We start from the raw sequence: 72,089 nt of genomic DNA on the forward strand, positions 1-72,089 counted from the left end.
CAATCCTGTTCAATTAAGTTATTTCTCAGAGCAGTCAATGACTCCTCACTTCTTACACGGCTATAGTATACATTTTTTGCCTCCATGACTTTTCTTGTATTTTATTTTTTTATTATTTTTTAAACAAACATATAAACAAACATGACAACACACGATAAGATATACAAGCATTAATTGTCAGGGCACATCCAATGAGATCACATTTTAGTTAGTTGTCTTATATAAGATATACCCCTAATACCTATCTAAAAAAAACCTACACACATATGCTCAGCTCGAACCCCCCCCTCCCGGACCCCACCTTGAGAAGTACCTCCACTATCCCTCGCACCTAACCAGACACTACCATTATAAGCTAGCTTTTATTCTCTCCACCACTTCTAACCACATTGACATTTTGGATTCATTGAGACCCAGAATTCTTGCTGTAGATATTTCATGGTAAATTACATCGAGATATGTAAGAAACCAAACTTTACGGCACATTTTTTCCGGTTGAAACCAGCGTGATGCAATCAGCTTTTTGGCTACTGTGATACCCGATAAAACCAATCTCTTTAGCTGTGGATTCACTGCAAACTCAAAAACATCATTCAATAATAATACCGAGGGGTGTACAGGTATATTCCAAGATACGAGTTTTGATATTTGTTGGGTCACATCTTTCCAGAATGCCTTAACTGGTGAGCAGTCCCAATACATGTGCATAAATGTCCCTTCGTCCCCATTTGCACATTGGGTGCATTTGGAATCTTGTTTAAGCCCCATTCGGCACAGTCTTATATGAGTCAAGTATGTCCTGTGAATATAGTTAAGATTGATTTGTTGATGATCCGGGTTCCTTGATGTAAGTCGGACATTTGCCCAGGCTCCTTGCCAATCAAAGTCATTTTCCAGGTCTGGTATATCCCTCCTCCAGACAGAGTCAAGTTGGAGGGTTTCATACGAGGACGTTAGTAATTGATGATAAAATTCTGAAACAAAACCTCTCGATGTCTCTCTTGCGTAGAAGAATTTGTGGTATCTGTGGTGTTCAATTGGTCTGTCTAATGGAACACCGTGAGACTTCAAACATAGCTCTAACTGTTTGTGAAAAAGCCATGTGGACTTGGTGAGATTAAATTTTTTGCGTATTTCTTTATCACTACAAAAACCCTGTTTGTTAAAAACATCCCCTAATGAGTGTATGCCTTGCTCTTCCCATATAGGGAATCGTATAGGTCGTTTTCCAATTAAGAGTGCATTGTTATTGACCTCCATGACTTTTCTATACATAGTATCATACACAACAAAAATTGGTAGATGGTCACTAATGTCATTAAGTAATAGCCCACTCACAGTATTGTTATCTATTATGTTTGTAAAAATGTTATCTATCAGTGTGGCACTATGTGAACTTATTCTGCTGGGTCTGGTGATTTTAGGATATAGGCTCATGCTGAACATAGTGTCAATGAATTCCTCTGTCAATCTATGTTTCTGTGGATTTAGCAGATCAATATTGAAATCCCCACATATGAATACATCTTTTTGATTATTTATAGAAAATAGTTTTTCCATCCAGTTGTTAAACACATTAATATCTGATCCTGGTGTCCTATATATACAGCTAACAACTACATTCTTCTTTTTTGCCAAGCATATTTCAACTGTTACACATTCAAACACATTTTCTACTGCCAATGACATCTTATCCAACACTTTACAATCCATTTTACTATCAACATATAATGCCATGTAATATAAGCTTACCAATAAGGGCCTTAGAAATTAACAAATGCCTGTGTTTGTTTTGCGCCTCTCCATCAGAGAGGACCATCCAACCTTCTTATAAAGGACACAGTGATGAGTGTCATATCTATCACCAGTGATTAATCTGAGGGCAGAGTGACAGAGTCCAACGATTCAAGAGTTGAGGCCGCAGCATCACCATTACATCACCACAGTCCAAGATTAATAAGAAAACTGCTTTGACAACTCTCTCAGGGAAAGCTGGTTCTGTTTCTGAAGACCATTTTCCATTGCAACTTGGAGGCAAGATACTGTATTCGTTAGCCTCTTAATGTTATGGTTTGAAACCGACCCCAAACGCAAACCGCACAGAGAGAGTTGTTTCAGAGTTAGCCAAAATCAAGGGCGTGTTTATTTACTGAGTAACAAGAATGAATTAGGTGGTGAACAGAACAAACTGGGAAACAGGCATGTGAGGAATGTTTGCTGCTCTGCAGCTTCTCCCAGAAGGTGATGTTGTGGAATTTGTCCGTGACGTCTGAGCCGCTCTGCAGATCCTCCCAGCATATACTCCGGATGGAGGCGGAGAGGGAGAGAGAGAATCCGAGTTAGCTCAGCGCACAATTGAAACTGACAGGTGACTGGTGAGGTGAATTGTCCAAACAAATAATCCAAGTGACAGATCTTCGGTGTGAAACACACAGTGAGCAGTGTCCAGAGTGAAAACAATTAGGTAATCCAAAAGTGTAATTCCAACAGACAAAAAGGTGAGAACAGTATGAACAAAAACAGGATCTCTTCGGTGCTTTACAAACACACAAAAAACGATAGATCCAAAAGACTGTTTACAAAAACTCACCAGAGCGCAACGCGTAAAGCGGGCAGATCAAAAGAGGCGGCCGCTTCGTAACGGGGAAGCAGGTTCTCCAAACGGAATATTTCTCGAGAGTCCTGGGAAGCAACAGAACAGGGAAAGCAGCGACGGGAAGGAACAGGCAAATGCAGGGAATGTTTCAAAACGATCCAACATCAATATTAGGGAGATCAGGGTATTTAAAGCCACGGGGCGCTTAATGACAAGCTGTGACAGCTGCGGGATGAAATTGATCATTGCTCCAGAAGCGTGTGGTTGGGAGAGCACCAATCAAACGGCATCTTACAGGAAAGAAGCGTGAGGCGCGGAATGCAATTAATTTAACAAAATACCTTAAAGGAACAGAGCGAGTAGGTGGGCAGCGGACAAAACCTCACAGTACCCCCCCCTCCACGGGAGCCACCCGGCGACCAGGCCGACCCGGCTCGCCCGGATGGGCACGATGGAAGTCGGTGATCAGGCCGGGATCCACGATGAGCTGGCGGGAGACCCAGCTCCGTTCCTCCGGGCCGTAACCCTCCCAGTCCACCAGGTACTGGAACCCCCGACCCCGCCGTCGAACGCCCATCAACCGGCGGACCTGCCACTGGGGGTGACCGTCCACCATCTTGGGAGGAGGTGGATCCGGAGCAGGAGGCATCAGGGGACTGAGAGAGACAGGCTTAACCCGGGACACATGGAAAACGGGGTGAATGTGCATGGACGCAGGAAGCTTAAGACGCACCGCCGCCGGACTGAGTACCTTCAGAACCTCGAAAGGTCCGACGAACCGGGGGTTAAGTTTCTTGGCCGAGGACCGAAGTGGGAGGTCCCTCGCGGAAAGCCACACCCTCTGCCCAGGGTGGTACGTCGGCGCAGGAACCCGGCGCCGGTCAGCCCCACGACAGGCGCGCTCTGATGACTGGAGCAGCGCGGTCCTGGCGATCTCCCAGACCCGACGGCACCGGTCGAGGTGGTCCTGCACGGAGGGAACTGCCACCTCCGTCTCCTGTGCAGGGAAAAGAGGGGGTTGGTAGCCCAGGGATACCTCAAAGGGTGAGAGGCCGGTCGCGGAACTGACCATGGAGTTGATGGAGTACTCGACCCAGGGAAGGAAACGGCTCCAAGAAGCTGGTCTCTCGGCAGCCATACACCGAAGAGCAGACTCCACGCTCTGGTTCATCCTCTCCATTTGTCCGTTAGTCTGGGGATGATAACCAGAGGAAAGACTGACCGATGCCCCCAATCCCTTGCAAAAAGCCCGCCATACCTGGGAAGTGAACTGGGGCCCCCGGTCCGAGACGACGTCCTGGGGAAAACCATGGAGGCGAAACACGTGGTGTGTCAGGAGGTCCGCCGTCTCGGCCGCCGAGGGAAGTTTGGGAAGGGCCACGAGGTGAACCCCCTTGCTGAACCGATCCACCACAGTCAGAAGGCACGTGTTCCCCTGGGAGGAGGGAAGACCTGTGACGAAGTCCAACGCCACATGTGACCAAGGATGGCTCGGAATGGGAAGCGGCTGTAATAGCCCGGAGGGTGCCTGGTGGGAGGCCTTGCTGCGGGCGCAGACCGCGCAGGCCAGTACGAACTCCTTGACATCGTTCCTCATGGTGGGCCACCAGAATCGACGAGCCAGGAAGGAGAACGTGCGATGAACGCCCGGGTGGCAGGCGAACCGGCTGGTATGGCCCCACTGGAGGACCCGGGACCGGACTGAGTCGGGGACGAAGAGACGATGAACCGGTACATTGCCTGGAGCGCGATGGAAGCGTAGGGCACGCCTTACCACCCCCTCGATGCCCAAGGTGACCACTCCTACCACCCTGGCCTCCGGGAGGATGGGAGTCGGGTCCTCAGTTTTAATTTTGTTCAGCATATTTCGGGTCCTACTCATGTAGCCGGGCATACTTTAGATTTAGTTTTCTCACATGGGTTAAACATTAAGAATGTCAACCTCCAGGATTTCCATCTGAGTGACCATAAGTGTATACTTTTTGATGTTTGTTTTAACTCTGATGTGCTCCCTCATAACCAGATGACGCACAGACGTATAATTAAGCAAAACTCTGCAGATACATTTTCAACATTATTTGACTCTGATGTTCTGTCCAATTGCAACGAGTTAGAGTCCCTTGTGCAGTCTTTTCATGACCAATGTTCCACTATTTTGGACATAGTTGCTCCTTTTAAATCCAGACCTGCCTCCCGTACCAATTCTACTCCCTGGTTCAATGAGTCTATCCGCAGTTTTAGACGTCAGTGTAGAAAGACAGAGCGTTTATGGAAAGCCTCCAAGCTTGAAGTCCACAGGTTACATCTCAAGGAGCTATTGGTCCAGTTTAATGACATGATAAGGGATGCAAGAACTGCATATTTTGCTAATCTAATATCATCCAACAAGGGAAACTCAAGGGTTTTGTTTGAAACAATCAATACTATTGTTGCTCCTATGCCTCCATGTGTACCTGTATATTCTTATACTGACTGTAATAACTTTTTGAATTATTTTGTGGATAAGGTCAGTGGTGTTAGAGCAGGCATCTGCCCCTCATCCCTTTCTGACAGCCTTCCTACCACTGTCTCTCCTCCTCTCACGCTGCTAGACTCGTTCTCTCCAGTCACCTTAGAGCAGGTTTCTATAGTGCTGCACAAAACGAAACCCTCTTTTAATCCCCTTGATGCTGTTCCCTCATCCCTGATTTTAGAGGTCCTTGACTCAATTGGTCCCACAATTCTGTCAATAATTAACCGCTCTCTGGCATCAGGTTCTGTCCCTAGCCTTTTTAAACATGCCATAGTTCAACCTCTTTTAAAAAAGGCTAACCTAGACCCCTCTCTTCCTGAGAATTACAGACCAATCTCCAAACTACCTCTGCTGTCCAAGGTGCTGGAGAAAATTGTGGCTGAGCAGCTTCTCATGGTTCTAGAAACCCATAATCTGCATGACCCATTCCAATCAGGCTTTCGGAAAATTTCATTCCACAGAAACAGCCCTTCTTAAGGTTACCAATGACATTGTAATGGCTGCAGATGATGGTAAACACTCACTATTAGTTTTATTGGACCTCAGCGCAGCCTTTGACACGGTTGATCATGTGGTTATGGTGCGTAGGCTCAATGATGTGTTTGGGATCTCTGGGTCAGCACTGAGATGGTTCTCATCTTACCTAGCTGATAGAAGCTTTTCTGTGTCAGTGGGTCAGTTCATGTCGGACTCTACCCCACTGTCCTGTGGGGTTCCGCAGGGTTCTGTGCTAGGGCCAATGCTGTTCTCCCTATATATGTTTCCCCTAAGCCAGATTATTAAACGTTTTAATGGAATATTTTATCAATTTTATGCGGATGACATCCAATTGTATTGTTCTTTTAAGCCCAGTGAGTGTAATCGTTTTTGCATTATTAATGAATGCATCGATGCCATCAAGAGCTGGATGGCTGATAATTTCCTTCAGCTTAATGCAAGTAAGACAGAAGCCCTCATTATTGCTCCCGACCACATCATCCCCATTATAAAAAATTCTATTGGACCCTTAGGTCAGTGTGTCAAACCTCATGTGAGGAACTTAGGTGTAATTTTTGATGACTCTCTGTCTTTTAACAGCCATGTCAACCAGCTCACACGGTCATGTTTTTATCAGCTCAGAAACATTGCCAAATTAAGATTTGTTGTTTCTAGAGCTGAAATGGAAATGATCATCCATGCTTTTATTTCATCACGCCTGGACTATTGCAATTCAATTTTTACCTGTCTGGATAAATCTGTGCTAAACCGCTTGCAAATCATTCAAAATGCAGCGGCAAGGCTTTTAACTGGGACAAGTAGGCGTGCCCACATCACCCCCATTTTATCCACTCTACATTGGCTCCCCATTAATTATCGTGTCCATTTTAAAATTCTTGTTTTAACTTTTAAAGCCCTCCAAGGTAGATCCCCTGTGTACATTTTTAATTTACTGCGCCCCTACTCCCCCAGTCGTGCACTTAGGTCCTCCCACCAAAATCTCCTGGTTGTCCCACGGACCCGGTTAATAACAAAAGGTGACCGGTCCTTCCAATTTATGGCCCCTACCCTTTGGAACACCCTCCCCCTTTCTATGCGTTCACTTGACTCCCTATCCACTTTTAAGGAACAGTTGAAAACGTTTTTATTCAGACAGGCTTTTAAATAATTCCTGGTTGTATACGTTGTTTATTTATTTATAATTGTTGTTTTGTTTTTAGTTGCACTCATATTTAGTTATTTAATTGTAACTATGCTTACGATGTGTCAGAATTGTTTTATGTGTAGTGCGTTCATCTCTATGTTGCTATGTTTTACTTCTGTGAAGCACTTTGTGATTTTATCTGAGAAAGGTGCTATACAAATAAAGTTTACTTACTTACTTACTTACTCAGTGGTTGGAGCCCCCTTGGAGTGTAACCGGGACAGGGAGTCGGCGCACGGATGTACCTTCTGGTCCGTTGCCGACCGCTGGGATAAGATAGCTCCCAGTCCAGTATCCGAGGCGTCCACCTCAACGATGAACTGTCTCTTGGGGTCTGGATGGAGCAAGATCGGGGCGGAAGTGAACCTCTTCTTGAGGGAGCGGAACGCAGCACACGCCGCTGGGGACCAGTCGAACGGCAGGGCGGGAGAGGTCAGTCTGGTAACCGGTTCCGCCACTTGACTGTAGTTCCGGATGAACCTTCGGTAGAAGTTGGCGAACCCGAGGAAGCTCTGTAACTCCTTCCGAGAGGTGGGTTCAGGCCATTCCTCCACTGCCTGGATCTTGCGAGGATCAGCTCGGGTCAAGCCCTTCTCCACGATGAAGCCCAGGTAATCAACGGAGTCGGAGTGGAATCGACACTTCTCCGCCTTGACGAAGAGCCGATTGTGGAGGAGGCGCTCCAGCACACGGCGGACATGCTGGATGTGTTCCTCGAGGGTCTTGGAGAAGATGAGGATGTCGTCTAGGTACACTACCACAAACTCCTCCAACATGTCACGAAGGACGTCGTTCATGAGCGCCTGGAATACCGCCGGAGCGCTGGTGAGGCCGAACGGCATCACCAGGTACTCGTAGTGGCCCCTGGGAGTCTTGAAGGCGGTCTTCCATTCATCGCCCTCACGTATACGGACTAGATGGTAGGCACTCCGGAGGTCCAGCTTGGTAAAGACGGTAGCCTGGGTGAGAGGCTCGAAAGTGGAGTTCATGAGAGGTAGAGGATACTTGTTCTTAATGGTGATCTCGTTGAGCTGGCGATAGTCGATGCAAGGTCGAAGGTCCCCGTCCTTCTTCCCAACAAAGAAGAAACCGGCCGCCACAGGAGAGGAGGAAGGCCGAATGAGTCCTGCTTCCAAGGACTCAGAGATGTATTGATCCATCGCCGCCTTCTCCGGGACGGTCAGACTGTAGAGGCGGCTGCCGGGAAGGGGAGCCCCTGAGCGGAGGTCGATGGCACAGTCGTAAGGCCGGTGGGGCGGAAGGGCCTGAGCCCTGGACTTACTGAAAACCTCCATGAGGTCGTGGTACTCGGGGGGTATGGTCGAAAGGTCCGGAGGTGGCTCACCAACGGATCTCCGGGGCGGGGGACAGGACGCCGCCTGAAGACACTGGGCATGACAGGAGGAGCTCCAGCCCTTGATGGTACCGGAGGACCAGGCGATGTGGGGCTCGTGCAGCGCGAGCCAGGGCCGGCCCAGGACTACTGGGACAAGAGGGGATCTGGTGATAAGGAACTGGAGTCTCTCAACGTGGTTACCAGCAATGGTCAGCAGGACAGGGCAGGTGCGTTGAGTGATGTCAGCCAGGCGGTGTTGGTCCAATGCGAATACCTCCAATGGCCTCACTAGGTCCTCAAGTGGAATGTTGGCCCGGGTAGCAAACTCGAAGTCTAGGAAACTCTCGTCTGCCCCCGAGTCAATGAGTGCCTCCACCGTGGCCCGTTGGTCCGTCCAGGCCAGGGTGACGCTCATCAGATGGCCAGGTGGTGCACGGCTCTGGGAACGAGAAAAACGGCTCACCAGGATCTCCCGGGGTCCTGGCGAGCCTGGTCTTTTGGCCGGGTGGGGCAGTTGGCGATACGGTGTCCCTCCCGACCGCAGTAGAGGCAAAGGCCGGACCTGAACCTCGCCTCCCGTTCAGCTTGGCTCAGATGAGAATGTCCCAGCTGCATGGGTTCCTCCTCGGGTACCGAACAGGAGGGAAAAAAACCACCAGTCGTGTTGGGAGCAGGGCGACCAGCAGTACCGTCACGGGTTCGGGGGGTCCGGAGTACCTCAGGAGGTCCCTGTCGGGTTCTCTCACGTCTTCTCTCCTGGAGGCGTCCGTCGATGCGAATGGCGAGGCTGAACAGGTCCTCGAGGGACTCAGGTTCCTCACGGGTCGCGAGCTGGTCCCTGACTGCGTCATTGAGCCCCCTCATGAAGGTAAGACGAAGTGCTTGGTCGTTCCAACCGCTCTCCGTAGCCGCCAGTCTGAACTCCAGCACGTAGTCGGTAACCCCGCCGCTGCCCTGCCGGAAGGTACCCAACCGGGCTCCAGGGTCCAGACCACGGGCTGGATGGTGGAAAACCCTGCGGAGCTCAGCCACGAAGTCTGGGTAGGAGAAACAGAAGTCTGCCTCCATTGCCCAGGAGGAAGTGACCCACTGGGCTGCCCGGCCTGAGAGCAAGTTAGTCATGTAGGCCACTTGGGCTCCCCTTGAAGTGAAACGACTGGGTTGATGACGAAAAACCAACTCACACAATCCTCGAAGTTACCGTCGAACAGCCGTGGTTCGGAGAGACGGGGCTCCCGAGGTGCGGGATCGAGAGGCGCGGGGCCTGCCAGGGCTGCGGGTGATGCTCCGGCCAAGGCTCCTGAAGGGAGTGGGGGTACAAGCAAGGTGTTAACGGTGTCACTCAGCGTGTGTAAGTGGAGGAGAATACTTGACTGCTGGCTAGCCAGAACGCCCAGGGACCCCTGAATAGGCAGGACCTGATCTCGGAGTTCCTGTACTGCAGCCGCAGCCCTGTCTAGCTGTTGGCTGTGTTCCTTGGTTAACTCAATCTGGCCTGCTAATGCTGTTCTGACTCTCTCTGTGTCGGCTGGGGTCGTCATGGTTGGATCGTAATGTTATGGTTTGAAACCGACCCCAAACGCAAACGGCACAGAGAGAGTTGTTTCAGAGTTAGCCAAAATCAAGGGCGTGTTTATTTACTGAGTAACAAGAATTAATTAGGTGGTGAACAGAACAAACTGGGAAACAGGCATGTGAGGAATGTTTGCTGCTCTGCAGCTTCTCCCAGATGGTGATGTTGTGGAATTTGTCCGTGACGTCTGAGCCACTCTGCAGATCCTCCCAGCATATACTCCGGATGGAGGCGGAGAGGGAGAGAGAGAATCCGAGTTAGCTCAGCGCACAATTGAAACTGACAGGTGACTGGTGAGGTGAATTGTCCAAACAAATAATCCAAGTGACAGATCTTCGGTGTGAAACACACAGTGAGCAGTGTCCAGAGTGAAAACAATTAGGTAATCCAAACGTGTAATTCCAACAGACAAAAAGGTGAGAACAGTATGAACAAAAACAGGATCTCTTCGGTGCTTTACAAACACACAAAAAACGATAGATCCAAAAGACTGTTTACAAAAACTCACCAGAGCGCAACGCGTAAAGCGGGCAGATCAAAAGAGGCGGCCGCTTCGTAACGGGGAAGCAGGTTCTCCAAACGGAATATTTCTCGAGAGTCCTGGGAAGCAACAGAACAGGGAAAGCAGCGACGGGAAGGAACAGGCAAATGCAGGGAATGTTTCAAAACGATCCAACATCAATATTAGGGAGATCAGGGTATTTAAAGCCACGGGGCGCTTAATGACAAGCTGTGACAGCTGCGGGATGAAATTGATCATTGCTCCAGAAGCGTGTGGTTGGGAGAGCACCAATCAAACGGCATCTTACAGGAAAGAAGCGTGAGGCGCGGAATGCAATTAATTTAACAAAATACCTTAAAGGAACAGAGCGAGTGGGTGGGCAGCGGACAAAACCTCACACTTAAGGATGGGGCAAAAATGGGGCTAGTTTTTTTGTTTTGTTTGACGATTGCATTCCCAAAGTAATTTGTGATTTATTATACTTGTTTATACTTATAGCACATGCATGAGTCTGGTCTCTTTTGAAAGGTAACATTCTGAAGATTCTTTCACAATAAAGAAAATGCTAATGAAATAGAGTAACAGAGGTTTGAACACACTGAAGTAAACGTTTTGTGTACTCACATTTCTTTTTACTGGTTGCCAGATGTCTGTTTTTAAGTTCCAGCTGAGAGGTAGGAGCTGGAAAACATAATGGTTCCATAGCCTGAAGTCTTATGTAGTACAGGTCCAAAGTTCATAAAGGTTCATAAAGGTTTTTGTAATGTGTGTAGCAGTGAAAATTCGGCATGATTATCCAAAATGTATTAACTTCCATTAATTTCGCCTCTCGAGTCAAGACTTCTTTGTCTTCTTGTGTCACCTTCCCCCACTCTAAGCGCCCGTCTGGTCAATAATTTTCGCCATCAGCGGTGACTGGTCAGTTCAGGACCGTTCACAACCGGACGCGGTCACCTGTCAGAACGGCTTGTCAAATGACGCTCACCGGATATTTAGTCTTGTAACTCGAGACCCGAAGCATACAACAATAGGTTGAGTGAGGTGACGATCGAAAGGTGGCAAATTCAACTTTCCAACAATGTATTGGTTGATCGGCGGAACATGCAGCCCGGAGCCGGCAGACGAGTGCAAAGTGCCGCGATGTGTGTGCGAGTGCGTGACGGCCCGCCTTAATTAAAGTAATTGACACCTCCCATAAGTCTCTATGACAAACGGTTCATAATATATGAAAGTGGGCGTTTTTTTTTCAATGGACAATGATGGAAATGAATGAATTTTCCATCATTCGTATATCAACAACGATATGTTCACTATGGCAGGTGCCAGAGACTTGATTACCAGCGAACCTGTGTAGTATTGCCCTCTTGTGGTCAAAGGTTGTAACTTCATACTGAATATGTATTTCAATCGACAATTTAATTTAAAATAAAATACTTGTTGTACATCTCATCCAAATGGGCATTGTAGTGTGCGAGATCAGCTGTGGACAGAGGGATAGAGGGACAGACAGAAAGATGCAACCAATTTCATAATCCCCACAGGCTTCTGCCTAGTGGAGATAATACATCACTGGACATCTGTTCTTGGATTGGCGGGGTAAAACATGCCAAAAACACTCCCTCTCCCCTGTAGCCAATAAATGAAACATGTTTGCTTTTTCCATTTTCGGGGCCATCAACAATGTGTCACTAGTTCCTCAGCAAGAGGTTCTCTCTCCCTCTACTTTTTGTATTCTCAAATTGTATACCCATTACAGTTTAGTTTCAGTTAGTTTTTAGATCATCTGAGAAACCCTGAAACTCTTGCGATGTTTGTGAGAGCTTCTGGGCATAGTATACTGACCTCTGTGTAGGAATGAAAGAAACCCCCTCCTTCCCTGAAATATCACAATGAAAGCTCACCATTTCATGGGTTGACTTTGGTAGTGTGACTGAGTGGATTTGAACCTGGCACCATAGGATCCACAGGCGGCCGCACTAAACAGCTGAGCTAAATGGTCCGACCCATTAGCAGGTTGCTCATTGACTGCAACCCACTTGTTTAGTAGTTTACAGTCGTCCTCCCCCCGAGAAGTGCGTCCTTGCACATTCTTTCGTCCAGGTATTAAGGTACTGAGATCCCACCCCCATTGTTATGTGAACCTGGATACAGATTCACAGGGCAGCGAGATCCCACAGGCCACAGCTGTCACCAATGTAACCGAGTGGATTTGAACCTGAGACCATAGGATCCACAGGCGGCCGCACTAACCAGCTGAGCTAAAGGGTCAGACAAGTTAGCAGGTGCTGGTTGACTGCAACCAACTTTTTTAGTAGTTTACAGTAGGTTAGAGATCAGGTCGTTGGATCAGGTTTCCTGGCGATGTGAGCAGAGAATTAGTCAAGGACTACACCTAGGTTCAGGGACAAAGCCACGGCTACATTCTCTACTGTGAGAATTTGCCATGCCAGCACAGAACCTACAATTCCCATTCATGCGAGGAATGAGAGGAGGATCTGATGGTTGATTGTGCTGTGTGTTGATTGTGCTGAAGGCTGCTGACAGGTCCAGGAGAATCAGGACAGAGGACATGCCTTTTGCTCTTGCTAAGTGAAGAGCTTCTGTGACTGCTATGAGAGCCATCTCTCTGTGGAGTGACCAGTCTTGAAGCCTGACTGATTAAGGTCTAGGAGGTCGTTCTGTAATAGATAATCAGTGAGCTGGTTGGATATGGCACATTCAAGTGATTTAGAGAGGAAAGAGAGAAGAGAGACAGGGTGGTAGTTATCTAAGATGGTGGGGTTCAGGGTTGTTTTTTGATGAGCAGTGTGACTCTGGCTTGTTTTAGAGAGGTTGGAACCACCCCGGAGTTGAGAGAGGAGTTGATGGTTGAAGTCAGGAATGGGAGGATGCAATGGTCTGGAGTGTATTGAGTCCAGCTGGCATGTAGTGGGCTGGTTTCACCTCAACAGTGTCAGAACTTTGGCATCTATATAATGGGAGAAAAATATGACAGAATGAAGAAGCAGTTGCGGATGTTCTACCTTTTTCTGAAAGAAGGTGGCAAAGTCCTCTGCAGAAAGACTGGAGGGAGGGGGGTAGGGTGAAGAGGGAGGAGATGGTGCCATGTGGTTTGTCGATGTTCTTAGCCGAGGCCTCAATATTATGGTGAAATAAAAAGGCTTTGGAAGTGATAATGTTTTTGGAGAATGCTGACAAGAGGTCATGATAAGTAGTGATGTCACTTTTTGCACTTCCTCTCTGCAGCTCTCAGGCTCTGTCTATCTCCTCTAACTGTTTTCCGATGGTATTGCTTGTTTTGGTCTTGAGACAGAATATTGTCTTTGGACGGGCAGACTACCGTATCTAGGTAGGTACAGTAAGGCGAAGCCTGGGGGAGATTATGCGATCGTTTTGCATGCGTGCATGAGTCTGTCTTTCTTTCTGACTGCAGCTAATCTCACAAACTTACAAGGCCAATTTGGATGAGCTGTTTCTCATACTGTAGGCTGACAGCAGGCCAGGGACCTGAATTTTGGAATATTTTTCCAATCAGTCAACGAGAAGTATTCTATTTTAATAAATGTCCATCATTGTCCATTGAAAGTATATATTGAGTATTAAGTTACACCATTTGACCACAATAGGGCAATATTACACAGGTATGCTGGTAATCATCTCTATGGCACTTGTTTACAACATGCCATAATGAACCTATTGTCGTTCAAATACCTATGAATTAAAAACATTTATTAACTAGAAAAATACAGTAGAGCGCAAATATCCACCAGGCAGTCATAAGCATGCTAACACTGACAAACACATAGATCAGGGGTCAGCAACCTTTACTCCCACAAAATAAAATGCTCAGTGAGCCGCACAACCTATTTACCCTTAAAATGAAGATAACACGGTGTATAATGTTTTATATATCCCCAAGCATACCCCACATTTAGCATAAAACGCCTGTCAATTGCATACCCAAAGTAATTTGTGATTTATTATACTTTATACTTATAGCACACAGTTTGTTGCATTAATGGAATTATAAAGCAACAAAAAGAAATTTTTTGACTTTTTATTGCTGTTTTAACCTGTTATAACAAAGGAAAACCTCAAACTCTTATAAAGAGGAGAACAAATACTGTCTGTGTAGACCTATTTTTAAATAAAACACAGAAGAGGAGACAAAACACTGGTGTCTGTAGACCGACTTTGAAATAAAACCCTGAACTATTCAGGTATATTTGAGTCCTTCCCTTATTTGTGGAACATTTATAAAATAAAAAGTAGTCCACTTTGAAAAAAGACTACCATGTGTAGACCAACTTTGAAATAAATCACAGAAAAGGAGAAAAAACACTGGCATCTGTAGACCTACTTTGAAAAAAAACCCTGAACTATGCAGCTCTATTTGAGTCCTTCCCTTATTTGTGGAAAATCTATAAAATAAAAAGTAAATTTTTCGTTGTTCGCAAATTTCGCACAACATGGCATACAGGTAAGCCTGCATCCATCGTTAGTCGTGAAAGCAAATTAATCTGTCCACGCCGAATTAAACCCTCTATTTTCCTCAGACTTTCCTTTTTTTGGCTTACTGGGGGGTCAAAAAACTCAAGATTAGTCACTTGCAGACGGCAGGGAGAGGCGCGGGGTGTGACATACATGTATATTTAGTTGATGAAATATTTTTGTTGACTAAATATTTTAGTTGATGAAATATTTGTTAATTTCAGTGTCACAGTATGACATCGATCTCCAAAAAAAAAAAAAAAAAAAAAAAAAAAAATGTTGGGCCAGGGAGCCGCAGCTGATTGGCTAAAGAGCGGCATGCGGCTCCGGAGCCGCAGGTTGCCGACCCCTGACATAGACAAACACACTGGCAGACAGTTAGTTATTAAACTCTTCTGGACTAAGTCTGGCCTATTTTTAAATGCCTGCAGATCTATCTACTCTATAGTTATTAGCTGAACATTGCTGAGGCCATAGCCTGAAGTCTTACCTAGAACACATCTGCATGTAATGGTATATTTAGGCGTTTTTCCCAATAATTGTGAGAGGAGTCAACACTACCTCAATCCCATCTCCCCCTCTTCCACTAATCTCTTGTCACATACACCACCCCCACCCCTTCTCACACAACAACAGATCATCGCAACAACAGATTAGCGCAATTTGCATTCCGGAGAGACAGGCGCACGTTAATTATCTTGCGTACGGTACGCTTTTGCGGTTTTTACCACTTCTCGGTCTCCGAAAATGTCATTTCATTGGCAGTAGCCTTTACACAAACCTTTTCTAAACTGACGCTCGTTGGCTGTTTGGTCTTATAACCCAAGATTGGAAGCAAGTAATAAGTCAAGCGGTGTGTCAATCAAACTGAAGCCTTTTTAGCTTTCAACCGTGTGTTGGTTGATAGACAATAACACAGCATGATGCCAACAGATGGCAGGGCGGGCCGTCAGAATGTTAACACATTCAACGGCAAAAACGAGTTTACTCATTATTGGCCGCCAATTGAATAACGCCAATAATGAGTTTACTCGTTTTTGGGATCGTTATTTCGTGTATTCGCTATTCTATTCATAATTCATAGCTGCAGCCTCTGGTATAGTCTTCAGACCCTGTCTGAGCTGGCAGACGGTCAACACCGCCCTCTACTGCCAGGCAGAGCTATTGCATCTCATTGAAAATGGGCTTGTGTCTTTTAGGAGGCGATCTGAGCCGGGCGGGTGGGGTTTAAATATTCAGGCGAGCCACTTCTATACAACGATGGCATCAGTAACTCCGCCCGCCCGTCATTGTGAAACGGTCGGTAGTGTGGTGCGGACCTCCACAAGCATTATTTGGAATTGCGATAAGATATTTGGATTATCTCTTTTGCATTACATCAGATACAAGGTAAGAACATCATATATGAATTTGATCGTTGATCTGACATTTATTGCTACCCCGATCACAGCTATCTGTGTGGACCGTGTATGGCTGTTTACCATTGGCTGCGGTGGGGGTGGGGGGGGAGCGCCCCGCTACGACGGTCATTTCATGTATGGACGAGGAAACATAATAGTGATAATCTAGCGTTGATTTCAGGATGATTAGATAATCAGCCGAAAAATTACAACGTGATGAATGGATTACAGTCAAATGCATTTTTCTCGCCTTTTCCTGGAATTACTGAAAAACACCCAAACCATACTCTATTCAAAACGGTATAAAACGGAAATGTGCCGATGAAAAAACAATCTGTCTCGGCAATGTTGACTAGAAGCAGCTCACTGAGACCCGACGGCGTTATTAAACCCATAGATATAATATAAGATATATTTTAAGCACTCGCAAATGTCACAGTCTAAAACTATATCCATTGAATAAAGACCTGGCAATGAATGGGGTATCAGCGCCCCCTGCTGTGGCGGTCAATGTGTTAAAGGTGACATGCATTATAAATGTATTTTTTCAGTGTCTAGCATTGTATTATAGTAATAGGAGTTAGTATCAATGTGTTTGTGTCTCTAAATACCATATTGGCGGATTGCCGTCATTCAGGTCATTCATTTCCTGGTCCATTTTAATCAGGTCGTTCTGATTTGACTCGCATGGTGACATCACGTGGCGAGGATGGAGCGGATAGTGATCGGATTGGCTCTGTGGTTGTAGCGCACCAAGCGGGGTTTGACAGAGAGCGAGCGAGAGAGAGAGGGAGAATCAGATAGACCCTCGCGACAGAGCACACATACACACACGCTCGTCGCGCTGTCGTCTCTCGGTCTGTCTCTCTCTCTCCCCCTCTCTATCTCTCTCCCTCTCTCGATTCGGGAGCATAAACACCCCGTCTATAGTGCGTGGCACAGTGGAAGACTTCCTCAAACGGGAGAGGGAGAGAGAGAAAGAGAAGGGGACCTGCGTAGCTCACACGCAGCTGTGTTTACACAGTGCTCTCTCTCTCTCTCTCTCTCTCTCTCTCTCTCTCTCTCTCTCTCTCTCTCTCTCTCTGTCTGCCACTCGCAGACTGTGTGGATGACTGTCACTGAAAGTGCTTATGGGCGGAGCCCAGCCAATAACAGGCTGAAATCTTGAGGCTGGAAAATGATGCTTTTGAGTACTCCATTAGAAATATAAAACAATGATTTTTCTTTTTTTAAATAAACCTTACAGATGTCTTCCATAGACTCACAGGAATTGTGTAAAGTTGCCCAAATAGTGCTAGGAATAGCAATGCAGGTCCCCTTTAAGTGGTTAATGCTAACGCTAGACAGTAATAGGATGCATAGGAAGGGTGATAGTTGAAAGTTGAAAGTTTATCTATTTATTTTTTTACCCAGGGACAGTGCACATTAATCAACATCTTCAGTTTCCACATCAATGTAAATGTGCCAGAATTAGCTAATTAGCTAGTTTCCATCTGTAGTCCCCGCCTAACATGCATGTGTAGCACTTGTGTCACTAACAGTAACATACGGTTATCCTATAACCATAGTTATATGAGTATAGCGAGCGCTCTGCTAGTAGTGGAACATATCCCATATCCAGTCTAATACTGAATACATTTCTTCACATGTACACACCCATCCGCGTGGCCAAACCCCCATCCGCTCCTCTACATAAGGGGGGATGTGGCCATACTAACAGCTCCTTCCCAAGTCTTTCACCACCGAAGGCGAAGACCACGGGGTCCTCAGTGAGTCCAAGCAGAGCGCTCGCTATACTCATATAACTATGGTTATAGGATAACCGTATGTTATATATCGTAATAGCTCGTAGTGGAACACAGGACCCGAGCCCCCGGACCCCCCTAGTGGAGGACGGGAGGGAATCGGATCTGACTGTGCGAAGAGGGTTTAGCAACTCAAACGCACAGGGTGAGCAGATCGTGGGACTTACCTTCCCACAGAAGAACCCACGACTACACAGACACCCACATGCCACTAGGGAACGAACGGAAAAACTGTTACAATCCCCAATATCACGGGGTCAAGGGCAAGAACCCAACCCTGTGGCAAGGCCGTAGCAGCGGAGCGCGAAGGAGGACCCAGCCCCAGGAAGGGTCAGGACCCCCCGGAAAAAGGGGGCCTGGTGACGCCAACGACGCCGCAGCATCGACACCCCACCAGGTGGTCACTAGTGACACCACCCCCCACATCGCCAGTGTATCGGACAGGGCCCATCCAAGAGCAGGCCCTTCCCCCCTACAGCACGCCGCCCTGAAGCACTCAAGAGGCTACACCCCCACAGCGGGACCAGGCAGCGCACCGGGGAGACAACCCCCAAAGAGTTTGATCCCTCAATCCAGGCAACAGGTCAAAAGGACTCGACCTGTGCCTGGAGCACTGCGGACTAGACAGGCGCCCAAGGGGTCTGCTGAAAACAGCACCCCGGCGGAAGGGGCGTTCGGTATGCTGTGCACCATGTCGCAGCCTCCACAAAAAAAACGACCCTCTAGAGGGGCAGAGGCAGAGAAGGCTGACACGATTGGCAGACGTCATGAAGGGTGCGGGGGCACACTCGCAGGCAGACGGGGTCAAGCCCGGCCTAACCCGAGAGTCGACTCCGCTACCAACACACCTGGAAACCAACCACCACCCTATGTTTAGTTTAACAGGAGGCGGTTGTTCCTATAACCCCCCCAAGAAAAAAACTCCAAAACACAACTGCGGGTATACACCGGCTATACAGCAGTACAAGTGTTTCAGTTCTCAATAAGGGGTTAACCCAGGCCAAAAGGTCGACGGGAACGAGTCCGGACCTGGGCCCGGCGGACCGGGACGTACACAGGGATGCCAGAGGGGTACAAGAACCACCTCGACAGCCCCCTCCCAGCTCCGCCAAGCAGGAGAAGAGAGGGGCGAATAAGGATGGAGAAGGACCAGGCTCCTTTAGCACAGCGCAAGGTACAACACAATATGGACCAAGCAATAGTGAAGGATAACACGCAGTGACATAACCACGAATACCTCCATAACATCAACCCCTGCAACGCTCGGGCCAACCCGGCATTTTCCCCCTGAAAAAGCACAAGTCCTTCAGGGTACCAGAACAGCAGATCTGCGCCCCGGCGGACAACGGGTTAACTGACCTGGTCCGGCGCGACCAGAACCAGTCCTGTGTCCTAATCACGCCACCATCCCCAGTCCTAAGAGGGGGGTAGGTACGCGTGTCGATCTAAAACAGATGGGCGCCACCAAGACGGTCAGAACATAAAAGCACCGTGCCCGGTGGCCCACCCCAAAAGCGTGAGACCCCTCCGCCAATGCTTTGATCTATTCCGTTATCTCCCCCCAGAGATGAACGATAATTCATCGAGACTAACCTAGTATACTGGCGCTTGGAAGAGACATAAAACATATCAATGGTAATTCCAACAAGAACCCAGATAACGTTCCCTCCAAGCCGGCTGGGAGAGCGGCAGGAAGCCGGCCAAGAGACACAGATATGGGTCCCATATGACGCGTCTGAGGGAAAACACCCCTGTCAACCCTGCTCTGTATAAAGAGAGGAGACAGGGAACCCCCAGAGAGACTTCCCAAGTGAGTAACAATTGAAAAGATATATGTAACATTGAGCTACGTGACCAAAAGCTCAAGACATATGCAACAGAGCGCAGAGCAGAAAACTTATTTTTAAGTTCACACGCACCTCATAACTCATCTTGACAACAACAGAGGTCCACAACATGTGGCAGGGGCTCAAAACGATGACAGACTACAAAGGCGCCTCCCTCAAACTGAACAGTGACATCTTCTTAGCAAATGACCTCAATACCTTCTATGCGAGGTTTGATGCTGGTAATAACAACACCAGCTCACAAGCCTCGGCAATGGGGGGGGGGGGGTCGGCTGCTGATGGAGGCGCAGTGTTCAGGGTAACAGAGCATGAGGTGAGGCGGACCTTTAAAAAAGTGAATATCAGGAAGGCAGCAGGTCCAGACGGCATCCCCGGCCGCGTCCTAAAAGTCTGTGCCGACCAACTGGCCCCAGTATTCACTGACATATTTAACCTGTCCTTAGAACAGGCTGTCATCCCCACCTGCCTGAAGAAGTCCACTATTATCCCTGTACCCAAAAAATCCAAGCCTGCTTGCCTCAACGACTACCGCCCTGTAGCTCTCACCTCCATAGCCATGAAGTGCTTCGAGAAGCTAGTAAAGGGCTACATCTGCTCCTCCCTCCCCATCAACATGGACCCCCTGCAATTTGCATACCGCCCCAACAGGTCCACGGAGGACGCCATATCCCATGTGCTGCACACAGCAGCATCACACCTGGACAAGAGGCAGGGGAACTATGTGAGAATGCTATTCATCGACTACAGCTCGGCATTCAATACCATAGTCCCCTCCATACTCATAGCCAAGCTCAGGGACCTGGGCTTGGGCTATGACCTCTGCCAGTGGGTCTTGGACTTCCTGACTGGCAGACCCCAGGTGGTGAGAGCAGGCAACTGCACCTCCTCATCCATCACCCTCAACATAGGGGCCCCCCAGGGCTGTGTTCTGAGTCCCCTCCTCTACTCCCTGTACACACACGACTGTGTGGCTCAGCGGAGTAGCAATACAATCGTCAAATTTGCTGACGACACAGTGGTGGTGGGCCTGATCTCTGCCAACGACGAGAGGGCCTACCTGGAAGAGGTCAAGGTCCTGGCGGGATGGTGCCAGGAAAACAGCCTCTCCCTGAACGTCAGCAAAACAAAGGAGATGATTGTGGACTTCAGGAGGTCGGGGGTCAAGGACTACAGCCCCCTCAGCATCGACGGAGCACCGGTTGAGAGAGTCAACAGCTTTAAGTACCTCGGAGCCTACATATCCGAGGACTTGACATGGACCACACACATTAACAGTGTTGTGAAGAAGGCACGACAACGCCTCTACTTCCTCAGGCGCCTAAGGAAGTTCCAAGTCAGCCAGAAGATCCTTAAGAACTTCTACTCATGTACAATAGAGAGCATCTTGACCGGCAACATCACCTCCTGGTTTGGGAATAGCACTGCACAAGACCAAAGCAGACTACAAAGAGTGACACGTTCAGCCGAACGCACAATTGGAGGGGGGCTCCCCACCCTCCAGAACATTTACTACAAGCGTTGCAAGGGCAAGGCTAAGAGAATCATTAAAGACTCCAGTCACCCGAACAACTGCCTCTTTGAACTGCTGCGGTCAGGCAAGCGATACAGGAGTCTCAAGGCGAGCACAGAAAGACTCAGAAGAAGCTTCTATCCCCAGGCCATCAGGCTGCTAAACGAACAATGAATGAACACTACACAACAACAACCACCAAACGCGCATAGCACACACATCCACACGCACACACTCACTTTAAACAAACACACTGTAGCACCCACTCCACACACTTATAGCACACACCAACTTTAAACAAACACACTGTAGCACCCACTCCCCACACTTTATATTTATGGATGAAGGATTGCACTACAACTCGTACACCTTACTGTAAATTGTACCTAAAATTGTACCTCATCCCATTTCTGCTTTGCACTAGATAGTACTGTACATTAGTACACTGCATAGTATTGTGTATTGTATATTATATGGTAACTCAGAACATTGTACATATGTCTATACCGAACACTGTGACCTCATTTTCTTCTTCTAAATTCATGCTATATTATGTTATTATGTTATTTGATACTATCTTGTCTAGCACAGTCTCTGGAGCGTAACAGTAAGAAGCATTTTGTATGAAAGTATTCTGTACTTCTGTATGACAACTATTAAAGAACTAGAACTAGAACATGGAGCCTGAAAAGAACTCACGGAAGTCTCACAACCAATAGAAACGTACTCTATGGCGGGGGGAATTCCGTGACCCACCTGCCCAAATATGGCGTGGGACCAGGGAACTCCCTTCCCCCCCCCCTCTCCCTACCCTGTGACGCGCTGACCCAACAGTGCGACAGGAAGCCCGAAGGACAGGAGGCCCAACCCCCTGACCAATCAGAAAAAAAGGGGAGGGAGGTTTATCAGTTCACCCCCTCATGACCCCACACCCCGGATACGATGAAAAACAACCAGCAGCGATGATACCCGTGTAGCTAGCATGCTACATGAAAAGCGTATATCCACTAGGATAAGCTAAACCAATGCACGCCAGCCACAGACGACAACTCGTTTGCGAACAGGTTTTATATACAAGGCTTTAGGCTCATGTGCGAAACACGTCACCCGTGTTTTATGTCTAAAGAAAAAACACAGACGTTTAAGAGAGGGTCAAGACCTCAATACAAGCTACATATATGAGCACTTCTGTAGGCTAACCAAGTTGTGGACTCGATGCCATGTTTCCAACGTAACAGAATACACACAACCCCCTCAGATAAAACGGTAAAATGTACCATTACAAGAAGAACACAGTCTTCTTCATGATGAGGGAAGACAAGTCTTTCGATGAGTGCTAGCCACAGGCCTTGCCAAGCACACATATATATAGCGACCAGAACGATTTACAAGAAAACTGTCCTACTCACTTAAACAACACACAACCCCACAGCTAGGTGAGGGTTTATACACCGTATCCCCAATATATAACAGTGAATAAACACACAGTTTGTAACAAAAAACATTCCCCCTCCAGGAGGGACCTTTTATTTAGTAACAAAATTATATGTTGGGGAGGGGAAGGGGACAGGGGTAAACAGGGGAGAGTCACTAGCGGCGCCTGCCACGTGCAGCACGGTGCTTGCCCCCACGGGGAGCCGGCCCGGATCCCTACCGTCACCTCCTGGCGTGGGGCGGCTGGCTGCGGCGGACGAGGCACTCCCTCCACTCCTGGCCTTCTTGGACGAAGGCCCAGCAGTGGCGGAGGCAATGGTCGCGGTCCTCTGCCGGCGTTGCTTTCGTCGGCCATCACCGGTGGCATCGGGTCGGGGGAAATGGGGTTGGAGCACAGCGCGCTCCTCCTCCATCTCTCTGCAGGCAGCCATCATCTGCTGCATGGCCGACCCGAACAGCCCAGCATCGGAGAGGGGGGCCGTGCGCAGGGGAATCCTCTTCTGTTCCGGCACCCTCGCCTGCTCCAGCCAAAGGTGGCGCTGGGACAGAGTGGCCAGGGCGCGCCCCTTCCTGACGGCTATCGCCTGCAGCTGGGTAAGGTGCAGGATGGCTCCAGCCGCCTGGGCGTGAAGGTACTGTTGATGGTCGTCCAATACCGACCTGCCCGCCATCATCCCCGACATGTAGCACGCTAGCTGCGCAATGTTAGACGTCGCAGCTAGGCACTGAGTCGCGGCGATGTACGCCTGGTCACTCCAGTTAGCCATCTGCCTAGCCGATTTCCCTTGGGGAACCGGCTTCCGCAACGGCTCCCACACCACTTCGGGACAAAGAATGGATGTCATCGGGCTATCAAGCCGAGGCACCCCATCCTTTAGTCCCTGGACCAAACCCGCCACCCGCGCGACTGGCACGTAGGCGGGGGTAAGGCCAGTAATGCGGGAGATTACCTGTCCCTGTTTCACGTAGGCCTCCATCGAAGGGAAGAATGGGCAGACAACGCCCGTCTCTCTCACAGGACGACGTTGCCAGAGATTACCTATCATATCATCAGGAACAGGTGCAGGCAACAGGAGACGCAACACTCCTGCCACACCCAGAGGGGGCGAATGAAACAAATCCATTGGGGCATCAAACAAGAACGCTCTCTCCCCCTCCATGTGATCCTCAGTTTCCATCGGAAACGGAGACAGGGCAAGAGCACTCTCGTTCGGCTCTAGCACAACCCCAAAGCCAGGCCGTTCGCCCCTGCAGCTCATCGCCCTACGATGGGAGCGAGCAGAGGCGAAGAGCCTGCGTCGCAAATCCCCAGGCACCAGAGGAGCTGTCGGCCTGTCGGCCAACCGTCCACTGGCGGGGGAACCAGGGCCGGAACCAGGCCATCTCACGGGAGACGGCGGCTCAACGGCCCCTCGGAGAGGCAGACTCACCACCGGGCGCCGCTCGGGCGTATCTGACTGCCACGACCGTGGAGTCAGAGCAGCCCCACGACGCACGGCGGACGCTGCAATGGAGAAACGCTGGTGAAGGGTGACGTTGTGAGCGTTCGAACCCCCCGAAGGTGCAGACATTATGACTTAGCTTTTCTCGTAAATTGGCGAGAGAGAGAGAAAAAATAAGATACAATGTCCACGCAGCTCCTTTCCAACAACTATTTCGCCACATCCCCGCTTATGTAGAGGAGCGGATGGGGGTGTGGCCAGGCGGATGGGTGTGTACATGTGAAGAAATGTATTCAGTATTAGACTGGATATGGGATATGTTCCACTACGAGCCGAGCGTAAGCTATTACGATATATAACAGCTCGACGCCACGGACCAGTTCTAGGCTCGAGGGACGAGTAATATACACAGTAAAAGGAGTAGACCAGAGACAAGGTTATAACAGTGACCGGTAATTTATTCAAGTTTAACAGCAGCGCTAGTAAGACAATGACGACAACGTGCAATGAGTAAGTGAGGTAAAGTGAAGTATCCCTTTTAGGTCCTTTCATTAACCACTCCTTCTATTAGGAAGGTTAGTTCGATATCAAGTTCTAGGTTGATTGAATAAACACATTTGGTTTAGACATCTCTGATGATAATCATTAGCTAAAAGCGAGATTGGGTTGGACATTAGATGTATCCCCTTTTTTATTAATTTTTTTGGTAGATTTGTATTTGTTTGTACTACCGGGCAGTCCGGTAGAGAGAGAGAGAGAGGAAGAACGGGAGACAGAGCGGGGGGAAGACATTCGGCAAAGGACGCCGGGTCCGGGAATCGAACCCGGGTCGGCCGCTTCGCGACACAGCGCGTTACATGGGTCGCCACTTGTGTGCCCATGATGTATCCCCTTTTGTGAGTTAACTCATTATCTTTATTCTGCAGGTGCAGATCAGTAAACTTTATATTAGTTTATCATTTCCAGTTAGTAGGTAAGTATTTAAACATATTAATTTAAACCTTTAAGTGTGCAGGGAATGCAAGTACCCTTTTAGGTGAAATTACCCTTTGAGCTCTTCCTTTGCAGGTGTAATACCAAGCAAAGTACCAATAGAAATCTTTCAATGTACAGGGATGCAAGTACCTTATTAGGTGAAATGACCCTTTAAACTCTCTTTCTTTACACGAGGAGAACATGCAAACTCCACACAGAAAGGCCCCCTGCTGGGATTTGAACCCAGGACCTTCTTGCTGTGAGGCAGCAGTGCTAACCACTGTGCCACCCTACCACCCGTACTAGAATGTATAGTAAGCATAGGAAGGATGTGGGAAGCACAGAAAGGTTATGCGAGGCATATGAAGTATGTTAGGAAGCATACAGTAGAAATGTTGTTAGAAAACATAGAGAGGGTGATAGGAAGCATAGCGAGGATATTTGGAAGCTTAGGAAGGGTAATAGGAAGGATAGGAAGGATGTTAGGGAGCTTAGGAAGGGTGATAGGACGCATAAAGGATGTTAGGAAGGATGTTGACCTTCTAAGCCCGATGGGTCCGGTACCGGGTCCACAACGACATCACGCCATAAATCAATCTCTACAGACTGTATGAATTAATGTTGCATTTCTTTTTAAATGTAGCCAAGCGTAAATACCCTAACCCTGTCAAAACAGCAGTCAAAGTATATATTTTCAGTATTACATTTGTTTACCAATAGGTTAAAGTGTTATTAGTGAGATTTTAGTTTATGGAATGTCTTAATAATTTAGCGAATATCCACCATTTTGAATTAGCGGCGTGTTGCCGATTGTAGTCATATGAGGAGAGGAGGAGAGGGCATGCAGAGCTCTCAATGAGCATTGAAATAAAAAAATGCCTTTCCCAGCCAATTCCAGCTTCCTGCAAGCAAATTACTTCTGTATGAAGTTTTTTTATTTCTCTTATTTCTCTGGATTCTCTATCACAAAACTGAACGTTATTGGCATAGATTGGAGCGCAGTTAGTGTGTCTACCTTCTGTGAACATTTAGCAACAATCCCCATTGCAATCCGATCCAAAATGGCGGAGCCATATCCATTATAAGAATGGAACTGTACATACAGTAGATTTCATTCACGGTTCTTTCTGCACGCCTGGAGATACTAAATCCAAATTGAACTCCATTTGAAAGAGGAGATTTGGCCCGATCCATATAGATGTGCAAATTGGGTATAATAAGGTAATTTATAGGCCTGGTATTCCATATTCTATAATAATATTTCAAATTGCATGTGTCCGGATGGCAGAATTCAGTACTGTATCTACAAAACATTATGTTTAATCATCTTCCCTTTACTCATTTGCTTAGATTTTTTATACACATGATCTCAAGAAGGCGCTGAACGAGCTCAGTGGCAGTTTTTCATGGTCATTCTGGTCATTTTAGCATGGTGTTATTCACCCATTTTCAATTCACTATGAATTGAAAATGGGGGACCCTGATGTAAACAAGACAAACGTCTTTCTCTGGTCTGCAACCCCTTAACCCTTTCTGCGCCAACAACAAGTTAACTCGTGTTATCCCGCCAATCGTTGAGCGCCAATAGTTATTATGATTGTTATTTATTTTATTCGCTATTGCCATTCATAATTCATCGGGGCAGCCTGTGCAGGCTGTTCTGAGTGTGTCTGAGATCGCAGACGGTCAATACCGCCACCTAACGCCTTGCGTGCGCTATTGCACTCCATTTGAAACAATGTAGTTTGTTTTCTGGGCCGAGCTGAGCCATCCGGGCAGGGTTTAAATACTCTGGCAAGACAAACGCTTACAACGATGCATCAACCCCCCCCTCCCCCCCCTCGTTCATATGCAATGCCAGATAACGTGGGACGGACTACCGCGACCAGTACTTGGAATGGCGATCAGATAATTGGATTATTTTGTTTGCATTACATCAGAGACAAGGTAAGGACACTATATATCCAATCTTGCGTTGATCTGATATTTTTTCTCCCGCGATCGAAGCTGTCTGTGGGAATGTGTGTGTGCTGTTTCCCATTGGTCACATCACAGCACGGAGGGGCGCCCGCTCCAAGCCCCCTTTCATGCGTGCATGAGGAGCCATTATTACGATAATCTAGCGTTGATTTCAGGAAGAGTCGATAATCAGGCGAAAAATGGCAACGTGATAAGTGGATTTAACTAAAGGACTGTTTTCGCGTCTTTTCCTGGGATTACTCAGAATCACTCAAACTATACTCATATTCACCACAGTATAAAACAGAAATGTACGGATGAAAAAATTATCTGTTTTTTGCATGTTGACCAGAAGAAACTCACTGACAATCGACAACGTTATTAGATCCATAGCTATAATATTTAATATAGTTTTAGCACTCGCAAACACGGCATTCTCTCCATTGAACAAAGCGCTGGCACAAACGGCCATACGCCCACAGTGACCTCCGGCGGTCAATGTGTTAACAATTGTCTGTATTGAGCCGTACTGTATTGTACCCATTCTGCAATCTGTTAAATAAATTCATTCATTCATTCATTCATTCATTCATTCATTCATTCATTCATTCATTCATTCATTCATTCATTCATTCATTCATTCATCATTCATTCATTCATTCATTCATTCATTCAGTCAAAGAAATATCATAATTTATATTCTCCTTTGTTTCATCACAATTTACTCAAGCTTAGTAACAGACACAATATTTCTGACACTGGGAATACATTCCCTGAGATCCATAGATGTCCCCAGATATCAGGAACATGCAAATGGACCTTGTAGAAGTGGAGCATCTTCCATTTACTTAGGTATGTATTTTAGGCAGATTTTATTAGTGAAATATAAGATTATAGAAATCTCAGAGCACGAGTGTAGTCTTTTGAAGGAAGAGACCGATGTCTTTCGATGGGCTTTTGTATTTCTAAAAACTACACTACTAAGCTCATGTCAGTCCCTGTCAATCATCTGACTTCTGGATTTACTTTATAATTTCAGTTATTTTTCTGGATTATCTACCACAAACCTGAACGTTATTGCCATAAAACAGAACACAGTTAGTTTCTCTACCTTTCTGTGAACGTATAGCAAAAAACGGCTTTGCAATCTGATAAAAAATGGTGGAGAAATTGACATTATAAAAAAGTAAATGTACTCACTGTAGATTTCATTCACGGTTTTTGCTGCACACCTGGTGATACTAAATCCAGATTGAACTCTGCCATTGGAAAGGGGAGATTTGGCCCAATCCATAGATATGCGACTTGGCCACAATAAGCAAATTTTTAGGCCTGATATTCTATTATATAATCATATTTCAAATAGCATGTGTCCGGATGGCAGAATTCAGTACTGACACCTTCTGTTTAATCATCTTCCCTTTATTAATTTGCTTAGATTTGACACATGATCTCAAGAAGGTGCTGAATGAACTCAGTGGCCATTTTTCATGTCTGGTAATTTTTTGCATGGTGTTATTCACCGTCAAAGATGAAAAAAGAAAAGGAAAACAAAGAAAATGTATATTCTCCTTTGGTTCATTACAATTTACTCAAGCCTAGTAACAGACACAATTTTTCTGACACTGTGAATACATTCCCTGAGATCCATAGATGTCCCTAGATACCAGGTACATGTAAATGGACCTTGTAGAAGTGGAGCAATCTTCTATTTACTTAGGTAGGCAGATTTTCAGAAAATAGGGCTAGGGCTCAAGAGGTTAAGAAGCTTAGGAAGGGTGATATGAAGCATGTTCTAAGCATGAGGGGTGAGGCTTATTTCAATGGACAATGATTAAGCATTACATCACGCGCAGGAGTGGTTTGTGAACAATAAACCATGCCTAGGGGTGGTCGTTAGACCCCCCTAGGCATGGTTTATTGTTCACAAATCACGACTGCAAGTGGTGTAAAGCTTTTATACAACTGCCAGATTCATCCAACCTTATTTCTATACAATAAACACACATTAATCGAAGATTTATTGAAAAAACCATCCGCCAGAAAAAGTTGTTCCCACAACTACAAAAAAGACAAGTTGCCTCCATGTGGAAGCAGCTTGAAGTGCATCCAACCAAACTAACACATCCAACTGTGTATTATTGGAATGATTGAGACAAGTTGCCTCATGTGGAAGCAGCTTGAAGTGCATCCAACCAACTAACACATCCAACTGTGTATTATTGGAATGATTGATTGAAAATTTTATTACCAGATGCAGAATGGGTACAATACAGTACGGCTCAATACACACAATTGTTAAGGGAATGCAGACCTACTTTCCATAGAACTTCATTCTTAGATGCTTCTATATAAAGTAGGTAAAACAAATTAAAACGTTTTCTTTGCCCTATAGGAAAAAAACGTTTTCTTCGCCCTATTCTTTTATTTATTTTTTTAAACCTACTGTAGAGGGCCTAAACTTAACCACTTGGAAACCAAGCGTACAGTAATAAAATTAGCAATCAATCAATCAATCAATCAACTCAATAGGTTATGCTCACTTAGAACAGCGCAGCACCCAGCTCTCTGACTATCCCCCGCGTTGCAGGCAGAGTGTGTGTGTGTGTGTGTGTGTGTGTGTGTGTGCGTGTGTGTGCGTGCGTGTGTGTGTGTGTGCGTGTGCGTGTGCGTGTGTGTGTGTGTGTGTGTGTGTGTGTGTGTGGGGGGGGGGTGTGTGGCGGTGGGTGGAGACTAGAGCGAGCGCTGACAGTCGAAAGGAAAAAGAAATTGAAAAAAAAATTGAAAATTAATCAATCAATCAATCCGCGATTTTTCTTTTGTTACAGAATGATTCAAGACCCATCAATTACATCATCCAACATTGTTTAAACGACTAAGACATTCGCTATGACAGAATCGCTTGATATTTAGTCGTTTAGTCGCTATCAACATATCCATTTGTAAAGATTATTGTCCACCTTCTTGTGATCCGGCGGAGTGATGTGATGTGGTTCGGTTGTGGGCGGGTCCTGGGCCAGCAGCGTGGAATTGTTGCCAATAAAGACGTGTAAAATGACTGTTTCAGCCAATCAGAATCGAGAAATTTGCATGCCGTTGTATAATTGAAATTAATTAATGCATAAATGTGTTTAATGCATAGGTATAGCAATGACAATAGGTTCACTATGGCATTTCATGTTGTAAACAGGGGCCATGAAGCTGATCCCCTTAGGCTCTGACCAGATATTTGTCTTTTTTTTGTTTCTTGGTTTCCCCCCCCAAAAAAGGCTTAGTTTTATTTCCTAAAATAACACTTTATGCATCTTACAATGAATCCTCATTTACAATGAATCTCAATCATGAAATTGATTCTACTACACAAATAAAAATATGGTAAACCACATTGACATTGAGAGATACCTTTTTGATAATAATTTTTCTTTATCCTATAGGGAAATTAGGACATGGCTGGTGTTATAGTGCTACTGGTGTGCACAATTACATTTCTTCATGGTCGGTTAGCTGGTGGGTGGTCGGAACAAATAACTGAATATTCGGCGCGTGCAGACATTCACAAATGCTAGAAGAAAATAACTCTCACTGCAGCATCAGGCACTTCTCTAGAACTTACACTCGTCATGCTAGGCTAATTTCACTAGCTGTGTCCGTCATCCTGACTTGTTGCATAAACAGAATGTTTTTTTTGTCAGCCTTGAGTACATTTGGCCACAGGAGGACAGCTCTGGTCCACATTATCCCACACTAGACAAGAGTTTGATTCAGTTTTGTTGAAGGTTGCCACAGGGCTACTTTGCAGCCAGCTAACGAGCCAGGAAAGAATGATGCATGCAGGCCAGAAACCAGGCAGGAACAGAGGTCATGCAGGCCAGAGACCAGGCAGGAACAGCACATGCAGGCCAGAGACCAGGGAGGAACAGCGTATTCAGGCCAGAGACCAGGCAGGAACAGCACATGCAGGCCAGAGACCAGGCAGGAACAGCGCATTCAGGCCAGAGACCAGGGAGGAACAGCGTATTCAGGCCAGAGACCAGGCAGGAACACCGCATGGCGGCCAGAGACCAGGGAGGAACAGCGCATTCAGGCCAGAGACCAGGCAGGAACAACACATGCAGGCCAGAGACCAGGCAGGAAACGCACATGCAGGCCAGAGACCAGGCAGGACCAGTGCATGCAGGCCAGAGACCAGGCAGGAAACGCACATGCAGGCCAGAGACCAGGCAGGACCAGTGCATGCAGGCCAGAGACCAGGCTGGAAACGCACATGCAGGCCAGAGACCAGGCAGGACCAGTGCATGCAGGCCAGAGACCAGGCAGGAACAGCACATGCAGGCCAGAGACCAGGCAGGAACAGAGACCATGCAGGCCAGAGACCAGGGAGAAACAGCGTATTCAGGCCAGAGACCAGGCAGGAACACCGCATGAAGGCCAGAGACCAGGGAGGAACAGCGCATTCAGGCCAGAGACCAGGCAGGAACAGCACATGCAGGCCAGAGACCAGGCAGGAAACGCACATGCAGGCCAGATACCAGGCAGGAACACCGCATGGAGGCCAGAGACCAGGGAGGAACAGCGCATGCAGGCCAGAGTCCAGGCAGGAAGCCTATTCTTTAATCCCAGCCGAAGAGTGCTGCCGAGTGCTTCAACGTTTTCCCTGATTGGCCGCGACACGCCCCGCGGCAGAGCGGAGCGGCAGAGCTTGCGGCATTATGTAGCCGTAATCCCCACTGTTTTTCCAGTGACCCTTAGCTCAACTGGTACACCGCCGTGCTGTGGAGCCTGCGGTGCGGTTGGTCACAAGCAGTGGCGGCTCTACCACTAGGGGCGCTCGGGCGCCGCCCCCCCTCAGCTCCTACCCTGGTTATATGAGAGAACAAGAAAAATACGTTTTTAGTTTTTTGTTTTAAAGCCCTATAAATAATATAAACATGTTTAAAATTAATAATATTTACTCATTTTAAGTATGTTTGTGTTTCCAATGCACAATATAACGTTATTATATTAAAAAAGAAATACTCGTTTTCTTGAACAGGAAGTGATTTTTTTTTTTATTTTTTCGTATTTCTCGCCCGGGCTAGAAGCGATAGCGCTCTGAGTGCGCGTCACAGTTTGAACGCTGTCTCCGTCACAGCCAATCAGTGCATACGGCGTTGTGCGTTGAAATATGACTATTATGTTGGAATCCGAGCGCGATTTGAAGCGGTCTAGGCAGCAGCATGAACTTCCGTGAAGAATTTCCATAGCCGCATTTCGCGGAGACGCTCTCTGATTGGCCGACGCCAGTATTTTTTTCCATGGCAGAATTTCACAGAGACGATCTCTGATTGGCCGAATCCAATTTCTAATGTTCCAATTCTAGCTTCTAGCTTGGTTCCTAGGTTGGTCCTAGGTTGGTCGGTGGAGATAGTTGTGTTGTTGTGAGATGCATGCAGCTGTTTGTCTTAGACGAGCGTGCCGTGACTGCAAGTTCTTTAGACTGTTAAGCTTAGGCACTCTTTCAAAGTTGGTTAAAGTTAGAGTTTGTCTTAGAGCATGGCGATAGAACGCCAGGTAGTTTGCAGTCTGTTCGAGCGGAAATGGACAAAGGAATGTACTTGTTGAGTGTTGTGCTAACGAGCTCAGCTAACACTTGGCTAACAAGCTATATGGCGGATTATACACGTTTATCAAGCTCTCCTGCCCTGGACGTTTCAACTAAACAGTGAGTCTCTCTCTCTCTCTCTCTCTCTCTCTCTCTCTCTCTCTCTCTCTCTCTCTCTCTCTCTCTCTCTCTCTCTCTCTCTCTCTCTCTCTCTCTCTCTCTCTCTCTCTCTCTCTCTGTGCTTAACGTTAACGTTTGTAAATAGTTTTTTTTAGGAGCAGTACTACTGCTGGCCATTCATGAAGCGAGACATTGCTGATTGTTTATTTATTTTATAACACAAGACTATGACTACCAACTGCCTAGCCAGCCGTGTATCAATCTTGGATGCAATAATAACGTTACTTACCACACTGACTATGTCGATGGCTCATTGATTTAACTACTGCAGCTCTCTCGGATTAAAAATACGTGGATTATGGCTTGTTCAATATCGTCTATGTTTGAATGAATGAATGAATGAGAACTTTATTAACAGATTGCAGAATGGGTACAATACAGTACGGCTCAATACACACAATTGTTAAGGGGATGCAGACCAGAGAAAGACGTTTGTCTTGTTTACATCAGGGTCCCAGATTTTCGATTCATATCGATAGTTTAATAGCTAGCCTTGGCTCGTTTAACAATATGCAAAATATGTGTACAGCCCTGTACTCATACTGAAGTTATTCTTGGTATATAATAGGTCTGATTGTGTAACGAATCGATTCCACGTCGCGCTGTGTGTGAGAGAGAGAAGGAGAGAGGGAGAGATCTGCCTGTGTTTGTAGACGGGCGAGTTTTGTTTCTAACTTTTCTATTTATATATTGTGTTTCAAGTTGTGAATTAGAGTCTAGACTATACTTTATTTGACTGGTTGTGTGTTGTTGTAGTAACAGCTGAGCGACTCGTTCATAAGAGCCGATTCATTGCCGTGAGCGTGAGTCGAATCGCTCACGTCTTGCTATGAGTGTTGCGTGGTACTGTACTGTACATGTTTGCATTTTGCAAAATGTTTGGTATAGCGCCCCTAGTGGCGAAGTACCCACCAACGCCGCCACTGGTCACAAGTTCGAATCACTTAAATTTTTTTTTTTTTTTTTTTTCGTTTATCATCTCTCGCTATAAACGTGCATTCTTTCGCTGGTTACGTTTAGGCATTCTTTCAGAGTTGGTTAAGGTTAGGGTTAAGTTAAGGTTAGGGTTAAGGTTAGGCATTATTTCGGAGTTGTTTAAGGTTAGGGTTAAGTTAAGGTTAGGGTTAAGGTTAGGCATTATTTCGGAGTTGGTTAAGGTTAGGGTTAAGTTAAGGTTAGGGTTAAGGTTAGGCATTCTTTCGGAGTTGGTTAAGGTTAGGGTTAAGGTTAGGCATTATTTCGGAGTTGGTTAAGGTTAGGGTTCGTCGCAGAGAATGTCTGTCTGTCTTTCTTGACGTGGAGGATGCAGCCTATTTCCGCACTGCCGCTCTCTCGCGCTGCCGCGGTCACATGGGCGTCATGGCCAATCAGAGAAACGCGACGCACTCTTCGGCTGGGATTAATATAGACGCAGGCAGGAACAGCGCTCCAAGCTCAAGTTAACCCTTTCACTGCTACACTACCAAAGGGTTAACCGTTTCACTGTGACAATAAAGAAGGTTAACCCTTTCACTGCCACACAACAAAGGGATAACCCGGTTAACCATCTGTAGTTTTGTAGTGAAAGGGTTAACCTTCTGTAGTGTGGTAGTGAAATGGTTAATGACACAACACTCCCTAGTGGCCGACATTGTGGACTCACCCATTTTTTTGTTTGAGATATTATGTCCAAATGAACTTTATTGAAATGGACGCCTTACAGCTCTGAATCAGAAAATGTCCCCATGTCCCAGTAAAATCCATCACTGCAGTGTCCTAGGAGTTGTTCCACTATTCACTGTCTATGGGGCAGCTCCAGCAGGTTGTTTCCTGATGATAACATCACTAGAGTCTCCTCTTTCTAGTGTTCAGCTTAAAGCTGCAGCAGGTAGTTTTTCATTTTTATTTATTGTTTCTGGGGAGGGGGACTAACCTCTGAAAAGTCTAATTAAGTAGGATATTTCCTCAGTATTGAATACATAAATTGTTACACAGGGAAAGACTATCCCTATGGAGCACTGTTTGGCTGTAGTGCACCTACACACCCCCCACCACACAAAGAAGCCTCCTCTAAGTGCTACATTAGTTACCTTTTTTTCAGTGGGTGATTTTGGGGGATTTGATAATAAATAATATGCATGCATTTGTAAGTAGTCATTGTAGACGCAATCTCCCCGCCCCCCCCCCCCCCCCCCCCCCCCCCCCCCAAAGTGACCCGGTGCCGCTTTAAGGAGAGACGTGTTCAAATTCAGAAATTGAAACCGAGCCGTACAATATTACAGAAATGGCATGATGTGAATTCTATTTTAGGGTGGAGTTTCCGTTTTAAACCGAAATGAACTGGAACTAACCCGCTAACCCTCCAGACAATCTCAAATGAAATCCAATTAAAATAAAGGAATGGTAACTGTGATACACTCCATTGCATGACTGTGATTCCGTTTGACAGCAGCCAAATCCACGGCCTGTTGGACCAGTAGCGACCGGAGACATTGCTCCTATTTTGACCACAGCACTCATTCTGTTTTGTCTGAGGAGAGGTGATGCTTTTTTTTTTTAAGAGCGGCGGTTCTCAACCCGCGATGCGACATTGTGGGGGTCAGAGATAAAAATATATATTTCATGTTGATAATCTTTGGTATCGATGCCTGGCTCTCGCGAAATGATGAAGTCTAACGTTCTCCTCTGAGTATTAATGAAGTAAATGTAGGAACTGCTTTAGGAAATTAAAGGAAAGGAAGGAAGCAGACTTATTTGCCAAGTAGATTTATCATGGAATGTGTTCTCTGAATCTATACCCCTTCTAACTATTTAGGAGCAGTGGGCAGCCACAGATCTGGGACCAGCCTTGGTCAAGGACAATGGAAGCACTATGTGCCTAGCATGCATGTAAATGGATCGTAGTTATAATAGTGCTTTTATAAAAGCACTTTACAATGTATGCCTCACATTCACTCACACACCTACCATGGTGGAGGCAACCATGCGAGGTGCCGACCTGCTCATTGGGAGCGGTCAGGGGTTAAGAGTCTCTCTCAAGGACATTTTGACACGCTGCCGGGAGGAGCCGGAATCTAACCAGCAACCTTCGGATTACCAGACGACCGGTTTGACGTCCTGAGCCACTGTGTCTTTCATTGTGTGGAAGAAAACACAGGGAGAACATGCAAATCCACACAGAAAGGCTTCAAACCCAGGACCTCCTTGCTGTGTTCTTGAGCATGGTTTCTTAAATGTTAAAAGTTTTTTTTTTCCTACTTTTTTTTTTATATCTCGTGGGACACAGGCCAACTGAGACATTATCATAAAAATATTACTTCTGTTTTCATGTGGGGAACCACTGGAGGAAGGTCTGGTCCCGGCCCATAGTTTAAGAACCTTGGCTTTAGAGTATAAAAAATAACACTGTTATTTTTGCCGTCAATACCGAATCCTGAATACTAGATCTTAAAGCCATACTGAGTAGTTTCAGCCACTTAGATGCCACTAGCACCAGCCTGTTTAGACCAAAACAATATGCCGCTTACATAGGAAACACTGTACCATCAAATGAAGTTCAGATCAAACGGTCAAACTGCGCATTTCAGATCAAATATGACTCAAGAACCAGCTATTTCAAACGTAACACTAAAAATGCTGTCAGAAACATATTTTACATTCAACTGTAGGTAGAAAAATCCAGCGCACAGCTAAATAATAAAATACAGGCAGAGGGTAGGGTCTCTGCAGATAACGTTGATTTTATATTATATGTTTGTACCCCAACTCTCCAAACAACAGGAACTAAGCAGGAAGTTCAGTAGGTTGAGTTGAGTAAATGTAAATGGGAGGACGTCACAGTCTATACATATTTCTTTTTTTTTTTATCCACTTTTTCTCCCATTTTTCCATATTTTCTCCCATCCCAATTTCGTATCATCCAATTCAACCCTCCCCTGTCACGAACGCTGTTTCTTGCCTCCCACAAGCCGGCTGCAATGTGGACTAAGTCATACATAGCACAAGTCCCCTCCGGTACTTGAGGTAACAGCAGTCGCATCTTTTCACCTGCGCAGCTCGATCTCTCAGTGTCGAGGAGTAACGCGTGGGAGGCTCACGCTGCCCCCGACACTTCCTGATTCTACTGCGCAGGCGCACCAACCGACTTGTAGGAGTCGCTTGTTCACAACGTTCGATCCCCACCCTTCAGTTTTCCCTCCCCGTAATACGGCCAATGTGTATTACTGCGGACGACCAGCCAAACTGAAAAACAATGTGGAGAGCTGGATTCGAACACGCGAATCCTAGCGTCTCCACACTGGTGGCGAGTGCCTTGCCCACTACACCACCTAGCCGCCCAGTCTATACATATTTCTTTAGGATATTTCTACTCAGTATGCATTTAAGTCAGTGTTTCTCAAAGTGTGGGGTGCGCCCCCACTTGGGGGGGTGCAGAGTCATGACAGAGGTCTATTTACACTGTGCTATTGCTATTGGTATTACATGCTGAACTATTGTTTTGACGTTGGCGTGTTTCTTGCGGCACGCAACAATAAACAAACCGCGCTGTTGCATTCCTCCACTCTCAATGAATGCGTTAATTCAGCTCAGCCCACGGAGTGTCAGTGTCAGTAGGTGAACAGAATAGAGAAATATTTTACAGGGACAAAAAGGAAGATACCCGCTTCTGAAACAAATGGTGTGACGGTAACGTCAATAAACCAAAAACAGGCAGCTGGGAAGCGCAGTGGATTAAGCACTTGCCTACCACCGCAGAGACTCCAGCTGTCAGCAGTACCTCTGGCTTGGTCAGTCGTCCCTTCTAACACAATTGGCAGTGTTAGCGGGTGGGAAGCCGGTGGGGTATGTGTCCTAGTCGTTGTAAACTGCGACTCCTACTGGTTGGTCGGGGCACCTGTTCAGCAGGGAGCGGATTTGGGGGAAATAGCATGAACCTCTGCACGCATTACGTTCCCCCAGACAAAGCTTATCACGCTCTTGCCGAGATTTCTCTGTATTTATGGAAAAGCACACAGTCTGAGTGTCTATTGAACTGTATTGTGATGTATGATATTGTTCTCCATTTTTGATTATTTACTGATGTAGAATGTTATTGTTAAGTGGTTGCACAATTTTAAAGCTCATGATATTGATGTTATTTCAATACATTTAAACGTGGCATTTCATGACTATTTTGTTGGGGCGAGGAGGGGACTAAAACATGTTGGTCTTCCAAAGGGGCCTGACAGTAAACCATTGCTCTCTGTGTAATGGTGGATACAGAGGTAACACTTTATAATAAAACTCAGTTATAAGACCTATAAGAGGTATTTGTAGATAATGAACTAATCATGTACAAATAATTTATATACATTCGTAAATTATTATTAAATCATTTATAACTATATTTGTATAACATTTACAAATTAGTTCTACATTATGTATAACTCATTATCAACATTGTTTGTAGTTGATTTGTTCATCATTAACTTAAATAATGTTGTTTAATGTGTAGTAACACATTTGTAGATGCTTTGAAAAATGGATATGAAAAAACTACTATACTGTACCTCCATTTATTTGTTCATGTTCAACAAATGATTTGTTAAGACATTCATAAAACACCTATAAATCATTTGCAGATGCTATTGTGTGCCCTAATCTAAAGTGAAGCCTATTCATCATTAACAAATGTCTAATAGTTTGTTTATTTGTGGACTTTTATGAATACACACGAAGCAATTACCAGACTTGTCTTTTCATGTTTAACAAATGATTTGTTAAGACATTCATAAAACATCTATAAATCATTTGCAGATGCTAATTGTGTGCCCTAATCTGAAGTGAAGCCTATTCATCATTAACAAATGTCTAATACAGTTAATTATTTGTTTACTTTTTCATCACCTGTTACAAATGTTGTAGACAGCTTTCGGATACACCCTTCTTTGTGACATCAAAATTCACACCTACCAAGCACCCCCCATCCACCCACCCACACCAATCAGCACCGGCACCCCACCCCCAACAGCAGCAGCAGCAGCAGCAGCAGCAGACTGCCCACCACCCCCAACCATGACCATCACTAACAGCCAGGTCAGTAGGCAGCTCTCCAGGATTAGTGTGAATAAGGCCAGAGGACCGGACAACACCAATCCCAGGGTGCTCAAAGCATGTGCGGAGCAGCTGGCAGCACCGCTCCAACATATCTTCAACCTCTTCCTGAGGCTGGAGAGGGTGCCCCAGCTCTGGAAGACCTCCTGCATTGTCCCGGTGCTCAAGAAGGGATGACCCAGCACCCTCAACGACTACAGGCCAGTCGCTCTGACGTCACACGTCATGAAGACGTTTGAGAGACTGGTCCTGCAACACCTCAAGCCCCTGGTGTGTGACTTTCTCGACCCCCAGCAGTTTGCATACCAGGCAAACATCGGGGTGGAGGACGCCATCATCTACATGCTCCACAGAGTGTACACGCACCTGGATAAGCCGCGCAGCTCAGTGAGGATTATGTTCTTTGATTTCTCCAGCGCCTTCAACACCATCCAGCCATCACTGCTAGCGGAGAAGCTCTCTGCGATGCAGCTGGAGCACGGCTTGGTGGCCTGGATCAAGGACTACCTCACTGAGACACCGCAGTACGTCAGACTAAAGGACAGTCAGTCTGACGTACTGGTGAGCAACACCGGCGCCCCCCAAGGAACTGTGCTGTCACCCTTCCTCTTCACCCTCTATACCTCAGACTTCTGCCGCAACTCAAGCGGGTGCCACCTGCAGAAGTTCTCAGACGACTCCTCCATCGTAAGCTACATCACCGACGATGATGAGGAGGAGTACAGAGCCCTGGTGAAGAGCTTTGTGGGGTGGAGCGACAGCAACCACCTCCAACTCAACACCAGTAAGACCAAGGAGCTGGTGGTGGACTTCCGGAGGGGCAAGAAGAGGCCCCCCCCGATTCCCATCACCATCCGAGGGGTGGAGGTGGAGGTGGTGGACTCATATAAGTTCCTTGGGGTACACCTGAACAATAAACTGGACTGGTCGGATAACACAGAGGCCCTCTACAGGAAGGGACAGAGCAGACTGTTCTTCCTGAGGAGACTCAGGTCCTTCAATGTGTGCAATAGACTGATGCAGTCATTTTACCAGTCTGTAGTGGCCAGCGTCCTCTTCTATGCTGTGGCATGCTGGGGAGGCTACATCAACTCAAGCGACACCAACAAGCTCAACAAGCTGGTGAGGAAGGCTAGCTCCGTGGTGGGAGTTGAGCTACCTAGACTAGAGGTGATGGCAGAGAGGGGGATGAGAAGGAAGCTGGCTGCCATCATGGAGAACCCCTACGACGAGCTAGTCAAGATGAGAAGCACGTTCAGCCACAGACTCATACCCCCCTGACACTCAACTAACCCCCTCGGACAGTCCTTCATACCAGCGGCCATCAGGCTCCACAACAGTGGGCAGCGACTAGCGGCCTCCAGGCTCCACAACAGGGGGCAGTGACTGCTGCCAGACATTGACCTAGGACTAATAGGAACCCAAGGAGGACAATAACACTACCTTAGGCATACTGCACTTTATGTGGATACTGTGATACTGTGAATAATGTATATTTCAGTAGATAGTAAATTATAACACTACCTTATGCATACTGCACCTTATGTGACACTGTAAATACGGTGAATATATCTTTCAGTTAGTTAGATAGTAAATTATATTGACCTATTTGTTTACACTGCTTGTGTTGTTTTTACTACCTGTACCCCCCCCCCCCTTCCCCCATGCTGCTATGATGCCTGAATTTCCCCAAGGGGATCAATAAAGGAATATCTTATCTTATCTTATATTATATTATCAAACAGTTACAGAATTAGGACTATAGATAAATACAATTTTATTAACATATAAAATACATGTGCATAACATTATAGTGTAAATGGGTGGCACTAGGACCCAGGCGTACCCTGGCCAGGTATTGACAGAGTATGTAGAGGAAGTATCACGTGAGTGAGACTTGACTTCGACGTGAGTTGCCGTCTGTTGAATGGAAGCACGATACATTAGCAGAGCCAAGTTATTCGTGCTGCCCCACGCTTTTAAGGTATGAGCAGACTAAACAAATTTTTTTTTGGTAAATCTATTCCATCATTTCCGACCTACAACTCTTATATGTTGTGTAGACGTACTTGATGTGGTGGGCTCTAACGTTACATTTGAATTATGTGTTTGTGCCTAATGTGTGCTCAGTATATTGCGGTATGTGATGATGACACGACGGTAATAATTATTTGTATTTTCAGGCTGTAACAGCATTTGTAACAGGTGATGAAAAAGTTAACAAATAATTAACTGTATTAGACATTTGTTAATGATGAATAGGCTTCACTTCAGATTAGGGCACACAATATAATCTGCAAATGATTTCTAGATGTTTTATGAATGTCTTAACAAATCATTTGTTGAACATGAACAAATAAATGGAGGTACAGCATAGTAATTTTTTCATATCCATTTTTCAAAGCATCTACAAATGTGTTACTACACATTAAACAACATTATTTAATGATGAACAAATCAAGTATAAACAATGTTGATAATGAGTTATAAATAATGTAGAACTAATTTGTAAATGTTATGCAAATATAGTTATAAATGATTTCATAATAATTTACGAATGTATATAAATGATTTGTTCATGATTAGTTCATTATCTACAAATACCTTATAAATGTATATATAAATAAATATAAATATATATATGTATTTATAAGTGTTATTATAAAGTGTTACCGACAAAATAATTATTTGAACAAATATTGAATACAATTTTCTGCCACGAGAGACGATCTACATCCTTCACATACACTCTTAGTATCAGATTTTAACAACTGACCTATCTCAAACCCTGCCCTCTTTTCTTTGTGGGTGGCTGGGGGAGGGGATTATCAGGAGGAGGCACTCACGGTCAACAGCAGTAGCACAGCAAGAGATTCTGGGCCCTGTGCACATGTCCCTCTGACCCCCCCCCCCCCCCCCCCAACTGCAATCCAGACCCTCTGAGGGCCTCCCCCGGCTCAGGGCCCCCCGAGTAGACAGGTCAAGTGCCCTACACCATCAGAAAGCTGGGGCCCCCTAAGGAATCATTTGAGATGCAGCTCAAAACGGTATTAATTAAAGGAACACAGCAACATTTTGGGAAATTAGCTTACCATCTTCTCCAGAGAGAGACAAGAAGATAGATACCAGTTTCCTCTCAGTGCGTTCAGTAGAAAGCTATCTGGCTGCATGTTAGCTTAGCACAATGAATGGAAGTGGACATGACCGGTTAGCCTAGGCATTGTCCAACTAACACCTCTCCCAAAGGTTAACCAGCACTGTCCGCTTCCATTCATTGTGCTAAGCTAGGCTAACGTGCAGCCTGCAACCACATAGCTTTCTTTTATGAATAGCTTTTATAAAAGCTTTTATAAAAAAAAAAGCAACAGTTTTCTACTGAACGCACAGAGAGGAAACTGGTATCTATCTTCTTGTTTCTCTCTGGAGAAGACTGTTCCTTTAATATGTGATAAACATTATGTTTTGAATTTCACCAATTCAAATTTAGGACATTTTGAGAGGCTACCCAGGTGGCCAAAAAGTTCCGGCCCATTAATGGCCTGTATCCGGCAGGCCGGAAGAAATTAGTCGGCCCAAGTCCGGCTGCCAGAGTCGGCCAAGTAGGCGGCAATGACTGACTGGCCGATTCCGGCCCGAGTACACTGGGCCAGGTCCGGGGTTGCCGGAAACGGTGAACGTCCGGATCGGCCGAGTAGGCGGCAATGACTGACTGGCCGATTCCGGCCCGAGTACACTGGGCCATGTCCGGGGTTGCCGGAAGCGGTGAACGTCGGGTTGCCTAAAGCAGCCCAGATGCGACCCACACACACTGGGCCAGGTTTGGTTGCCCGAAGCCTAGCCGACACTGCCAATGCAATGGTACTACACAGTAAATTCCGCAGAGTACATTTGACTCAAACTGAGTAAAGAAATTTTACTCAGTTTGAGTGAAATGTACTCAGTTTGAGTCAAATTTACTTTGCGGAATTTACTGTGTACCCAGTATTCTGCCAGAGCTACTCCACTATCTGCCTATGACCATACATTACCGGAAATACAGTAGGAAATGGTTGATTAGTAATACAATGCCACATATTTAAGGACCCTTCCCTTTACCAATGGAGTATTGGCATGTCCCGCATTGAACAATTCAGAAGTTTACATGCTGTCTCCTACCTCACTGAAATATATTCTCAGTGTATGTGCACATTGTACACAATATACACCATTCTGCAGTGAAGCTCAAATATCAAGTAAAGTAACAATTACCCCCATACATGCTACTTTTTCCAGTTAAAAATGACAACTTGAATAGATATTTAAACATTTATTAACAAAAAAATATCACATCCTCCTCTCTGAACCCAACGACAAAGCCTCCAATGAAATTAACCCATTGTTCCCCTGCAACAGCTTCTCCCACAGGGGATCTTTGATTAAACACCTGCTATCAGAAGAATATAGACAGTCAGAAAAAAAGTTCAGTTTACTACTTAAGTACATTTAAAAGTAGAAACTTTGACTTTTACTCAAGTGTGTACTTTCACTTAAACTTTCATGTTAGTCTAGCTTAGCAAATTTTTTTAGGAGAATTAATACAAAAACGAGTGATATGGCCGTTCAGTTGTAAATGAAAGCCTGCATTTAGTCAGACGTTGTTTATAAATGTATTTTGGTTTAGTTATGAATGAATGACAGCATCTCTATAGCACAGCTCTATTACTAGGACATAAAGTGCTTTGTAATGACTGTATACATCATTCACAACGGGTGGCCCCAGCAGGAATCAAACTCCTAACCGTGACAGTGTTAGTGCCATGCTCGGAGTGCCAAGCACAAGACCCCAATGTTATGCGGGGCTCTGCTCATAGGCGGGCGGCTCGTGGCGTGGCTCGTAGTCCTGGTTGTAGAAGCAACCGTCGCCCTCCATGGAGACCCCCCTCCTCCCGCGTCACCCCAGCGAGGTGGCGGGTGGCGACCCTGACGAGGTGAGCCATGGTGGGGTGGCGGGGGGCCGGCAGGGGGAGGCCCCTGGGGGGGGCTCCGGAGAAAAGCGCCAGGGGGCCGGGCCGGGAGGCGCCCCTGGGGCACCCCGGGAGGCGTGGGCATAGCCTTACGGACCACGGGGGAATAGGTGACGTGGGGGCGTAGCGTGGCGGGGGTCTGGGGGAGCTGTCGCCGGCCCCGGCGAGGCGTGCTGGTCCCCGACGTGGAGGGGACGGGACTTCCACTCACTGCCCTACACGAAAAGTGAAAAAGGCAAATAAAAAGAACGAACCACAAATTCAACGACAGAAGAGAAGAGGATGAGATAGAGAGAGAGAAGAGAGAGAGAAGAGAGAGAGAAGAGAGAGAGAAGAGAGAGAAGGAAAGCAAGATAACAAAATACAACAAGAGCCAGTATGGAAGCAAATGAGTGACAGAAGTATTTGAATTTGATCAGACACCGAATTTATAGCATTGAAAATAATTACTTTGAAAACATGTATCTGAATTGAATTTATAGCATTGAAAATAATTACTTTGAAAACATGTATCTGAATTTTTTCAGACACCAAATTTAAAGCATTGAAAATAATTACTTTGAAAACATGTATCTGATTTTTGAATTTTATCAGACACCGAATTTATAGCATTGAAAATAATTACTTTGAAAACATGTATCTGAATTTTTTCAGACACCGAATTTATAGCATTGAAAATAATTACTTTGAAAACATGTATCTGAATTTTTTCAGACACCGAATTTATAGCATTGAAAATAATTACTTTGAAAAATGTATCTGAATTTTTTCAGACACCGAATTTATAGCATTGAAAATAATTACTTTGAAAATCATGTATCTGAATTTTTTTGCTACGAATTTACCTATGTGAAATAAAAATTCAATGTAAAAAAATTCGAATGTATAATAAAATTCAATGTAAAAAAATTCGATGCATAATTGCGGTGTATAAAATTCGATGTAAAAAACCATCATCCGGGCTACCCAGACAGGATAAGCAATCGCGCCTGGATGCAATCGAATTGACTTCTGGCCTATCACTGCACGGCTTTGTCAGTCATGTGATCACACCAACCCGGGAGAAAGATGGCGGTATATATACATACGTTGGGGGGAGAATATACATACGGTGGGGAGGAGACTGTACATTAGGAGGGGGTGGGTGGGAGAGAAATATACATACGGTGGGGAGAGAATATATACATACGGTGGGGAGGAGACTGTACATTAGGAGGGGGTGGGTGGGAGAGAAATATACATACGGTGGGGAGAGAATATATAAATACGGTGGGGAGGAGACTGTATATTAGGAGGGGGTGGGAGAGAAATATACATATGGTGGGGAGAAAATATATACATACGGTGGGGAGGAGACTGTACATTAGGAGGGGGTGGGTGGGAGAGAAATATACATACGGTGGGGAGAGAATATATACATACGGTGGGGAGGAGACTGTATATTAGGAGGGGGTGGGAGAGAAATATACATACGGTGGGGAGAGAATATATACATACGGTGGGGAGGAGACTGTATATTAGGAGGGGGTGGGAGAGAAATATACATATGGTGGGGAGAGAAATATACATATGGTGGGGAGAGAATATATACATACGGTGGGGAGGAGACTGTACATTAGGAGGGGGTGGGAGAGAATATATACATACGGTAGGGAGGAGACTGTACATTACGAGGGGGTGGGAGAGAAATATACATATGGTGGGGAGAGAATATATACATATGGTGGGGAGAGAATATATACATACGGTGGGGAGGAGACTGTACATTAGGAGGGGGTGGGTGGGTGAGAGAGATAATACATATGGTGGGGAGAGAATATATACATACGGTGGGGAGAAGACTGTACATTAGGAGGGGGTGGGAGAGAAATATACATATGGTGGGGAGAGAATATATACATATGGTGGGGAGAGAATATATACATACGGTGGGGAGGAGACTGTACATTAGGAGGGGGTGGGAGAGAAATATACATATGGTGGGGAGAGAATATATACATACGGTGGGGAGGAGACTGTCTATTATATGTATATTTCTCTCCCAACCACCCCCTCCTAATGTACAGTCTCCTCCCCACTGTATGTATATATTCTCTCCCCATCATATGTATATATTCTCTCCCCACCGTTCTCTTGGTGTAAAAAGTTTAAGACCAGGGTGAGGCCAGGCTATGGATGGCTTTGAAGGTGAGGAGTAGTGTTTTGAAGTTAATGCGTTCCTTGATCGGGAGCCAGTGGAGGGAGTGGAGGACAGGAGTGATGTGTTCGCGGGACCGGGTGTTAGTGAGGAGGCGGGCAACTGAGTTTTGGACCATCTGCAGTTTATGGAGGGAGCGGGAGGTGATGCCAGTGAGGAGGGAGTTACAGTAGTCCAGGAGGGAAAAGATGAAGGCGTGTATGAGGGATTCAGCAGCAGGGGGTAGAGGCAGTGACGGATTTTGGCAATGTTGCGGAGGTGAAAATATGAAGTTTTGACAATGGAGCGGACATGGGGTCAAATGAGAGGGTGGGGTCGAGGATGACACAGAGGTTGCGGACTAGGGGGGAGGGGGTGATGGTGGAGTCATTGATGGTGAGTGTGATGTAATACAATAATTTATACTGTAGCATTACAAACCATTTGACAGCCAGGTCCTGCACCTCCGTTCTTGTCCTCTAGGAGCCATCGCAGCATGGCCAAGACCTTCCTCATCCAGCATACTGTCCGGGTGTAACTTATTGCCAGCGGAAGAGTGCAAGAATGCTTCCGCATTCGTCACCGCACGCCAGTACGGTAATGCGCCTTTCCTTTCGCCCCGCTCAGACAAATGCATGTAGTACATTGCAACACAATGCAGCATTTCCGCGGCTGTCTTTAACTAGCAGGACGCTAGTGGGCTAGTCGCTAAAATATATAATTGTACCAACACAGATATTAGGCAGTACACACATTGTCCTGCAATACATGTACAGTGAATGCACAGCTACATTCGCCATATATTTCTATCGCTGCTGCGGTCTATAGTGAAATGCAATATTATTATTATTATTGTAAAGATTATCATTACAATCGCAGCCTGGAGGCAATGTTACAAGTGTACGAGGGTTGTGTGCAAAGAGCACAGCCTCTCAATTTGCACAACGTGCACAAAATAATAATTGTAATGATCTTTACAATAATAATAATATTGCATTTCACTGTAGACCGCAGCAGCGATAGAAATATATGGCGAATGTAGCTGTGCATTCAATGTACATGTATTGCAGGACAATGTGTGTACTGCCTAATATCTGTGTTGGTACAATTATATATAAAACGATATATATATATGAGCGACTAGCCCACTAGCGAGGCAACCTCCTGCACCATCGCAGCAGCGCCGAGCGTGGTGATACAAGCGGGCTGCTCTGAGGAAAGGAGCCCCTTCACGCTAGTGGGCTAGTCGCTCAAATATATATCGTTTTATATATAATTGTACCAACACAGATATTAGGCAGTACACACATTGTCCTGCAATACATGTACAGTGAATGCACAGCTACATTCGCCATATATTTCTATCGCTGCTGCGGTCTACAGTGAAATGCAATATTATTATTATTGTAAAGATCATTACAATTATTATTTTGTGCACGTTGTGCAAATTGAGGCTGTGCTCTTTGCACACAACCCTCGTACACTTGTAACATTGCCTCTCCAGGCTGCGATTGTAATGATAATCTTTACAATAATAATAATAATAATAATAATAATATTGCATTTCACTGTAGACCGCAGCAGCGATAGAAATATATGGCGAATGTAGCTGTGCATTCACTGTATGTATTGCAGGACAATGTGTGTACTGCCTAATATCTGTGTTGGTACAATTATATATAAAACGATATATATTTTAGCGACTAGCCCACTAGCGTCCTGCTAGTTAAAGACAGCCGAGGTTGAGTAGTTTCTTCTGATATCACTTTCAAACTCCAAGTGATTCGTTGCAATGTACGCGGAAATGCTGCGTTGTGTTGCAATGTACTACATGCATTTGTCTGAGCGGGGCGAAAGGAAAGGCGCATTACCGTACTGGCGTGCGGTGACGAATGCGGAAGCATTCTTGCACTCTTCCGCTGGCAATAAGCTACACGCATACTGTCCTTCTGAAGCTCTGAAGTCATTAGTGGCCATGAACCTAAAGAGAGAGAGCGAGAATACGTTAGTAGATAGTCTAAGGCCAGTGATTCTCAATATTATTTTGCATATCTAGGACCTCTAATTTAGTCCATGTCATGCACATCTACATAAAATATACTGTAGCATTACAAACCATTTGACAGCCAGGTCCAGCACCTCTCCGTTCTTGTCTTCTAGGAGCCATCGCAGCATGGCCAAGACCTTCCTCATCCAGCATACTGTCCTTCTGAAGGTCTGAAGTCATTAGTGGCCATGAACCTAGAGAGAGCAAGAATACGTTAGTAGATAGTCTAAGGCCAGTGATTCTCAATATTATTTTGCATATCTAGGACCTCTAATTTAGTCCATGTCATGCACATCTACATAAAATATACTCTAGCATTACAAACCATTTGACAGCCAGGTCCAGCACCTCTCCGTTCTTGTCTTCTAGGAGCCATCGCAGCATGGCCAAGACCTTCCTCATCCAGCATACTGTCCTTCTGAAGGTCTGAAGTCATTAGTGGCCATTAACCTAGAGAGAGCGAGAATACGTTAGTAGATAGTCTAAGGCCAGTGATTCTCAATATTATTTTGCATATCTAGGACCTCTAATTTAGTCCATGTCATGCACATCTACATAAAATATACTGTAGCATTACAAACCATTTGACAGCCAGGTCCAGCACCTCTCCGTTCTTGTCTTCTAGGAGCCATCGCAGCATGGCCAAGACCTTCCTCATCCAGCATACTGTCCTTCTGAAGGTCTGAAGTCATTAGTGGCCATGAACCTAGAGAGAGCGAGAATACGTTAGTAGATAGTCTAAGGCCAGTGATTCTCAATATTATTTTGCATATCTAGGACCTCTAATTTAGTCCATGTCATGCACATCTACATAAAATATACTGTAGCATTACAAACCATTTGACAGCCAGGTCCAGCACCTCTCCGTTCTTGTCTTCTAGGAGCCATCGCAGCATGGCCAAGACCTTCCTCATCCAGCATACTGTCCTTCTGAAGGTCTGAAGTCATTAGTGGCCATGAACCTAGAGAGAGCGAGAATACGTTAGTAGATAGTCTAAGGCCAGTGATTCTCAATATTATTTTGCATATCTAGGACCTCTAATTTAGTCCATGTCATGCACATCTACATAAAATATACTGTAGCATTACAAACCATTTGACAGCCAGGTCCAGCACCTCTCCGTTCTTGTCTTCTAGGAGCCATCGCAGCATGGCCAAGACCTTCCTCATCCAGCATACTGTCCTTCTGAAGGTCTGAAGTCATTAGTGGCCATGAACCTAGAGAGAGCGAGAATACGTTAGTAGATAGTCTAAGGCCAGTGATTCTCAATATTATTTTGCATATCTAGGACCTCTAATTTAGTCCATGTCATGCACATCTACATAAAATATACTCTAGCATTACAAACCATTTGACAGCCAGGTCCAGCACCTCTCCGTTCTTGTCTTCTAGGAGCCATCGCAGCATGGCCAAGACCTTCCTCATCCAGCATACTGTCCTTCTGAAGGTCTGAAGTCATTAGTGGCCATGAACCTAGAGAGAGCGAGAATACGTTAGTAGATAGTCTAAGGCCAGTGATTCTCAATATTATTTTGCATATCTAGGACCTCTAATTTAGTCCATGTCATGCACATCTACATACTGTAGCATCCATCAACACAGGATGACCCTTTCCAGCTGTTGAAATGAAAGTCCCAGATTGAAAAGTATATATATACACAGTCACACACACAATAAAACATTGTATACATCACTTACAAGCATGACCACTTGAAGATCTTGAAGACTTGGTAGATCTTGACCGTCTTGGGAGAGAGAGAGAAGGCATTACAGGATGACTCTTTGAAAATGATGTCCCAGATTAAAAAGTATATATTATATATACACAGTCACACACACAATAAAAACCACAACCACTTGAAGTATACGGGTAGTTGTTATTGAGCTGTCTTCTGCTTTCATGTCGTTGTTGAGAGACAGCACTGTAACAGTATTTGCTACATTAACAATGAAATTATATATTTTATAATTAAATTAAACCATGAAAGATCTGCGTGATATGCATTGGTTAGCTAACGTCAGTATTCTACAGTCTAGGCCTGCTAGCAGTAGTGCTTGTATTACAGATCCCGCCAGTTTCATAATATCGAGCAAATAACGTTACAGTAGACTAGTCACTGAAACACAGACTAAACAGCATTTATATCAGCAGCACGCATTACTTATAAATAATAAAATATATGTGTTGCACAATTACCCGAGATGAGAACAGTTGGTGACAACGTGAGGCTCTGCCTGTAGCAGTGTATGTAGCCTATATATGTGTTGCACAATTACCTGAGATGAGAACAGTTGGTGACAACGTGAGGCTCTGCCTGTAGCAGTGTATGTAGCCTATATAGCTAACGTGAGCTCGCGCTACACTCAGTGTATGTAGCATAGATATCTATAGATATCTGTGTTCTATAGATATCTATGGTATGTAGCCTATATAGCTAACGTGAGCTCGCGGCCTCGCGCTACACTCAGTGTATGTAGAGCTAGTAGCTAACGTGAGCTCGCGCTACACTCAGTGTATGTAGCCTATATAGCTAACGTGAGCTCGCGGCCTCGCGCTACACTCAGTGTATGTAGAGCTAGTAGCTAACGTGAGCTCGCGCTACACTCACTGAAACACAGACTAAACAGCACTCATTTATATTAGCGGTATTACTTATAAATAATCAAAAATATCTGCATAAATTACCTGAGATGAGAAGAAATGCAACCGTGTCATACTGGTCTGGTCTGACTGTGCCGCGCGCGACGCGCGTCAATTCAAAATTTCAAAAACCACAATGCATTGTGGGGATCCCCCCCCCCCCACAATGCAACGCAGCTGTTAGTCAGTGTTGCCAAATGACAATTATTATTTATATTATTTTATATAACAGTTACTCAATCAACTTGCTTTATGCCTACAATCTCTCTGACAAATCTCAATGGCACAAGAATAACTTAAAATAATACTAATAATAATAATAATAATAATAATAATAATAATAATAATAATAATAATAATAATAATAATAATAATAATAATAATAATAATAATAATAATAATAATAATAATAATAATAATAATAATAATAATAATAATAATAATAATAATAATAATAATAATAATAATAATAATAATAATAATAATAATAATAGCTCTCTTTTCAAGTAAAATAATATGAAATAATGTTCGAATTAATACATCTTTAACAAATTATAGGCAGTATAGTATTTGTTTCAAGTTTAAAGTTCAATAACTTCGTTTTTATATACTTTACAGTGAAAATGTTGGTTTTGATTGATTGATTGATTGATTGATTGATTGATTGATTGATTGATTGATTGATTGAAAACTTTATTAACAGATTGCAGAATGGGTACAATACAGTACAGCTCAATACATACAATTGTTAAGGGCATGCAGACCAGAGAAAGACGTTCGTCTTGTTTACATCAGGGACCCCCATTTTCAATTCATCATAACATGACATGTGACATACAGATAGACACTTCTATACATTTATGACATACCAGATTTGCAAATACAGTAGGCCTACTGTTTGTGATACAAAAAGAGTCTAGAAAAGAGAGTATATATTTGACGTAGAACCGTACATTATAGGTGGGGGGGGGGGGGTAGGAGGGGTGGGGGGGGGGGGGGCACTGTACAACTGCACAAGCACAACTGTACATTGGAATATTGACAAAACCATGTTTGGTACTTTACTGTACATTGGAGGGGGTTGGGTTAGGACATTTACAGGGGCCAGTTTCGAATTGCAGTCTCCCGTAGGTGTTCTTTGAGAGTGTTTTGAAAGTGGGTAGTGATTCACATTCCTTTACATCTTTGGGTAGGGCGTTCCACATTGATGTGGCATAATTGCGAAATGTGTTTCGTCCCTGTTTGAGCCGAATCTGGGTTTAACATGATTTGTGGAGCTCCCATGGTGTTGTGGTCGTGGTATTCACTGACCTTTGGGAAGTATTTTGACATGTACACATATACCTTGGTCGTGTATGTATCTTGTAGACAGGCCCATTGCAAGTTGCTGTACTCTGTCGTCTACTCTAAGCCATCCTAGGTTGTCACGTGGGCAGGGGCGAGGTGGGTTCTAGAAGTAAGGTCAAGCAGTAGTCTGACCAGTTTGTTTTGAGATGTTTGTGTAGCAGGGTGGATTATCCCTACTTTATGAGATGTACACTGTCACCAGGTAGGGGGGAACGCAGCAGATCTGATTCCAACTGAATCCCCGACTTTAGTGCAAGAGTGGAGCTTTAGCAGAGGGTCACAGCCTCTTCACCCTGCTCCCCTCTGGGAGAAGGCTGAGGATCCCAAAGGCTGTGAAAGCTCGACACAGACTGAGCTTCTTCCCCTCAGCCGCCAGGCTGATCAATGCCTCAGGTCCCCCCCCCCCCCCTCGGTACCCCCCCCCCCCCCCTCCCCCCTCTGCCCCCAAGTGACACTGGCACAATGACACTGACTGCACTGCACTAGTCCGTACTGGATCCCTGCACTCTTCACTTTATATATATATATGTATTTATTGATTAATCCCCCACTGCACTGTTTCGTTTCTTGTCTGTGTTGGTGTTGTTTTCTGTGAAAAAAGAAAGGAAATGCATACACTGTATTGCTGCAACAATTACCAATGTGTTTTACACAAATGGCTAAATAAAGGAATCTGAATCTGGGGCCTAGGATTTACTAACCTAGTGTGCTAGTCCAGCTTTAACAAATGATCTCTGTATCTTTTCAATGTAAATAATAAATCAGTAACCAGTATTGTTATGTTAGCGTACTGAGCTGCGGTTAAAGGCCTTAACCACAGGTTAAAGGCCTTAACCACAGTTGTTATGTTAGCTACTGAGCTGCTGCAGGCCTTAACCACAGTATTATGTTAGCTATGAGCTGCTAACTATAGAGGCCATAACCACAGTATTACATATACTCTTGTTAGCTTTATGAGGCTACATCAACACGCTCCTATGAGTGCAGCATATGCAGCTTTATGAGGCTACATCAACATCCTATGAGTGCAGCTATAATATTAGCTTTATGAGGCTACATCAACATGCAGGCTCCTATGAGTGCAGCTATTTAAAGGCCTTAACCACAGTTGTTATGTTAGCTACTGAGCTGCTGGTTAAAGGCCTTAACTACAGTGTTGTTATGTTAGCTACTGAGCTGCTGCAGGCCTTAACCACAGTATTATGTTAGCTATGAGCTGCTAACTATAGAGGCCATAACCACAGTATTACATATACTCTTGTTAGCTTTATGAGGCTACATCAACACGCTCCTATGAGTGCAGCATATGCAGCTTTATGAGGCTACATCAACATCCTATGAGTGCAGCTATAATATTAGCTTTATGAGGCTACATCAACATGCAGGCTCCTATGAGTGCAGCTATTTAAAGGCCTTAACCACAGTTGTTATGTTAGCTACTGAGCTGCTGGTTAAAGGCCTTAACTACAGTGTTGTTATGTTAGCTACTGAGCTGCTGCAGGCCTTAACCACAGTATTATGTTAGCTATGAGCTGCTAACTATAGAGGCCATAACCACAGTATTACATATACTCTTGTTAGCTTTATGAGGCTACATCAACACACTCCTATGAGTGCAGCATATGCAGCTTTATGAGGCTACATCAACATCCTATGAGTGCAGCTATAATATTAGCTTTATGAGGCTACATCAACATGCAGGCTCCTATGAGTGCAGCTATTTAAAGGCCTTAACCACAGTTGTTATGTTAGCTACTGAGCTGCTGGTTAAAGGCCTTAACTACAGTGTTGTTATGTTAGCTACTGAGCTGCTGGTTAAAGGCCTTAACTACAGTGTTGTTATGTTAGCTACTGAGCTGCTGCAGGCCTTAACCACAGTATTATGTTAGCTATGAGCTGCTAACTATAGAGGCCATAACCACAGTATTACATATACTCTTGTTAGCTTTATGAGGCTACATCAACACACTCCTATGAGTGCAGCATATGCAGCTTTATGAGGCTACATCAACATCCTATGAGTGCAGCTATAATATTAGCTTTATGAGGCTACATCAACATGCAGGCTCCTATGAGTGCAGCTATTTAAAGGCCTTAACCACAGTTGTTATGTTAGCTACTGAGCTGCTGGTTAAAGGCCTTAACTACAGTGTTGTTATGTTAGCTACTGAGCTGCTGCAGGCCTTAACCACAGTATTATGTTAGCTATGAGCTGCTAACTATAGAGGCCATAACCACAGTATTACATATACTCTTGTTAGCTTTATGGGGCTACATCAACACACTCCTATGAGTGCAGCATATGCAGCTTTATGAGGCTACATCAACATCCTATGAGTGCAGCTATAATATTAGCTTTATGAGGCTACATCAACATGCAGGCTCCTATGAGTGCAGCTATTTAAAGGCCTTAACCACAGTTGTTATGTTAGCTACTGAGCTGCTGGTTAAAGGCCTTAACTACAGTGTTGTTATGTTAGCTACTGAGCTGCTGCAGGCCTTAACCACAGTATTATGTTAGCTATGAGCTGCTAACTATAGAGGCCATAACCACAGTATTACATATACTCTTGTTAGCTTTATGAGGCTACATCAACACGCTCCTATGAGTGCAGCATATGCAGCTTTATGAGGCTACATCAACATCCTATGAGTGCAGCTATAATATTAGCTTTATGAGGCTACATCAACATGCAGGCTCCTATGAGTGCAGCTATTTAAAGGCCCTAACCACAGTTGTTATGTTAGCTACTGAGCTGCTGGTTAAAGGCCTTAACTACAGTGTTGTTATGTTAGCTACTGAGCTGCTGGTTAAAGGCCTTAACTACAGTGTTGTTATGTTAGCTACTGAGCTGCTGCAGGCCTTAACCACAGTATTATGTTAGCTATGAGCTGCTAACTATAGAGGCCATAACCACAGTATTACATATACTCTTGTTAGCTTTATGAGGCTACATCAACACGCTCCTATGAGTGCAGCATATGCAGCTTTATGAGGCTACATCAACATCCTATGAGTGCAGCTATAATGTTAGCTTTATGAGGCTACATCAACATGCAGGCTCCTATGAGTGCAGCTATTTAAAGGCCTTAACCACAGTTGTTATGTTAGCTACTGAACTGCTGGTTAAAGGCCTTAACTACAGTGTTGTTATGTTAGCTACTGAGCTGCTGCAGGCCTTAACCACAGTATTATGTTAGCTATGAGCTGCTAACTATAGAGGCCATAACCACAGTATTACATATACTCTTGTTAGCTTTATGAGGCTACATCAACACGCTCCTATGAGTGCAGCATATGCAGCTTTATGAGGCTACATCAACATCCTATGAGTGCAGCTATAATATTAGCTTTATGAGGCTACATCAACATGCAGGCTCCTATGAGTGCAGCTATTTAAAGGCCTTAACCACAGTTGTTATGTTAGCTACTGAGCTGCTGGTTAAAGGCCTTAACTAAAGTGTTGTTATGTTAGCTACTGAGCTGCTGGTTAAAGGCCTTAACTACAGTGTTGTTATGTTAGCTACTGAGCTGCTGCAGGCCTTAACCACAGTATTATGTTAGCTATGAGCTGCTAACTATAGAGGCCATAACCACAGTATTACATATACTCTTGTTAGCTTTATGAGGCTACATCAACACGCTCCTATGAGTGCAGCATATGCAGCTTTATGAGGCTACATCAACATCCTATGAGTGCAGCTATAATATTAGCTTTATGAGGCTACATCAACATGCAGGCTCCTATGAGTGCAGCTATTTAAAGGCCCTAACCACAGTTGTTATGTTAGCTACTGAGCTGCTGGTTAAAGGCCTTAACTACAGTGTTGTTATGTTAGCTACTGAGCTGCTGGTTAAAGGCCTTAACTACAGTGTTGTTATGTTAGCTACTGAGCTGCTGCAGGCCTTAACCACAGTATTATGTTAGCTATGAGCTGCTAACTATAGAGGCCATAACCACAGTATTACATATACTCTTGTTAGCTTTATGAGGCTACATCAACACGCTCCTATGAGTGCAGCATATGCAGCTTTATGAGGCTACATCAACATCCTATGAGTGCAGCTATAATGTTAGCTTTATGAGGCTACATCAACATGCAGGCTCCTATGAGTGCAGCTATTTAAAGGCCTTAACCACAGTTGTTATGTTAGCTACTGAACTGCTGGTTAAAGGCCTTAACTACAGTGTTGTTATGTTAGCTACTGAGCTGCTGCAGGCCTTAACCACAGTATTATGTTAGCTATGAGCTGCTAACTATAGAGGCCATAACCACAGTATTACATATACTCTTGTTAGCTTTATGAGGCTACGTCAACACGCTCCTATGAGTGCAGCATATGCAGCTTTATGAGGCTACATCAACATCCTATGAGTGCAGCTATAATATTAGCTTTATGAGGCTACATCAACATGCAGGCTCCTATGAGTGCAGCTATTTAAAGGCCTTAACCACAGTTGTTATGTTAGCTACTGAGCTGCTGGTTAAAGGCCTTAACTAAAGTGTTGTTATGTTAGCTACTGAGCTGCTGGTTAAAGGCCTTAACTACAGTGTTGTTATGTTAGCTACTGAGCTGCTGCAGGCCTTAACCACAGTATTATGTTAGCTATGAGCTGCTAACTATAGAGGCCATAACCACAGTATTACATATACTCTTGTTAGCTTTATGAGGCTACATCAACACGCTCCTATGAGTGCAGCATATGCAGCTTTATGAGGCTACATCAACATCCTATGAGTGCAGCTATAATGTTAGCTTTATGAGGCTACATCAACATGCAGGCTCCTATGAGTGCAGCTAATGTTAGCTTTATGAGGCTCTGCCCCCCCCCCCCTCCACTCCTATAACACCCACCTCGCTCTGCCCCCCCCCCCTCCACTCCTCTAACATTTTATTTATAAATTTTATTATTATTATTTTATTTGTTGCCATTAAAATAATAGGCAAGCATAGGGCTAAAACATTTTCATAAACAATAATATAATCTTTTGTTATTTGGTTATAATAAGGGCTTTTCTATGCATTTGTCTGATTGATTGATTGATTGATTGAAAGCTTTATTGACAGACTGCAGAGTGGGTACAGTACAGCTGTATTCACTTGTTGCGGTGGTCTCAACGGAACCATTTTGATTGACAGTCGATTCTGCCAATCACACCGCTGTTGTGTGTGGGGGCGGCGTCGCTTGACTGAAACTTCGGCTCTGCCCCGGCAACCATTGCCGGGCCAGAGCCGGTTTATCTTTGGCGAGCCCGAGTCGGCTCTGCCCCGGCAACCATTGCCGTGCCAGAGCCGGTTTATCTTTGGCGAGCCCGAGTCGGCTCTGGCACGGCAAGCCGAGCCGGGCCAGAGCCGGTTTATCTTTGGCGAGCCCGAGTCGGCTCTGCCCCGGCAAGCAGAGCCGGGCCAGAGCCGGTTTATCTTTGGCGAGCCCGAGTCGGCTCTGCCCCGGCAACCATTGCCGGGCCAGAGCCGGTTTATCTTTGGCGAGCCCGAGTCGGCTCGGGCACGGCAACCATTGCCGGGCCAGAGCCGGTTTATCTTTGGCGAGCCCGAGTCGGCTCGGGCACGGCAACCATTGCCGGGCCAGAGCTGGTTTAGCTTTGGCGAGCCCGAGTCGGCTCTGCCCCGGCAACCAGAGCCGGGCCAGAGCCGGTTTATCTTTGGCGAGCCCGAGTCGGCTCTGCCCCGGCAACCATTACCGAGCCAGATCCGGCTCATCGTTGGCGTGCCGTGCCGGACATATGCCGAGTGTGCCGACCGGTAGCCGGAATTGGGCCGAGTATGCTGGCCACCTGGGTAGGGACATTAGAATGTACCTATAATATCAAGATGATGTCTAATAAGTTGCTCCAGGAATTAATACTATTCGTTACTCAGCTTCAATATCAACCCATTCTGACCACTCACTTTTGACATCTGGAGATTTTTGGCAAGAGTAGTTTTTTTCCAGTTAGGGTTAACGACTGGATGATGAGCAGGTTTTCTTTTTTCCTGAAAATGGTCCCACTTATTGTCAATGCACCTAGGCAGGACATAAATCTTCTGAATGGTCTAGGTCTCATTGTAAAGTTTCTCAAGGTTGCGATAATCCTAGTGGTCACAAGCGATCATTTTATCGATTAAGGCCAAGTATAAAAAAAAAAAAATGCTACTATGGAACTCATTATCATCATGAATATGATTGCACTCATTGGATTGGATTCACAAGACTCTCAGCTTTACAGTCATACCAATTCATGCAATTCCAAGACTGTTTAGGGACCACAATATGTAGAAATAGGCAAATACAGTACATAATATCTTCATAAAAAGCATAACATGATACATGTGTAGTTCCATTGAACCCATTTTCGTATGAATATCTTGAGGCGAGATGTGATGAAACCCCTTCACATCAAATTGCCATGCCAATTTCCCCCCGTTAAAATTAGCAATATTTAGTCCCCTTCCCCAAAAGCTGGCATTACATGCCTGGTAACTACAGATTCCTCATCATGTCTAGTTCCACACGATACCAATTGCTTCATGTACAGTAGCTTTGTGTCATAATCTGTCCATGACGATGGAGAGTCAGCTGAGCAGAAATGGAGTGTACAGTAGTCTTCCGATTGAAACGCACACCTTGATGTCAGCGCCTACTGTAGTGACTTTTAAATTGCAAATGCTTCAACGACAGAACTCGCCCCAGTTACCCAGCTAAGCTAAATACGACAGAATAGTTGTTTCAATTGCAAATGGCTGCAAGTGGTAGAATGACACAAATGGTGGAAGAAAGCACCATTCATCTTTCTACACCAAAAGATGCGACTATAGCTGCACCCATGACTTAAGAGTCGCTTCACCCATTAATGTCAAGTTTCTTTTGGGCTCACTAAAGTGCAAGTCGGCTACGGAAACGTTTTTGATGCGTCATTTGATGTGAAATTGTTAGGTAAAAAATGCTAAATTCCCTTTAATGCCTCAAGCCATCGATACCATGGGAACTTGGGTAGACTATTGTGCCAGGAGTCTGGCACAACAATCCACAGTTGGAGAATGCAATCCCCACACAAAAAAAAGAAAGGTATTCAATTATAATAACTGGTAGAGTAATGGTGGGGGACGCTTGGTATGCGACCATGGCGTAGGCCACATCCTCCTTAAAAAACCCACTCCAGTTTTATTTGTGTGTGAATGTTTTTTTTGCAGTGCCTGGTTTTCCCAGAATGTGTCTGCATTGTGAACCACACTTGTGGGCTGTTGTAATGTGGCTCTTTGATGTGACGCACCAGGAAATGTGAGGAAAAATAACGTGTCAGAGGAAGGAATTCTTGTTCATAGATCAATCTCACACTTTTGATTTGACGTTTTCTGTATTTTTTTTTCCGAGAAAAGCAACTGCAGGAGATGACTCGACACAAAACAACACTTTTTGGTTCTACAGTCGACCGATATCTTGTGGCGAAAAACCTTGCATGTCCAAATAAATCAGGTTTTCATGGATTGGGGGGTTGCAGGGGACATATGTCCCTCTCAATATTGAGAAGAGGTAAATTTGTCCCCCTCAAAAAAGACAGCTAATATGAAAGACAACCCCCTCCCCAAAAGAGGTACAAAATCAAACCATTTATATATCCTTCTCACCTGTAATTAGAGTATAGAATATACATATTAACCAACAATTTCAGACACCCCTACAGGACCATACCATCTCAACCTTGTAGGTGAGACTCTCATAAAAGTACACCAGAATGCAGGAAATTAAGTGTTTAACGCTCAATATTTCCAGGGGGAGGAGGACCACCAGACCCCCCCACTTAAAGTGTCCCCCCCCCCCCCATGTTGAAACCAAACCTACACCCTTGGATTTTAGAATGCTCCATATTTCTGACTTTACCAGTAACCGGTAGAGCCCTTTCTCAGCACAATGCATGCTATTCCTCCATACTAGCTACAGATAGTCAGCCACAAATCAACGCAAAGTCAACAGGGTCGAGGTCCTGTCTGTACAACCTGACTGAGGCCCACTGAAGTTTACTTTGTGTGCACTGTGGAGTACTTTTCAGTGAGCCTTGGTCAGCTTGTACAGACAGGCACTTGACCCACATTGATTTGTGGCTAACTATTCGGGGCTAGTATCAGGGACAGCATGGATTGTGTTCTAAGGACTCTAAGGAATAGGGCATATTATCCCTTTAGTTAATTTCTTTCAATTCTACATGAGGCTGTGAATAGGACAGTGGTTCTCAACCGTTCTGGAATTGATTCAAATGAGACTCCGGACACCCGTTTGATTAGAGTCTGTCTCAGTCCCTGGGGGTCCCCTGACCCCTGCTTGAGAACCAGGAGGAGACTTTACATTCAAATAACACACAAGAAACACTCAAATACAGATGCAGATATAAGCTTTTGGTCTGACAACAGCAATCTATTAAAGGCAGTTTTTCATAAACTATCATTGGGATCCAGAAGGAGCGCCATGTGAATGAATCCTGGTCCCAACATGATAATTAAAAGTACTGGCATGTTTTAATGTGCCTGTTTTAATGAGCCATGGTCACTGAGGTGAGACAAGAATTTCCTTCATTTACTTCTCGAGCGGAGAGGGTTTAAGAGCCCACGGATTAAGGTTTAATGAAAGAAAGAAAAAAGACAGAGAAACAAATGCAGAAGGAAAAGAGGGGGAAAAAATAAAATAAAAACACTTGTACAGGCGAGAGAGCGCAGCTCCGTCTGAATCCAGGCCCGTCTGTCTCTGTGGGGGTATGTGTATGCGCAAGCTCGGTTCAGGTCGAGCAACTCCCTCCGGCCAAGAGAATTACAGATGTGGACGTTGTGGCTGCCAATTGGACACGTCTGTTGTTCGACTGTTAGAACATTTCAAGAAAACAGTGTCACATGTCTCTTCTGAAAAAATGCAGACGGGCCCTTAACCTCCGACGGTGTGCGGTGAGCTAAGGCAGCATCCCGCGGACAGACGCGGCTCCTGCCACATGCAGACTGGAGTTGGAAAACACCCCTCCTTTTTTTTCTGGCTTTTTATCGGAGCAAGTTTTCGGGTTATCCTTTCATCAACAGAGTGTCAGAAGTAACCGGTCACGAGGCGATGTCAGAGAGTATAGCTGGTAGGCCTACAGCTCTAGATGACAAGATACACAGAGAGATGACCTGAACTCGCCGCTGTGTTTGTTACATCCATAGGCGTAGCTTTAGGGGGGGGGGGGGGGTGCAGGGGACATGTCCCCCTCAATATTGAGAATAAGTAAATGTGTCCCGCTAAAAAAATATAGCTAATATGAAAAACGTCATCCTCCCCAAAAGAGGGGGAAAAGATAAGGGCCCTATGTATAGTTCAACACACACAAATAGTGTCTTCTCTCCAGTACCTGTCATGCACAGTATGGGACCTGTAATAGTAGCCTAATCTTTAAAGATTGTATTTCTTGTGATTTTAACTGTCACGGTTTGTTGTTGATGTACATGATTCTGGTAGAAAAGCACAGCATTTTTTTTGATGTGTTTTGAATGTGCAGAAACAATACACGAGAATACATATTTGAAAGCAATACAGAATGCCTGAGTGCCTTACTGCATTATATATTCCATTATATTTGTGTCAGCGGGTACCTGAATGTTGTCTTTTCCTTTACATAAATAAAGACATTTCCACCATAAATTGATGCAGAAAAGTACACTAGAATGGCGTGCTCAAATCTATTGGCGCTGTAATCACATTAAAGTGTGGGAAATTACAATTTTGTGCCCCTCTCTGGACAGCAGCAAGACACAGCTCACGCATGAAAGCTAAACTTTAATATAAATACCCCTGTCTGATTGCACACTGATAAATGGAGACATTGTATTTTCCCTGTAGATAGCTGCTTTAATGTGATCACAGTGCCAGCAATTCATTGCGGCGTGAGAGAGAATACATCATCACATCACCATGGTAAGTCAAATTTACTTTATTGATGGACAGGTATTTGTTTATTTCTCAATAGACCACTGCACTTCCGTGTTACATTGGCTCATGGAGGAGAGAGTGGGGGGAGAAAATTAATGATCAATGGGCACTTTCTCTGCCGAGCTATAGTCACTTTTCTGCACGTATACTCCCGAACCAGGGGTGTAAAGTACTTGAGTAATTGTACTTTGTTACAATACTTAAGTACTGTTTCGGGGGATTTGTACTTTACTCAAGTATTATTAGGTTTGTATACTTGTACTTTTACTCAATTACATTTCAGAGAAGAAAAACACACTTTTTACTCCTTACATTTAAAATGCAGACCTACAAAGTACAAAGTACAAATCTCGCAGGTCCAACTATTTTAATTAGTATATTTGTTTCTCTGACCGAACTAACATTAATGTTATTAATCCTGCGGCCGCACTTTATTTAAAAACAGCCAATCAAATCCCCATCAATGGAAAACGAACCCACCCATACGGCCATACCCATGCTGATTGGTCTTTGTGCAAGACTAGAAAGCGGGTATCTTTGATTAAACACCTGCTATCAGAAGAATAGACAGTCAGAAAAAAGGTTTTTACTTTAACTTTTTAGTAGAAACGTTTTGACTTTTACTCAAGTGTGTTTTAGCCAGATACTCTGACTTTTACTTGAGTAAGATTTTGAGACGGTACCCATACTTTCACTTAAGTATAATTTCTGGATGCAGAGTTGGGGAATAGGTGCAGAAAAGTGACTATAGCTTGGATGAGAAAGTGCCGATCGTCTTGGGATTGGTCTCTCCGTGTTCAGGAGACTCAGGCGTATAAAAAGTCTATTGAATCATGTCTCCAGCACCTCCATAGCCGTAGCTACAACCACTTAATGTCAAGGCTCTCATCCACATTCATTCATTAATTTTCTCCCCCCGCTCTCTCTCCCATGATTTCAGAGTACCGGAAGTGTTGCGGTGGTCTATGTAGTGCTTTCAGCTAGCTTCCATGGCTCTAACGTGTCGGGCTGCCAGTCAACCAGTAGTCTGATGGGATTCACTCTTAACTGTCCAGGGTGTTTTCAGAAACACGACTTTAATAATCCTACAGCCCGGACAGGCTGGATAACACATTTTGATTTAGAGGCACCCCTTAGTCTGCACTGGATACACAGAAACCATATTCCACACATGCAAGTGTTTTGAGAATGCTGGCCTTTCCTGAGCGGCTCATGTAAGACAAGCAGATTTGAACCCTGTGGGAAGGGAAACATCAGTTAAAGGTGGCCCTTACGAAAAAGGTTTGGTCGTTTTACCATGGTACAGGCTATTGTATGAATAATTTACCAAGTTCAAGTTTCAAGTTCAAGTTTGGTTTTATTTGTTACATATAAGGTACATGTACATTACAGTGCTTGGTTCTGTATGAGCCCCCTGAGATTGTGCTTCATACAGTAAAAAGGTAAAAAGAATAAGGCCAAACACTATACAAAATATACAATATATAATATACAAACTAAAGTACAACCTATACAAATGAAGTACAAATGAAAACAATGAAGTACAAAATGCAAACTTTTTAAAATGCAAAAATTAGGTAGGGATGTAGAGCAAATATTTTAGTAAGGAATTGCTAATAAGATGGTGTAGTGTTAACCTCTTAAGCGCGATGGGTCCGGTACCGGACCCAAGCCATAAATCAATCTCTCCAGACTGTATGACATAATGTTGCATTTCTTTTTCAAATGTAGCCAAGAGTAAAGACCCTAATCCTAAAACAGCAGTCATAGTGTATATATATATATATTTTTTTTAACTTTATTATATTTTGTGTCATAGTGAACATCACGTTGCATTGATCATACAGTATTACACAGCGGCACGGTTAACACTGTCGCCTCACAGCAAGAAGGTCCAGGGTTCGATTCCCGCTTGGGGACCAGGTTTCCGCATTGCCAGGTACCCAGGTGGGGTATCTCCCAGGCCTTTCTGTGTGGAGTTTGCATGTTCTCCCCGTGCTCGCAAGGGTTCCCCCCCCCAATAAGAAAAACCCAATGTAAAAACATACACAACCAACAGATCGCTGGGCAGGAGCACTTGGATTGGTCCCCGGGAGCGGGCCCTCGTCGACGCCCTGTCTGCTCCTGGCTGCCCTTGGGGGGAAGGACGACAGGATGGGTTAAGTGCAGAGCTCAATCGCATCGGGAACTGAGAAAAAGACAATGCATGTGTGTGTGTGTATTACAGTGTGTGTGTGCCGCTCCCATTGCATGTCCAGTTTGTTGCATGCCGAATAAAGATCTCTAAAGAGGTCCTGCATTATTTATTATATATTATTATATACTTGATTCACATAGTCAATGACATTTGACACCCAAGCTCTTCCAGGAAAGGACAGGAAAATAAACAAAAAAGAGGGAGGGAGGTAGGTCAGACTCATATTAGTGTTCAAGTTTGTTTATTATTTGTCATTTTCCTTGCTGTTAACTGTAACACTCTCAAGATGTACAACGTAGCGGCTGGGTGGCGCAGCGGACTAAGCGCTGGTCACCAATGCGAGATACACTGGTATCGAATCCAGCTGTCAGCGTTGCCTCCGGCTTGGCCGGCCGTCATACTGGCTCAATTGGCAGAGTCAGCAGGAGGGAAGCCGGTGGGGTGGTATTCTGGTCGTTGTAAACAAGGCTATTTGTATGAGTCCACTTGTGGCTATTGCTGTAGCTGTGCAAACGATTTCAAACAGTCCCTTCCATTCCATTAACTGATTGATAGTAACCAGGCCCAAGTCCGCCCACCTTTTAAAACCCCCATCGCCCATAGCTGGACGGAACTCTGTGAATGAATGAATGAATGAAAACTTTGTTTAACAGATTGCAGAATGGGTACAATACAGTACGGCTCAATACACACAATTGTTAAGGGGATGCAGACCAGAGAAAGACGTTTGTCTTGTTTACATCAGGGTCCCCCATTTTCAATTCATATTGTATTATCTGCTATTGGCATGGCCCTAGATATTGATCGTGAACCTCCCCCCTTTTTCCTTACATTTCCCCACAACTTTAATGTATTTGTAATCCATTTGTTACCATTTGTTTAGAAAGTGAATTCACTTTCTTAACCTCTTCCACCCGGAGCCTATTTTCTGAAAATTATTGGTATGGGACATCTACGGACCTCAGGGAATGTATTCACAGTGTCAGAAATATTGTGTCTATTACTAGGCTTGCTTAAATTGTGATGAAACAAAGGAGAATATGAATTATGATTTTTCTTTGCATCTTTGACAGTGAATAACACCATGCTAATAATGACCAAACATTAAAAACTGCCACTGATCTCGTTCAGTACCTTCTTGAGATCATGTGTACAAAAAATCTAAGGAAATTAATAAAGGGAAGATGATTAAACAGAAGGTTCTGTAGATACAGTACCGAATTCTCCCATCCGGACCAATGCAATTTGAAATATTATTATAGAATATAGAATAGGAGGCTTATAAATTACCTTATTATAGCCAATTCACACATATGGCTATAATATATATATATATACATATATTATCTTTCAAATGCCCAAATTCAATTTGGATTTAGTATCACCAGGCGTGCATAAGAACAGATAATGAAATCTACTGTAATCTACTATACTTTTTTATTTTCCCCACAGTGCAACCGTTTTAAAACTAATTTCAGATCTAATTGTTCCTCCTACATGTTAACAATAGGGAAGAGAAACTTGAAAGCCTTTCAATATTTGTCAAAAACGTTACCTTTTGTGGCTTATTATCCCGAATATGAACAGTTATTGAAATAATTCATACAGAACTCTGAACCTTGAACCCCATAAAATCTTCCAGGAAGTGTAGTTTTAAAAACGTTCAAGCTACAAAATGGCTGCAAAAAGACTACAATTCCCATGGTTCAAAATATCCAAAATGGTCGCCCTCTCGGAATAGACTTTACCAAATCGAAACGTTAAATCTATCTAATGACACTTTTAACCTATTGCTAAACTAACGTATTGATGATAATATACATTCTACATGCTGTTGTGACATGTTCATGATGTTAATACTTGAATACGTTTGAAACTTTTATACAACACTGAAAAATATTGATTTATGACCAGATGTCATTTGCGGTCCGCCGATGGACCGCACAGGGGGAACAGGGTAAAGGTCTTCCTCACCTCATGCTCTGTTAACCTGAACACTGAGTCGCCATCGGCAGTGGCTCTACTTTCTATTGCAGTGGCCTGCTGTTGGAATTTACAGCCTCAAAGCGTGCATAGAAAGTATTGAGCTAATTTGCCAAAGAGACATCAGTGTTCACCATGGGGGTCATCATTCTGAGGCCTTGCCACATACCTCTGGAATCAGCCATTTCAAATTGAAGTTCCACTTATTCCTGTACCGCCCCTTTGCCTCTATCACTGTTATCCGTAGGTTGTAGTGCGCCGCCTTGTGCTCGTCCATGTTGCCTGTCACAAGCTCAAGGTTGTAGGCTGAGGTGCACGCATTCAGAAACTTGCGGACGGATTTGTCTACCAAAGGCTTTTGGTTTGGGAAAACTGTTTCTGTTTTCTGTTTCGATGTTCTCTGTGCTCTCACGGAACATGCCCCAGTATGTGCAATCGAATGCAGCTTGGAGCATGTTTTCTGAGTTCACAGACCATCGTTTTACTTATTGCGTTTCTGCCGGTGCGCGATTAAGACTTTGTTTATATTTTGGCATGAGAAAGATGGTGTTGTAGTCTGATTTACCGTATGGACTAAGCGCCTGTGACTTGTACCAGTCTTTGAATTGCGAGTAGCAGTGATCTTTTTCTTTTTATCCACTTTTTCTCCTTATTCTCTATTTTTCTCCCATCCCAACTTCGTATCGCCAATTCTCCCCTTCAATTCTCCCCTCCCCTGGCTTGAACGTTGCTATACTATACCTCCCACTGGTCGGCTGTACTGAGGATAGAAGCCTTGCATCACGTGTCCCCTCCGGTACACGAGGAGGCAGCCTGTCGCATCTTTTCACCAGAGAGCGCGGACTCTCAGTGGCGAGGAGTACCGCGTGGGAGGCTCACGCTGCCCCCGATACTTCCCGTCTCTGCTGTACAGGCATCACCCAACCGACCTGTAGGAGTCGCTGTCCACAACGTCCAATCCCCACCCATCGACTTTCCACCCGCTACCTCTGCCAATTGAGATAGTATGACGACTGGCCCAAGCCGCAGGCAATGCTTACTCGGGGAGTCGAGACCGGAGTCTCTTGCACTGGTGATGAGCGCAATCTCTGCTATGCCACCCAGCCACTGAGTAGCAGTGATCTAATGTACTATCACTTGTCACTTGTCATTATGGTGGGACAAGTCACATGCTGGTAGAAATCCGTTAAACTTTTTTAAGATTCACATTGTTAACCACTTAAGCATCGGTCATTTGCCCTCGTCTGCCGGCTCTGGGCTGCGTTTTTGCCGCTCAACCAATACATTGTTAGAAAGTAGAATTTGCCACCTTTCGATCGTCACCCTACTCGACCTATTGCGTGATTCCAGTCTCGAGTTACAAGACGTGACATCCGATGAGCGTCATTTGACAAGCCATTCGGACAAGTGACCATGTCTGCTTTGGCCTGGGTCCTGACCGCTGATGGCAAAAATGATTGACCACCTTTGTAGCCAATGAAATTCTGGAGCAAACGCTATCCCATGAGGGGGCTGATCGCAATGAAAAAGGGGTAGAAGAAGCCAGGGAAGTCCTTTGTTTTGACTAGAGCCTCGGAATCAATGAAAGCGGACAGCCATTTTGGATAATCATGCCGGATTAACGCCGGTACACACATTACAAAAACCTTTGTAAAACACACATTTTCCATGGGATTGTTATAAACTTTGTACCTGTACTGTAGATAAGACTTCAGGCTATGGAACCGTTAAGTTTTCCAGCTCCTACCTCTCAGCTGGAACTTAAAAACAGGCATCTGGCAACAAGTAAACAGAAATATGAGTCCACAAAACCTTTACTTCAGTGTGTTCAAACCTCTGTAACTCTATTTCATTAGCACCCAGAGTGATTCTCACATTCTCAGATCAGAATGTTTCCTTTCAAAAGAGACCAGACTCATGCATGTGGTATAAGTATAAAGTATAATAAATCGCAAATGACTATGGGTATGGCGTGTTATGCAAAACTAGCCCCATTTTACCTGATGCATATGTAAGTTTGTTAAGCTCTGAAAGCACTGCCCCAATGTTGACTTGAGGGGGATATAAACTCTGATTAGGATAACCAACATGAATTCTCTCAGGATGAAGAATGGATGACACTTGATGGATATATACTTCACCAACTCTTCTGTCCTGTCCTTGTGGTGAATGGAGAATGAGTCGGCAGGCTGGATAGCGTGATCTGGTACCTCTGGCGTCAACCAAGTCTCAGTGAAACAAAGGAGATTGCAGTCCCTGATGTCCCTCTGGAACTTGATCCTGGCCCTGATGTTGTCCAGTTTGTTCTCAATGGACTGGATGTTGGCCAGCAGGATGCTGTGGAGGTGGTCGGTGGGCCCGGGAATGGAGTCTGTTTTCAAACGCCGGCTCTTTTCCCCCTTTGTCTCTTTTTACGGCTGGGGGAGATGTTGTTGTTGTCCCCCATTGCGTTCTGTGAGGATCTCCGCTGGCCAATCCAAACGGTGAGTGAACTGTAGTCCAATCTTAAAGTATTCTGGAAATACCATTATATTACCCATGTAGGGTACAGCACCACTGGAACACACCTGGATTCAAACCATCAACATCTACCGGTCAACCGAGGCCTGGACAAACATCAACCACCCAGCCAAGGGACCTATTAGATCTGCTAGGCCTCAGGCAAGGACCACACTAAACAGCAGGTTGATGCAAATAGACATCTATCTCAGTGACACAGGGAGCCAGAGGGAGATCTGGGAAAGAGAAACTGCAGGGGCTGCTCTATCCCTCCCAGTCGCCCATCCATCATAGGGCCCTTGACAATTATAAAACGACAAGTAGATTACCTAAAAACAAAGATTTATAAACTCCTACTCCATTTCCTCCTCAGCAACGAGACACACATTAACTTTTTTTATTGGTACGATGCAGAGGCATTTCCTTGTCACGTGTTTGGGTTCCTTCCCCTGCACCCCCCCCCATCCCTCCCTGGCAATGTGAACACATTTTTTCCCGACGAGTAATTTGCGTGTCCTCTGTTTGTTTTGGAGTTCTTCCTCTTATACGAGCCAGACACCACTTAAAGGGTACTTTTCTTTAAAGAGCTCTATTTTCTAATATGCCATAGGCTACTATGGGGCTTATCGCGTCCTTGTTTTGCACGACTAAGCTGAAAACGTGTGTACATTAATTAATTAAACATATCGCTGCACGTGTATCATGTATAGTATGCGTGTGTATGTGCATGCGTATGTGTACTTGCAGTTGCATGTAAGCGTGCGTTCACCAACTGTCACTGTGGCTTCCCGTGCAGCGTGCAAGGGGGTTAACACTCCTTCACAATAAGAGTCTGTTCTCGTATCACAATAAGAGTCTGTTCTTGAGTCGTATGCCCTGTCTATGTCCGGGCTTCATGGAACATTATTTCAGGCGAAATTGTAGGTTTTTTTCGTTTTTTTCTCAATCATCAATCATCACTGGATGTGGGGCCTTGACTGTAATTGTCATGATGTCATCACACCCAATGATGCGGCAGAAAACACCCGAGCCACAGAGCACCAGTGGTGAGCGGCAGGCTTGTTCCTCGGAAGGCAATGAGGCAAAATTGCCCACGAAGCAGTCTCAACAGTGGCTTGCATAATGGTGGCTATTCACGGCGCGAGCGCTGCATAGTGCAAACGAAAACGCAGTGCGTCAGTGCACACCGTCGCGCTCGCCGCTTCCTCGCGATCAAACAGTGAAGCCGGCGGCTCGAGGTTAGAAAGGCTCGTAACGCGGCCCACCGTCTGGCCGCTTGTTTGCTCAACACTCGATCACTATCGCAAAAAAAGCAGGGGCAGAGTTTGAATTCGCTGTCCGGTCGTTAATCTTGCGGTCTTCTGGGGCCTGTGTCGAGCCGGGCCTTAGCGGTATACATTCCTCTCGACGTTGGAAGGACATGGTTTTAGAATAGGGGATGTTAGGAGCCCACAGCAGCCAGACGGGAGGACCGCCGGTGGAGAGGACCCACCATGTCCTCCGCCTATATCCTGTAAATCCCGAGCTCAGTGAGAAACGCTGATATCTGGGTCCAAGTGTTTGAGAGTCAAAGTATTGACATTGTGGGCCTGTTCCAAATCTCTAATCTCTACTAGTACTAGGCCTACTATTTCTGTGTGCTAATTCTCATCTGTGAGAAAAGCATACTGCAAAATGGTACTTCATGACAATTTACAAGGACATTTGTCTCGTTGTTTATCTGTTTGGTGGATAGACATACACACAGTAGGCCTACCTACTATGTAGATGTAGTTTGGTTAAGCAAAGCTACTTTCAAACTACTTCGTGAAAAACGGTCAAATCCACATACAGTATGAAATGTAACAAAGAATTAAAACAAAGCGCTATACAGTCATGACAGCATAATATACCCCTTGATTGAGTTTATTATAGTCACACGCTTCTCACTTTAACTCAATCAGCGTCAGACCCGAGGATAGTCGGGTTATCTCGCCAACTGTTCAGCGCCAGACCCGAGTTATCATTGTTTCGGTTTTCATCGTTATTTCTTTTATTCAATATTTCTATTAATTTCAGGCACACGGACCTCGGGGTTAACATGGGGAATCATCCTGAGATCGCCAAAGTGCAATACCGGCCGCCTCCTTCCAGGTGGCAGTATCGAGCACCCTCTGAAACCTTATATCTTGCCCTGTGTTACGTTCAAATGTCTCCGGGCGCAGTTTTCTTGGTCAGGCAAGTCTAGCGGTTCACTCGATGGCATTGAGACGCGTCTGTTATACTCCCAGACCAGCTCAAGTCTGGGACAGTATGAACTATGAGAGTCACTACCCCAGACAAGGAATTGACAGTATGAACAGTGGTCTCATAGGGCCAACTAGCGGTCACCTGCAGATGATGCAGTCAATAGTGATCCTTCTTAATTGTATTAAGAATATGCTGTTGTTGCAATTATTGTCTATGTTACAAGTGTTATCTGTTTAGGTTGTTCTCTGTGTTTGTATTCTGATTCTGTGTGTTGTAATAGCCTAGTCCTTTGTTCCTGTTGTGTTTGATTATTGTTTAGTTCTAGTGCCTGTCTACCCCCAGCTGTCTTCCATTATTAATTAGTGTCAGTATTTATTGCTTGTACTATAGGTTGTTTGGATTGTTGTGGCGTCATTGTCCCTGCGTTGTTCCCGTGTCGTGCCCGTGTACCCTGGTATCCTGTCGAGTGAGTTTGTTCCTGTTTAAGTCCTGTCCTGTTGTTGTTTAGTGCCAGCCCAGCTGTGCCTTTATTTTGTTTTTGTATTTTGATTGTGGATTTAGTAAATTACCCTTCACTAAGCATCACCCTTCGTCTCTGCCTCCGCTCTTTCATCGTTGTCTGCATACTGAGTTCTCCTCACCTTCATCATCACCCCCAATTGTAACAGCGTCCCATGCACCCGATGCATCTGTTGTGGCAGATTATGTTGGCGACATGATGGACACCAATACTGGGAGTCACGATCAGACATTTATTCTTTTTGGGGTAGTGAAGGACTATATGACATCAATCTTGCTTTGATCCAACCATGATTTCACATCGATCGCAACGTGTGTGTGTGTGTGTGTAACGTTACTCCACAACATATGCTGTTTGTGACAATCAAAGCATCAAAAAACGACCCCCCCCCTTTCATGCATTCATGATGAAACTTAATACCTATGATATACATTTGATTTGGAAATAGTAGCGTGTCCAGGCGAGAAACGCCAACGCTTTTAGTGAAATTCACGTATTGCTGAATATCTACGTTTTCTGGGATTAACCAGGATCACGCGATAACACGCGAACGTATGGATGAAATTTTTTATTATTTTAACGATAGATAGTTGATGTCAA

Source organism: Notolepis coatsorum (genome assembly GCF_963971535.1).
Source record: "Notolepis coatsorum genome assembly, chromosome: 1".
NCBI classification, from domain to species: Eukaryota; Metazoa; Chordata; class Actinopteri; order Aulopiformes; family Paralepididae; genus Notolepis; species Notolepis coatsorum.